Raw genomic sequence first — 67,076 nt, 5'->3', positions numbered from 1 at the left:
ACTTCAGGCGCTCCTCAGGCAGGGAGATGAGGGTGGTTGTGGCAGTGTCACCCCTCATCTCCTCCGTGGGACACTTGGAAAGTTCTCCCTTCTTCAGGCATCTCTGGGAAGGGGTTGGCCTTGTCCAAGGGACACAGATCCATGGACGTGTCTCGAGGAGGGAAATTTGGTGGTGGAAACACAGCTGGGAAGGGACTCCCCGCTGTGCAGGGGGGTTTCAGTGGGGTGGCAAAGGGCAGCTGGGCTGATCGGGCATCTGCAGGAGGTTTCTGGATGGGAGAGCTTGGAGCCTCTTCCAGGGGGCATTGAAGTTTTCCAGCACCTCCTTTTCCCGGTCTCAAACTCCCAATTATTTCCCAGGATTCTGGGGTCTGACAGGAGTTGGAGAGGGACCTGGTACACAGGATGGAGTGACAGGACAAGGGGGAACGGCTTCAAACTGGAAGAGGGAAGGTTTAGGTTGGATATTGGGAGGGAGTTGTTCCCTGTGAGGGTGGGGAGGCCCTGGCACAGGGTGATCCCTAGAAGTGCCCAAGGCCAGCTTGGAGCACCCTGGGACGGTGAAAGATGTCCCTGGCACGGACAGGGGGTGGCACTGGATCAGCTTTAAGGTCCCTTCCCCACCTCCGCCATGACTCGATGGTTCCATGCCCAGCACGGCTCTGCCCCCGCCCGCCCCCGGAGGGGACTTTGAGTACCGGCAGCTGCCCAGGAGCCCCAACCCCTCCGCAGGGGCCTTGCCGAGGGGCCCTGACGGGCTGTGTCCCTGTGTCCCTGTGTCTCTGTGTCCCTGTGTCCCTGTGTCCCTGTCCTGTCCCCGTCCCCGTCCCGGTCACCCCCAACCTCCCCCGGTAACCGCCCCCCCCCCCCGCCGCCGCTGTGACGTCACCGCGCTGAGCTCAGGCGCTATTAGCATACCGCGATTTGCATTCCCTGATTTGCATGCGGCGCGGCGGCCAATGGAACGCCGCGGCCGCGCCGTGACGTCACATAGCCGCCCTATATAAGGCGTGCGCGCAGCCGGCGGCGCAGACCGAGCGCCGTGGAGTCGCCGAGAGGTCGCGGGTGTTTCCCCCCCGTCCCCGCCGGGATGAGCCATCGCCACAGCCACCGCCGCGGCCCTCGGGCCGACATGGTGCCCGAGATCGCCGCCGCCGTGGGCTTCGTGTCCGGCCTGCTGCGGACGCGGGGCTGCGTCAGCGAGCAGCAGCTACAGGTCTTCAGCGGGGCGCTGCGGGAGGCGCTCACAGGTGAGGTTTGGGGAAGGAGAAGCGCGGCGACAGAAGCCCCGCTCGTGGCAGGGCTCTTCCGGGAGCCCTCGGGACCAGGCGCCCACTGGGGTCCCTCTCGAGTGCCCCCCGTGTGGCTTCCAGGACCTGGTGTCCCTTCGAGTGTCCTTTGTGTTCCTTCCAGGACCCTCCCGAGTGCCCCCCATGTTTCTCTCAGGACCTGATATCCCTCCTGAGTGCCCCCCGTGTCCCTTCCAGGACCTGGTGTCCCTCCCGAGTGCCCCCCATGTTTCTCTCAGGACCTGATATCCCTCCTGAGTGCCCCCCGTGTCCCTTCCAGGACCTGGTGTCCCCTCTCGTGTCTCTCCCGGGACCTGGTGTCCCTCCCGAGTGCACACTGTGTTCCTTCCGGGACCTGGTGTCCCCTCCCGGGGTGCTCCTCAGTGTCCCCTCGCCTCGGGCACCCACGGGGCTGGCCGCTGCCACCCGGCTGTGCCACTCCCGGTGCCGGCTCCCTTTCTGTGCCTTTGCTTGCCCGGGTGCCCACCCGAGTGCCCCTGAGGACCCCCCCGGTGTCCCAGTGGGGTCCTGGATGAAGCTGCCTCACTGTGGGACCGCGCAGACCCCACAGATGATCCCAATGATGACACCGATGATCCCAAGTCCCTCCTGTGGGCACCGGAGCCTGGCACTCCCTCCCTACGGGCACGGCAGGATCTGGGTGGTTCAGGGGTTCCTCCCAGCCCGGCACAGCCCGGGGCTGTTATCAGCTCCAGGGAGGGATGGCTGGTTTGTGATAAGGGGTAGCAAAGTGCTCCTGAGCTCGGGGAAGGGCCTGGCTGGCGCTGTGGGATGGGGGTGCTTTGGGGTGGGCGATACCGTATCTGCCCCGGCCACCCCAGTCCGGTCCCCGCAGCCCCTGGCATTGTCCTGCCGGGGAATTTTGGGATTAACGAGCTGCACTTTGGGACAGGCAGCGGCTGAACATGGAGCACTCGGCTTGGGAGCAGGCTGTGGGATGGCAGCGGGCTGTGAGCGCCGCAGCACTTCCCTGCCCCCCTTGGGAAAGGGATTTGGGTCCCACCTCTTTGGTACAAAACTTTTTGCACAATTCAATTCCTGCTCCTGCCCGTTTCCTTGGGCACTCCCAGCATTCAGGGAGGCTCTGCCCAGGCGTTGTTTGGGATTTGCCCTTTAAACCCCAAACTTGGTGGGAGCTGAAACTCCACCTGCCAGCTGGGAAGGAGCCTTTTTCTGGGCTATTCCTGGGATATTCCTGCTCGCCGCTCTTCCCCTTCCCCTCGCAGAGCGCTACAAACACCACTGGTTCCCTAAGAAACCCTTCCAAGGGTGAATCAAGCCCTCCTGAATTCCATAAAAAGGGAGTTTCGACCCTAAAATCATCCCAGGCTGATTGAGCCACGGTCCTTGAAGGAGATCTGGTGGCAAAGGGGGGTGCCCAGCCTGGGGAGGGGTCAGAGCTCCGAGTTCTTCACCCCCACCAACAGGAGCTGCCGTGACTCGGCCCCGGCTGATGATTTACCCTTTAAACCCCGAACTCAGTGAGAGCTGAAGGCCCTAAACTCCACCTGCCAGCTGGGAAGGAGCCTTTCTTTGGGATATTGCTGCTCACCGCTCTTCCCCTTCCCCTCGCAGAGCACTACAAGCACCACTGGTTCCCCGAGAAACCCTTCAAAGGCTCCGGGTACCGCTGCATCCGCATCAACCACAAAATGGACCCCATAATCAGCAAGGCCGCGAGCCAGATCGGACTGAGCCTCCCACAGCTCTACCAGCTCCTGCCCAGCGAGCTCACGCTCTGGGTGGATCCCTACGAGGTCTCCTACCGCATCGGAGAGGACGGATCCATCTGCGTCTTGTACGAGGCGGCGGCCGCCAAACCCCCCAGCTCCTACGGGATGCTCACCTGCAAGAACCAGATGATGCTGGGCCGTACCAGCCCTTCCAAAAACTACATCATGACTGTCTCCAGCTAAAGAAAAAAACCACCAAAAAAAAAAAAAAACCAAACCCAAAACAACAACAAAAAAGCCAACAAAAAAACCAACAAAACAAAAACCCACCAAAAAAAAAAACCAAAACCAACAAAGAAATCTCCTCTTTGTCCTTACACTGCCAAGACACAGGCTACTGTAATACCTCCAGCTGAGGATCTATTTTTAAGATGAAGAGCTATTTATATATTTTTAAAAAAAAGAAACAAAACAAAAAACCTCCAGAAAATCCAAAATTAAAATACCAGGCGCCGCTCTGAGCCGAGGCGGTGCCCCAGGTGCCTTTTCTAAAGCTGTTGCAAGCTTGTGAGTTCGTTTTTATTTTACTTTTTTTGTTGTTGCTTTTCCTTTTTTATCGTGAAGCCGAGATCTACCTAATTTAGTGTCGGATGGCAATTTTGGGGCTGGCTTTGCTCCCCTGAGCGCCTCGGAATGGGGGGTGAGGGGGCAAAGCCAGGCTGGGCAGCGTGGCTGAGGTGTCACCTGGTGCTGCTGTTGCTGCATCTCCAGGTGTTGCAGCAGTGCTGGAGAAAGGAGGGGAGGTGCTGCTTTTCCCCTCCCCAGCTGCTCTGACCTCGCTGGGGCCTGGATTTGGTGCTGCCTCGGGGCTGGGTGATTGTGGGGACGCTGTGATCCCTCTCCTGGAGCCACTCTGGGAGCGCTGCAGCTCTGCCCCGCTCCCAGCCTGTCCCCAACCCCTGGCATTGTCGGGGAAGGGATGTGGAGCACGGCAGGGATGCGCTGGGAATGCCCCCAGGGTGACTCGTGGTGGCACTGGAGGGGTGTTCCTGGTGCTGCCAGTCCCCTGCTGTCACCCACCCGGAGCAGGGTGCTCCAGACCCCGGACCAGCTGTGAATTCCAAAGCTTTTCTGCTCCGTGGGGCTCAGACACCAGCCCAGCCCTGCCCTGGTGGCCTCTCTGTGCCCCAGGGGCTGCTGCCGCCTCCTCTCCATGTCCCTTCTCCCGAAGATCCGAAGCCACTCCTTGTCCTGCCGAGGTTGGTGTGTGACACCCCCTTTTTGCTGCCCTTTCTCCTCAAATTGGGGTTTTTTTTCAGGAGGAGGGGGATTTTCTGTGTGGGATTTTCAGATGTTTTGGTGCCCTGATGTTGCTTTTGAAGCCGCAGCACTTCCCTGTCCCCTTCCCCTGCCCCCCTTGGGAAAGGGATTTGGGTCCCACCTCTTTGGTACAAAACTTTTTGCACAATTCAATTCCTGCTCCTGCCCGTTTCCTTGGGCACTCCCAGCGTTCAGGGAGGCTCTGCCCAGGTGTTGTTTGGGATTTACCCTTTAAACCCCAAACTTGGTGGGAGCTGAAGGCCTTAAACTCTACCTGCCAGCTGGGAAGGAGCCTTTTTCTGGGATATTGCCTTTTTCCCAACCCCCTGGTGCTCCCCCAGGATCCTGGGAGAAGATTGGGGCACGGACGTGCTCGGTTGTAGCAAAACTTCCCGGATTTTTCTCTCAGCGCGCTTTGAACCTTCCCCTTTTCCTGACCTGGCAAAACCGGAGTTGTTCTCACCCAGCCCACGATGATTCAAGTTCTCAGACATTTGTGCAATAGATTTCCAAATCCTGGGTGCTCTGGGAGAGGAAGGAAGCTCCCATTATTTAATAAATTAAAGAATCCAGCCCTGACTTCGAAAATTCAGATTTTTTTTTTTTTTTCCCCTCTGCAAGCTCCAAACCCTCAAGTCCAGAACTGGAAAATCAGCCTCAATCCTCAAATCCTTTTTTTTTTCCCTAAACATCAGCTGTTGTTTGTGCCAGAGGAGATCAGAGCAGAGTCTGGAGTTGCATCACTTCCTCCTTCACTCGAGTTTCTCACGTCAGCAAAGCAGAAACGAAGCACTGGGGGCTTTTCCCGGGGTGAACTTGTGCAATAAAGGTGACCTCACCCACAGGGCAGCACCTGGCAACGGCCAGAAAAGCAAATTCATTCCCTTTTCCAGGAAAAGACACCTCAGTGCTGCTTTTTTTTGCTTTTTTTTTTTTTTTTTTTCTTTTTTTGGTTTGTTTTTGGCTGGGGGGAATCCTCCCTTCACCTGCCTGACGTGGAGAAGCTCGGGACGGAGGAGCTTTGGGCTGGCACTTCCCTGGCTCGGAATTTGGGCAGGATCAAAGCAGCCCTGAAGATTGCCACCCCCCCCCCCCTCCTCTTTATTCCTCCCCTCTTCCCAAACTTTTCCAGGACTTTCCCACCAAAGGAACATCCCAGAACCGAAACAGCCTCATTTCTCCTCAAGGTGTCCTTTTTTTCTTTTTTTTTTTTTTAAGCCTCAAAACCAACCAAATTTGGGTAGAATCCACTTCTCTCTCGTAGCTGGTGACACAAAAAGCTGTGAATTCCTGTGCTCTGTTGCCTTTTGCCTCCAAGCCTGATGCGATGTGGACTTTGAGACAGCGTCTTTTTCAAGGGGGTTTCTGTCATTATTATTATTATTATTATTTTATTTGAATTTTTTTTTCAACCAAGCTGGACTGTTGAACGGGACCTGCTTTTTTTTTTTTTTGGGAGGGGGGGTTTTCCTTTCCTTTTTTTTTTTTTTGTTTTTGTCGTTTAATTTGGTGAAAATGGTCGGAATTCTGCGAGGGATCGCAGCAGGGAGTGGCTGGTTCCTGATGTACAGTAGTGTTTTATACCCACAGTGTACAGATCCGGATGCTTTTTGTTACTTTAATAAAAATGTAGCGTTGGAACCCGGCCTGCCTCGTTCCTGGGAGCTGCTCCGGGCTCACAGAGAAAGTTTGGGATTTGGGATTTCAGCCCAAACACCCCCCCGTGGTGGGGGTGACAGCGAATTTCCGGCTGCGTCAGCGAGGAGGGGCAGCAAAAAGCTGCTGACTCAGCGTGCTGACTCCGAGCCTGGCCTCCTGAACTCCAGGAATTCCAGCTGGGAATGACTCAGGCAAGGCTGTGGGTCTCCTTCCCGGGACTCTGGGTGGTTCCGTGTGGAAATCCTGTGTCCTGCCAGGCTGTGAGGGCGTTAAAAACCTTGCCGGAACTCCCCATCCCAATCCCGGGAATAGCTGAAGGGAATGTTGGAAAGCGGGAATTGAGGACAGGGCCTGGTGAAGCCTCCCTGCCCTCTCTGTCCTTCCAGGGGTGAGGGAGGTGGGGCACGGGGGGGAGGATGCTGGGCTCTGTCACCACCTGAGTCACGGCAGCTCCTGTTGGTGGGGGTGAAGAACTCGGAGCTCTGACCCCTCCCCAGGCTGGGCACCCCCCTTTGCCACCAGATCTCCTTCAAGGACCGTGGCTCAATCAGCCTGGGATGATTTGGGGGCCGAAACTCCCTTTTTATGGAATTCGGGAGGGCTTGATTCACCCTTGGAAGGGTTTCTTAGGGAACCAGTGGTGTTTGTAGCGCTCTGCGAGGGGAAGGGGAAGAGCGGCGAGCAGGAATATCCCAGGAATAGCCCAGGAAAGGCTCCTTCCCAGGTGGCAGGTGGAGTTTAGGGCCTTCAGCTCTCACTGAGTTCGGGGTTTAAAGGGTAAATCATCAGCCGGGGCCGAGTCACGGCAGCTCCTGTTTGGTGGGGGTGAAGAACTCGGAGCTCTGACCCCTCCCCAGGCTGGGCACCCCCCTTTGCCACCAGATCTCCTTCAAGGACCGTGGCTCAATCAGCCTGGGATGATTTGGGGGTCCAAACTCCCTTTTTTATGGAATCCAGGAGGCTTTAATCCCCCTGCCAGGCTCCCTGCGGGGAGCAGCGATGCCCGAGGGGGGCCCAGCCCTGCTCCCCCTTTTTCCCTGGAAGCCACCAAGCAGCTCCGACCCTGACACCACCTCCGAGGCCAGGAAAACAAATCCGTGGGCGGATTCGGGTGCTGGCTCAGAGCCGCTCCTCTTTTTCGAGCTCAGCCCTTCATTAGCTCCCGTAACCACACCCCAATTATCGCTGCTGGGGCCCGACCAGGCGCTTCAGGAGCCCATTACCTGCCGAGTCACCCGGCTTCAAAGGCTCCGCCGCTCAGGTGATGGAGCCTTTTCCTCCTTCTGCCTTCCCAGCTCCAGCCCGGACCTGCATTCCGGGCTCCCAGCCCATTCCCAGGCTGCCGTGGCCAGCCCGGCGTGTCCTGAGCCGTGGCTGGCATTTGGGGCATCTGAATTCCGAAATTTGGGGTTGTTGCCAGCGCAGATAAAAATACGGCTCTGACAGCACGGGCAGGGTGAGGAGTCAGCAGAGCCCGAGCCCTCCCCACCTCTGGAGTGCTGACGGAGCTGCTATTTTTAATTTCTCCGTCATTTTTGTCCTGGTAGGATCGCGATACCTGCGCTGGCAGCTGGGTGAGCTGAGGGCTCCATCTCTTTTAGCCCCCCCCAATCCCTTTCCAGGCTGGCTGAGATCCACAGGATTCCCCCCCTCAGGGAATGTGGGGGACGTGGATACCCCTGGAGCTCTCGGAGCGGCTCTGGAAAGGACCGAAAGCAGCAAAATCCTCATCCCCAGTCGCTCCCGGTGTTCCCATCCCCATCTCAAAACGCTTTCCCTGGAGCTGGGAACAGATCCCAGCCCCTTCCAAGTGGCTCGGAAGGGAGGAAAATGAGTGGGGACGGCGATGCACCTGCTGAAATCTGGGATTGTTCCCCGCTGCTGGGTTCCTGTTGGGATTTTTTTTCCCAATCCAGGCGGGGCAGGGAAGTGTCTGGTTCCAGGAGCTGGGGCAGGGCTGGGATCGGAGATCCGGGAGTTGCATCAAGGAGCCTTTGCCTTTGATGTGTCCTCGCTGAGAGCTCGGCCCTGAGCTGCCTGGGTTTCCAGCTCCTTCCCGGGATCCCTCTGGAGACAGGAACCCAGGGAATCCAGGATTTCTATCCAGAGTTAATCCCTCTCTGTGTGAATCCTGCCTAAAACCGGGATCCCCTGGCTCTGGGAGGGGGTGTTTTCCTCAATTCATGCCTCATTTCTTTGATTTTTGGGGTTTTTTTCCTCGATTCATGCCACATTTCTTTGATTTTGGGGTTTTTTCCTCGATTCATGCCACATTTCTTTGATTTTTTGAGTGTTTTCCTCCATTCATGCCACATTTATTTGATTTTTGGGGAGGTTTTTCCTCGATTCATGCCACATTTCTTTGATTTTTGGGTGTTTTCCTCGATTCTTGCCACATTTCTTTGATTTTTTGGGTGTTTTCCTCGATTCATGCCACATTTCTTTGATTTTGGAGGTTTTTCCTCCATTCATGCCACATTTCTTTGATTTTGGGGTGTTTTCCTCGATTCATGCCACATTTCTTTGATTTTGGAGGTTTTCCTCGATTCATGCCACATTTCTTTGATTTCGGAGGTTTTCCTCGATTCATGCCACATTTCTTTGGTTTTGGGGTGTTTTCCTCGATTCATGCCACATTTCTTTGATTTTTTGGGTGTTTTCCTCCATTCATGCCACATTTCTTTGATTTTTTGGGTGTTTTCCTCCATTCATGCCACATTTCTTTGATTTTTGGGGGTTTGTGCCCCCCTTTTGGGGTCCCCCGCAGAGAAATTGGGCGTTCCTCCCTTCTGAGCTCCCCCAGCAGCAGCAGCAGCAGCGCTCAGGATGTGAAAGCGATTTCGTTTGGGCTGATTCCTGCCCTTCCCACCCCAATCCGTCCCGGTGTCCCCATCCCCGCCTCAAAACGCTTTCCCTGGAGCTGCGAACAGATCCCGGTCCCTTCCAAGCGGCTCAGGAGGGAGGAAAATGAGTGGGGACAGCGATGGCACCGCGCTTTTGGGGCTCCCCTCGCTGCAGCTGGAGAAGCGAAACCGGGCACCCTGGGGCTCCTCCCCGCAGCCCCGGGCTCGGGGCTCCTCCAGGTGCTTCCTGCCCTCTTTTTTGCCCGCGGGGCCGTGGGAAGTGACGGCGTTTTGGGGCCAATCCGGCCGTGCCGGGGGTGCGGCCGCAGCTCCTGTATCTGGGGAGAGCAGCCCAGCCCCATCCCCGGGGTGCTCCAGAGCCGGGAGGAGAATCCCAGGATCTGCCAGAGCTTCGGGAACTCTGTCAACCCTTCGGGAACTCTGTCATCCCTTCAGGAACTCTGCAAAAAAAACCCCCAAACCACGTGGCCCGGCAACGGGGAGGTGGTTTGTGGGTTTTGGACCCTCTTGGGGCCGTGCCGAGCCCGCGGCGCTTGGGGCTGGAGCTCTCCGGCATCGCTGCTGCTGGGCTGCAAAAATTCCAGAGTTCCCAGTTTGCTGCCGGTGTGGCGCCCACAGGGATGAGCCGAGCCCTTCCCGAGCCCCGCCAAGGCTGAGCCGAGCTCTTCCCGAGCTCCCCGGGCACCGGGATGGGCTCTGGGTTGGCACCTGGGCTCCTGTTGGATGTGTCCTGGGATGGCGGAGCGATTCCCGGCTTCCGCTGGACATTCCTCTGCCTCCTCGTTCCCGATCCAGCTCTCTGCCCTCCATCTGCACCTGGACAAAGGGCCTGGCCACACCTTGACCCCTCCCCTCTCCCGCCTCCCAGCGCACCCCAACCTCCTCACACCCCCCCCAGCACCCCCAAAAACCCACACCGAGGGGAAAGCACCGCCGCGCCTTCCCCATCCTCGCTAAAAACCGAGCCACCTGATGGAAAAAAAAAAAACCCTTTTTCCTCCCCAAAAGGTCACGGGCAGAGACAGCCGCAGCCGCCGCTCGCCCACTCGCCTCCCCCGCAGGGACCGGCGCGGCGGCGGCGCTTGGAGAGGCTCCAGCGGCAGATGGGGCAGCGGCTGTGCCCAGCGCCGGCTGGAAAGGGGAAAAATTCCCCCTTCGGATCATCCCAGGAGCCGCCGGCAGCTCCAAATCCAGCCCCGGCTCGGGGCTCGGGCGGGAGCAGCCGCGGGGTGGGCGCTGTGTGGGGTTACGGGTGTTCAAAATGGAATGGAGAGGGGGAAAGGGTCACCAAGGGGTCCCCAGAGGGGGGTGAGGGTCCCCAAAGGACAGTGGAGGTCCCCAAAGGGGAGTGAGGGTCCCCAAAGGGGAGTGAGGGTCCCCAAAGGACACCGGGGGTCCCCAAAGGACACCGGGGGTCGGCTGCTGCTGCCTCCCAGCCCTGGGCGCGGTTGGGATCGGGGTCACCCTGGGAGAGGTCATCCCCCAGCTCGAACGGGACAAATTGGGGTCCGGACAGGGACACCCCACCCTGGCCCTGCGGTGAGCCCCACATCTCCCCACTCCTGCGGTGTCACCTCAGGGGTTGTCCCCATCACCGCCCTGCCACGATGGGCGGGGGGACAGGAGCTGCTTCAGCTGCGGGTTTGTGTCCCACTGAGCGTCCCATGGGAACAGCCGGCCCCATCCCGGCCCCATCCCGGCCCCATCCCGGCCCCATCCCGGCCCCATGCCCACCCCGGCTGCTCCCGGGCTGGGGCCGGCTCCAGCAGCTCCCATTTATGACCCGGAGGGGATAAAAGGGGTTTGTTGGCGACAGCGAGCAACTGGTGTGCGGGGACAACTGTTTGCCATCTGTCTGCTGGGGCGGGGGGAGCGCGGCGGGGCCGGGGCCGCGGTTTTGTTTCTCCTTTCATGCACCACTAAACTTTGCACCTTTTGTTTCCCCGGGGAAGGGCCGGGAGCCGGGGGAAAGAGGCCTCAGCGCCGCACGGGTCAGGGCAGAGCCCGCCCGGCCCCCCGGGGGGGGTTTGGAGGGGTTTTATTCTTTATTAAAATGGGAATTTTGTTGGTGTTTGAAGGGGGCTCTGGATGCTGAGCCCCTCATCCCACCCAGCTCACCCGCAGGGAGGTGCCCGGACGTGTCCCTGTCACAGCTGCCCGTGCTGTGTCCCTTGGAGGGACAGCGGTGCCCTGCCAGCCCTGAGGGTGCTGTGCCCTTGTCCCCAAGGGACACTGGGGCTCTGTCCCCAAGGGATGCTGTGCCCCAGTCTCCAGGAGACATCATGTCCCTTGTCCCCAGGGGATGCTGTTTTTCCATTTCCAAGGACATCGTGTCCCCCGTGTCCCAGGGATGCTGTGCTCTTGTCCCCAAGCGAGACTCTGCCCCCGTCCCCAAGGGACATCCTGTCCCCAAGGGATGCTGTGTCCCCATCCCCAGGGAATTCTCTGCCCCCACCCCCAAGGAACCTCCTGTCGCTGTCCCCAAGGGATTCTCTGCCCCCATTCCCAAGGGACATCCTGTCCCTGTCCCCAAGGGATGCTGTGTCCCCATCCCCAAGGAATTCTCTGCCGCCATCCCCAAGGGATTCTCTGCCTCCATCCCCAAGGAACCTCCTGTCCCCATCCCCAAGGGATTCTCTGCCCCCATTCCCAAGGGACATCCTGTCCCTGTCCCCAAGGAATTCTCTGCCCCCATCCCCAAGGAATTCTCTGCCCCCATCCCCAAGGAACCTCCTGTCCCCGTCCCCAAGGAATTCTCTACCCCCATCCCCAAGGGACCTCCTGTCCCCATCCCCAAGGGATTCCGTGCCTGGAACAGCAGGAATGGGGCAGCTCCCGGTGTCGCTGCTGCGGGGACACAGTGTCACTGCCACACCCGCTCCTGTTGGGGACATCCAGGAAATGTCACCGGGAATGGGCTGAAGGGAACAATATCCCTGAGCCCGCGGCGTTCCCAGCTGCCAGACGGAGGGCGAGGCTCCTTTCCCCTCGGACAATGCCCTTGGAGCGGGGAGTTTGTTCCCATTATGGCACGGGATAAAACAGGGAAGGGCAAGGCCGCGGCTGGAGCGGAGCAGCTGCCCCGCCTGGCTCGGCCGCTGCTTTGTTGGGATTTAAAAAGGCTGGATTGGGATGAGGCGCGCCTGTGGGGCTCCCTCAAAACTCATCCCTCCTTCCCAGAGATTGTCCCTCTGGGTGCCAATCCTGCCTAAAAACCGGGATGCCCTGGCTCTGGGAGGGCGTTTTCCTCGATTTATGGTGCATTTCTTTGATTTTTAGGGGGTTGTACCCCACAAATTCCCCTCTGAGTGCTCAGCACAGATTTTGAGGTGCAACCACGGAGCTCCGCCCCAACGTTCCGGCTAAAAATTCCCATTTCTCCCTTTTTTTTCCCACTTGGTGACGGGGTTCAGCCCCATCCCAAGGCCTTGCTCACGGATCCCATGGATGGTTGTGGTGTCAGAGCAATTCCCCTCTCAGCACCACCCCAAAACCTCCTGGGGCAGCAGGAGAGGGCAGAAGGGCGATGCTGAGCCCGTGTCCCCCAAACCAGAGACCCCTCAGTGCCCCGTGGCCGTGCCAGCCCCCAGCAGCTTTAGGGGGGCCTTTAGGGGCCTTTTGGGGCAGAGACAAAGCCCGGCTTGATATTTATGGCACGCGCAGAGGGAGCGTGGGGCGAGCGGGGCCGCGGGACAGATGGCCGGGGAACAAAAGGGGCGGCAAGAATGGGAGCTGAACGGATCGGGAATTTCCTGCCCAAACCTCCCCCTCCCCGATGCCAAAAACGCTGCTGGCGGGGGGGTTTGGGGAGCAGGATATTCCCCATGGACCCCACAAAGTGTTGGGGATGTCAGAGGGGGCAGCGTCTTCCCAAGGTGGATGGAGACACCCGGAATCCCAGCTCGGTTTTACTCCTGATGTGGAGCTGCACAGATCGGGAATTTCCTGCCTAAATCTCCCCCCTCCCAAACCCAAAACGCTGCTGGAAGGGGTTGTGGGGAGCACGACCCTCCCAATGGTCCCGACAAAGCGTTCGGGATCTCAGAGGGGGGAACTACGCATCTTCCTAGACTGGAGACCCCCCCAAATCCCCCAAATCCCAAAATCCCGCCCCAATTTTGGAGCTGTGGGAGCAGGACCCACCCCCCCCATCCCTTCAATCCTCAGCCTCTTCCAGGAGTGGTGTCCCCCCTCCCGGGATCCTTATCACCTCCCAGCTGCCGCGGCCGGATCCCGGCAGTTGCTAATTAATTATCAACTTTAATTATCGTCCCCACCCACCCCCGGCCCAGAGGCGGCGGCGGCGGGACCTGCCCCACCCCGTGTCCCTTTGTCCCCGGCCAGGAGAGGTTTTGGGTTCAATCCGGGAAGAATCGAGCAAAGGGAGCAACAGAGGATGCGACAGCGGTGACATTTCCCTGCCTGCCAGCACCGCTTTGGGGCACGTCCTGAGCTCCTGTCCCCATTCCTGGGAGGGTTTTCCATCCTGGATCCCCCTGGAAGCGCTGAGATGATCCCATATCCCGCTGCCTCGCTGCCTGGGTTTTTTTGGGTTTTTTTTTGGTTTTGTTTTTTTTGTGCTTCTCCAAAAAGGAAATATTTGGAGGGGTTGTTTTCCAACAGAAATTGGCGCTTCCTGAGGAAACATCCTCCAGGGAATGTTTACAAACAGTCTGGGAAGTGTCGGAGCTGAGGGAGGGAGGCTGCAAAGGGGAGGGGGAAAAAAAGCGAGGGGAGGAGGAGAATTGGGGGGGGGGGGGGAGGTGGAAAGGAGTAGAGGTGGAATTTGTGGGTTTTAGGGAAAAATCTGGGGGGTTTTAGGGGAAAAATCGGGGGGGTTCTGGAGAAATCCTGCTGGTCCCCATGGGTTGCTGGGTTTTGACATCCCCCACCCCAGGAGGGTCCTTGGCAGAACCCCACAGCCCAGATGGGATTTCGGGGGGGCTGCAGCTGCCGGTCCCCGCAGCAGCGCCCCAAAACCCCCTCCAGGGGGGTTGTTTGGGTTGGTTTGGGGATTTTTTTCCTGCTCTGTGGGTCTGGACAAAGCCCTGAACTCCCCCCTCCTCCTCCTCCTTCCCGGTGGGATCCAGGGGCCCCCCGGACCCCGCAGCTCCTCCCGGCAACAGGAGGAGGAGGAAGGGGATGAGGAGGGGGATCCAAGCCCCGTTCCCTGCTGTTCCCACCACAACAAGGCACAGATTGGGCGCCCGTGGGACCAATGGGGGCTGTCCCTGGATTTTGGGGCGGGGGTGGGGGGGGAAGCAGGGCAGGGGGGGGTCCTGATCCTCTGCCCCCTCCCCTTCCCCCCAGCTGGTGGGAATCAGGAATTCCCAGCCCTGCCTGGATCCAGCGGCTGCTGGAGGAGCTTTGGAGCTCCTGGGTTTTGTTCGTTCCCTTCCCAGATCCCCCTGAAATGATCGGGGCTCCCTAAAATTTCCCCAACCCCTTTGGGTCCTGCAGGCCGGGATTTGGGAAGGAGTTGCTGGATTTCTGGGGCACAAACCTGAGTCGGGAATGAGGGGAGATGGGATCCCCAGATGTTCCCCCGAAAACCCCAAATTTCACCTCTACTTCTTTCCACGTTTTTCCACCCCATAATTCTCCTGACTGTACTGGGCACCCCTGGGAGCAGATCCCAAACCTTGGCGCTGCTCCCTTGGGGCAGGGACACCCAGGGCCACCCTTCCAGCCGGGAGAGGAGCCTCTGTGACATTCCCGGGGTCCTGGGGTGTGGCGGGATCCCAAATGAGGGCTCCTGGTGCCTCCAGGAGGGTTTGGATCTCTCTTTGGGACGGGGTTTGGGAGGTTGGGATGAGGATGCGAATGTCCTTGTGGCACCCTGGGATGGGGAAGGGGTGTCCCAAAGGATTTGGAGCAGGATCTTCCTGCCTCTCCTGCCTGGCCTCCCAAGGAGTCTTGGGGGGAGTTTTGGGGCTGCTCCCAGCCAGGAATTGGGGTTTTTGGAACCCCAACTCCTGCATCCCACAGAATCCTGTGGGCTCTGCCTCCCTGGCTGCTCCCATCCAGGGATTTGGGGTTTTTGGAAGTCCAGCTCCTGCATCCCACAGAGTCCTGCGGGTTCTGCCTCCCTGGCTGCTCCCAGCCTGGGCAATGGCACTTTTTGCTCCCGTCCATGTGAAATTCCTAATTTTTCCCCCCTATTTTTAAACATCCCCCAGCTCAGCTGTTAAAAATCCTCAGGCACGAATCCTGAGGGACCAGGAAAACACCTGGAAAAAACCCCGTCGGTGGTGCCTCCCTCCCTCCCTCCCTCCCTCCCTGCCTCCCTGTCCCCGCTGACCCTTTCCCGGGGTATTTTCCCCGGAATTTCACCGGGATGCGGGTGCTCCTCGGGAATGCTCCTTGCCATGCCCGGGACAGCCGCTAGACGGCAATTCCAGCCTGGATTTATGTCTGGAAAACCCTCTGGAGCAGAGGAGAGGCTGCAGAGCTCCCGGGACGCGCTGGGTGCAGGTGCGGGAAGGGTTTTATTGATGGGTTTGGGGTTTACAGTTCATGCTGGTGAAATTATAGGATTTTGGGGGGTTTTTTATTTTTAATGCTCTTTGCATGCAGGAACAACGCGGAGGGGCCACCTGGGCAGGTCACCCCCAAAGCTCAGCTGCCCCTTCGGTCCTCAAACTCAGCCGGCCGAGGGTCCGAGTTGGGGAATTCGGGGTTTTTAGGGAATTCCAACGTGGATCTGTGATTATTTGGGGGGTTTTAATTGGGATATCCCGGGGGCCTGGGCAGGGAGGGAGCTCAGGGAGGGGTGCCCAGGCAGCCGGGGGTGACAGCACCAGGAATTTCCCCATCCTGCCCTGATCCAGGGGTTTGGGAGGAAGATTTGGGACCCCTTCCATGGCCAGGCTGTTCCTCAGGGGGTTTCCCTCTGACCCCAGGGAAGGTTTCTCTCTTTTAGGGTTTCTCTCCATTAATTCCGGAGCAGGAGGCTGATGGAAAAGGGGGAAAAAGGAAGAGAAGGGGTGGATTTGCCCCTCCTCGTCCCACTCTGAGGGATCCTCCAGCCTGGAGATCTTTAACCCTTCACTCCTGCAGCTCCCAACCCCTTGGATGCTCCTTCCAGGGATTGCTGGCCCAGGGGGTTCAGATCCGGTTTTGGGGTCGGGATTGGGATCAGATGCTCAGGGCTGGATTCCCAAGGTGGGACGAGCCCCATCCCTGCTGTGCCCCACCCCGATCTGGGGGAGGAGGTGACAGTGGGCACGGGGCTTTGTGGGGTGGCTGTGGCGGGGCCAGAGAGGGCTCAGAGCCGGGATCTGCCCCACCCTGCATGGGAAGAGGGAGAATTTAGGGCAAATTGGGCGCAGATCGGAGCACCCTGTGATTGCACTGCTGCGAAGCCGAGTCGGATGGGAAATGAGGGATTCCCTGGGAATGAGGGATTCCCTGGGAACGAGGGACACAAGTCCTGAGGGCGGCGGGGCCGGCTCAGATCTCGATGACGGTGGCCCGGCGCAGGCACAGCGGCGCGTCCGGGGGCACCGCGTTGCGCTTGATCTCGTTCCCGTCGAGCCGCAGCACCTGGAGCCGGGAGTAGTTCATGACATCCACCACGGAGCAGAAGCTGCTGATGGAGAACTCTGGGAAGGAGAGGAGATGGAGCTGAACTCCCTACAACCTTCCCCACAGGGCTGATTTTAGGGGATCAGCGTGGGAAATGCTCTGTCTGCGGGATCGACCTCCGAGAGCTGCTTTGGGTGGAGGCAGGCAGGGAAAAAAAAAAATGGGAGCAGCCCAAATTCACTGATTTTTCCCATGGATTTGGACTCAGCGCCTCAAACTCCAAGGGCTCCTGGTGCTCCTGGCCGCAGCCAGAAGGAGCAGGAGGGTTTGTGCCTATCCAAGGCTTTGGAAGCAGCGCCCTTGGCTCCCCTGGATGGAGCGCTCGGAGGGTGGAGTCGGATGGAAAACGTCGCTTTCCATCAGGATTTGCCTTCCCAGCCTCTTTTGGAGGCTCCCTGTGCTGCAGCCTCCATCCCCTGACCCCCCTGGCCACCGTGGGACCCCCGGGCAGCGTGTCCGGGAGCAGGGATGTCCCTGTCCCCATCCCAGCCGTCCCCTCTCTGCCCCTCTGCTGCCGGCGCCAGGCAGGGAAATTCCAGCGCAGCCCAGGCCGGCTTTGGAAGCGAGAGATGGAACAAACTCCAAAATATATTTAATTTGTTTTTTTTCTCGCAGGATCTGGGCCTAGAGGGCAGCAGAGCTCCAGGCCGGGATGCTGCTGGAAAAGGCAGCGGGATGCTGGGGGAGCCACGCTGGGATTTGGGAGGGGGCTGCACCCCCAGAGGGGACCCTCGGTGGGGCGGAAGGGCACGACCGCGGTCTGGATGCTCCGGAGGGGTTGGAATCGCGCTCCTGGAGCCGCATCCCTGATCTGGGGGTGCTGTGGGGGTCAGCGGGACCCGCAGCGGGAGGAGGAGGAGCCGGCGTTTGTGGGCAGACGGCGGCAGCTCCGGCTTCGGAAAGCAAACATTTGGGAATCTGTTCCCGTGTCTGTGCTGCTGGCAGCTCCGCGCTGCGGGGTTCTGTGTTTTCCCTGCAACAGCTGATGGCTGCACTGACATCTCCCCATCCCCATCCCCATCCCCATCCCCAACCTCCCGATTCCAACTCCTGCCCTCAGGGCCTGGCAGGTGAAAGGAGCAAGGCCGGGTTTTTCCGGGAGGTTTTGCTCGGGGGTTTATTTTTCCAGCCCGTTTTTATAAATAGCAGCCCCAGAACAATCTGTTCCCTTTATTTATTTGTGTATCGAGGGGAGGGAGCGGCAGGCCTGGCAGGAGATCGGGATCGCAGCGCTGAGAGCTCCTGCGGGAAGGACGGACCCCTCAGCTGCAGGGGGACGCTTGGGGGGGTTTTGGGGACGTGGATGGGGCTGGGGAGAGGACAGAGGAGCTGTGCTGGCCCCGAGCACTGGGGAATGTCCTTGTGCCCTGTGCTGGCCCCTGGGCACTGGGGAATGTCCCTGTGCTGGCACTGCCCAGGGTGTTCTGTGTCCCCAGAGTGGCTCTGCCCACCGCTGTGACCCCTGGAGCCACAGACTGGGGTCGTGGGAGGGACTGAGGGGGCTGTGCTGGCATTGGGCACTGGGGAATGTCCCTGAGCCCTGTGCTGGCACTGGGGAATGTCCTTGTGCCCTGTGCTGGCCCTTGGGCACTGGAGAATGTCCCTGTGCCCTGTGCTGGCACTGGGGAATATCTGTGTGCCCTGTGCTGGCCCTTGGGCGCTGGGGAATGTCCCTGAGCCCTGTGCTGGCACTGGGGAATGTCCCTGAGCCCTGTGCTGGCACTGGAGAATGTCCCTGTGCCCTGTGCTGGCACTGAGGAATGTCCCTGAGCCCTGTTCTGGTGCTGCCCAGGCCGTTCTGTATCCCCAGCGTGACTGTGGGGACCCCCCAGCTCTGCCCAGTGCCGTGACCCCTCCTGACCCCACAGACCCCTCCCCAGCTGGTTCATCTCCCACTTTCTGCCATCTCCAACCCCAGGAGATGCTCAGGCTCCTGAGAAACACCCCAAAAACCAGTGCAGCGATCCCACAGGACTGGGACGCAACATCTCCCACCTGTGCCTTGCCCAGGACCGCTTGGAATCCTCACAAATCCCAAATTCCTGCTCAAACCACCACCCCAGGCAGCTTCCTGGGGGTTTTTCACCCCCATTCTCCCGGCCCTGCTCACCATTGATCTGGTTGCCCTGCAGGTAGAGGTTCTCCAGGTTGGTGTTGACCCGCGGGATCTTCTGGAGCCGGTTGTAGGACAGGTCCAGCTCCAGGATGCTGCTGCTGTTGAAGGTGTTGCTGGAGAGCCCTTGGTTGGTCAGGCTGTTGTGGGACATCCTCACGTAGAGCAGCCGGGGGGACACCTGGAAATAATCGTCGGGGATGGCGTTGATGTAGTTGTACTCCAGGTACAGCTGCTCCAGGGACACCGGGAGCCCATCCGGGACCTTCCTGAGGTTGTTGTAGCTCAGGTCAGCGAGGATCAACGACTTGAGCCCTTTGAGGGACGCGCCCATCTCGAAGATGAAGTTGTGGCTGAGGTACAGCGCCGTGAGGTTCTCCAGCCCCTCCAGAGCGTTGGAAGGCACCTTGGAGATGTGGTTGTAGGAGAGGTGGAGCTCGCGCAGCGAGCGCGGCAGCGGGCTGGGCAGCCGCGTCAGGTTGTTGTTGTTCATGTAGAGCCTCTCCAGGCGCTGCAGCTTCCCAAAAACCCTTTTCCCCATCTTTTCACTGCTGATCTGGTTGTTGTGCAGCGCCAGCCACTCCAGCTCCGTGGCGTTGTCGAAGGCTCCCTCCTGGATGGAGGTGATGAGGTTGTTCTGGAAGTAGACGTATTTCATGCGCGACGGCACGAACGGCAGGTACCGCAGGTTGCGGGTGTCACAATACATGGCCGACGAGAAGTTGGGGGGACAGTCACACTCTTGGGGACACCGCCAGGGCGTGGCTTGCTGCGGCTCCGGCTCCGGCTCGGGCTCCGTGTCGGTGGCAGAGGGGTAGGAGTAAGCGTACGCGGGGCTCTCCTCCTCGTAGTAGGGCACGTAGTTGTAGGAGGAGACGCGGGACTGCCGCAGGTAGTACTGGAGCCACGCCAGGTCCTCCTCCTCATTGTACTGGCCCAGGGAGGACCCGCAGAGCCCGGCCAGGATGAGGATGAGGGTGGTGGCCCGAGGCATGGTGCTGGAGGGACCTGCGAGGGGACAAAGCCGTGGGAGGATGAGCTGGGGAGCGGCAGAGCTGGAGGATTGGGAGATGAGGGAATCCGACCCAAAAATCCCCGGTTGTGGACACTTCCCCTGTGAGCAGTTACCTGATCTTCCCCCTTTTCACCTCGGGGAAACCTCCAGCCTGTTGGAGATTTGGGAGAGGACTCCCTGACAGTGGAATTTTGGGAGAAACCAGTGGAGATTTGGGAAAAACCTCCATCCCCAGTGGAGATTTGGGAAAAACCTCCATCCCCAGTGGAGATTTGGGAAAAACCTCCATCCCCAGTGGAGATTTGGGAAAAACCAGCAGAGATTTGAGAGAAATCTTCATCCCCGCTGGAGATTTTGGAGGAAATTCCACTCCTGGTGGAGATTTGGGAGAAACCGCTGGAGATCTGGGAGGAACCTCTGTCCCCAGTGGAAATTTGGGAGAAACCTCCACCTGGGTGGAGATTTGCTTGTGAAATCCTGATTTTTGGGGTATTCCTGGTGCGATTTCTGGGTGGAGGATGGGGATTTGGGAGCCACGGGTTTGTGCGAAGTCACACGAGCCCTGATCCGAGGGGTTGGCTCTGCATGGGAAGGAGGAGAAGGAACTTGGATTCCCTTGGAGAAGGGATTTCAGTCCTGTGGCGGAGAGGGGAAGCTGCCAGCTCAGGGTGATTCTGGGAGCTCGAGGCATCGTTTGAAAGAGCTCGCGGCGTCTTTTGAAGGAGCTATTTATGCTCCGCTGGCTGGTGACAGGAATCGCTGTGGGTTTCATCCAGCTCTCCCTTCCCCCACGGAAAAGCAGGATGCAGATCCCGGTAAACAAATCCTGCCTCATTTTGGAGCTGAAACCCCTTCCTACCCTCGATTTCCCCAGACACGAGAAGGGGCAGCACCCTCCGGCCCCTCGGTGCGGCCGGGGAGAGGGGACATCTCCTGGTGACGGATCCAGAGGAGAGCAGGGAATGAGGCAAACCCTGACCCCCGCGGCCGCCTCCTGCCGTGCCCAGGTGGGGCCGCAGCGGGAGGATTCCAGCTCTGGAGTCATCCCGACTCCTCATCCCGGGATAAATGAGCGCACGGGGTGTTCCTGCAGCCAGGCAGCTTGAAATCCCTCCAGGAATTCCGCTGCTGGGAGCGGGAGAGGATCCTACGTGGCTGGGAGGGTGTCACTGCCAGCTCTGCTCTGGCAGGGACAGCAGAGACCAGTAAGGACCAGTGAGGACCAGTGTCCCCCTTTTGCTGCACCAGGGGTGGCCCTGAGGTCACCTGCTGACCGCTGGCCGTGTCCCCAGCCCGCAGCAGGGAGGGGACACCCGGCCTGGCACGCACAGAAGGCACAGAGCACCCTGCCCTGCCACCGGGACAGCCTGGCACAGGGAAAAAGAGGGATAGGGGTGGCGGCAGCCAGGCCTGGCTGCCTGGATTTCTCCCTTTTTTCCCTGCTTTTCCTGCTCTGTGTGCTCGGGATGGGGTTCTGCGGGATGCTGAGTGCCACGGGGAGCTTGGCAGGGGCAGAGGAGTTTCTCCTCCTCCTCCTGCTGCTGCTCCAGGGCTCTGTGCCTGCTCTCATACCAGAGCCGCCGGCTTCTCCACCCTCTTGGCAGCCTTTGCCCGGGGGCCCCTCTGGGGCAAAACCCCATCCCTGGGGGCAAAACCCCATCCCTGGGGGGAAAAAGTCCATCCTTAGGGGGGAAAAAGTCCATCCCTGGGGGAAAATCCCCATCCTTAAGGGGGAAAAAGCTCCATCCCTGGGGGAAAAAGCTCCATCCCTGGGGGAAAAAACTCCATCCCTGGGGGAAAATGTCCATCCTTGGGGAAAAAAGTCCATCCCGGGGTGGAAAACTCCATCCTTGGGGGAAAATAACCCATCCCTGGGGGGAAAAGCTCCATCCCTGGGGGGAAAAGCTCCATCCCTGGGGGGAATGTCCATTCCTAGAGGGGAAAACTCCATCCTTAGGGGGGAAAAACTCCATCCCTGGGGGAAAACGTCCATCCCTGGGGAAAAAAAACTCCATCCCTGGGGGGGAAACTCCATCCCTGGGGGGAAAACTCCATCCTTGGGGGAAAAAACCCCATCCCTGGAGGGAACAACTCCATCCCTGGAGGGAACAACTCCATCCCTGGGGGAAAAAGTCCATTCTTGGAGGGGAAAACTCCATCCCTGGGGGGAAAATCTCCATCCCTGGGGTCCCCCCACCTTTCCCAGTGCCCCCCTTCAACCTGCTGGTGACCCCAAAACCTGTTCCCAGCAGACCCTACTGTCCCCTCGTTGTTTGTGGGGTTCACCCCCGGCTTTGGGGTGGGACTGAGGTCCCTGGACCCCTCCTGGTGTCCCTGCGCTGTGCCAGGAGCTGCTGGGACAATGGGGGCAGCTCCTCATTCCAAGGATTTGGGGCGAGGGACTTCCCGGACTGTGGCCATCCATGGGGTCATCCTGGTGCTGCTGTTCCCATTTCCCAGGGGATGGGATGGGATGGGATGGGATGGGATGGGATGGGATGGGATGGGATGGGATGGGGGGCACTGCCCAGCCTGGATGGACATCGGGGAAGGTGTCCAGATCCCAGATAAGTGGGCATGGAGATGGCAGAGGGGCGGGAGGGGAGATGGGCATGAGGAGAAGTGGGGACGAGGGGAGGTGGGATGGGGAGATGGGTGGGAAAGGAGATGGGCATCAGGATAAGTGGATGGGAAAAGAGAGGGGCATCAGGAGAAGTGGATGGGAAGGGAGATGGGCAGCAGGAGAAGCAGGTGGGAAGGGAGGTGGGCATCGGGAGAAGTGGGCAGGAGAGATGAGCAGCAGCAGAACTGGGCATCAGGAGAAGTGGGCAGGAGGGAAGTGCTTCCCTGGCAGCGCGGCAGCTCCATCTCTCCAAGCTGTGCCACCCCTGGCGCTGCCAGGCGCTTCCCGGGGCGCGGGAATGGAAATCAGCTTTTTAAAAAAAAAAAAACACCAACCAAATAAGAATAAAAACTCCCAAAAAAACCCAACCCCGCCGAGCTGGACTTACCGAGGTGAGCTCCTCCTGTGCAAAGGCTGCTCGGGGCTGTGCCGCGGCACCGGCAGCATGGGAGGGGGGCTCCCGAGCCGCAGCGCCGGGTGCCCGCCCCAGATCCCAGATCCCGGATCCCAGAGCAAATATTGAGCTGGCAGAGCACGGGCTCGGCCGGGATTTTCGGGAGTGACCTCCCAGCTGCTGCAGCTTTGCAGGAGAGACTGGAGAGCCCCTGGTGCTGCCTGTTATAAATAACCTGCGATTTCTTTCCTCCCTCTCTCTCTCTCTCTCTCTCTCTCTCCGTCTTTTCTCTCAGGAGTGTTGGCACTTTCCAGGCTCCCTCTGTTTAACGACTTAGCGGGATCGGGATGTTGTTTTCCAGGGCTCTCCTGCGTTTCTCATCAGGGAGCCGTGAGGAGGCCGCTGGCCAGATTAGGGAATATCGGATTTTGGAGGTGTTGAGGATGAGATTTTGCGGAAAAATGGGGAATTATCCTTAATTTTTACACTATCAGGATATCGGATTTTGGAGGTGTTGAGGATGAGATTTTGAGGAAAAATAGGGAATTATCCTTAATTTTTACACTACCAGGATACCGGATTTTGGAGGTGTTGAGGATGGGAATTTTGGGAAAAATGGGGAATTATCCTTAATTTTTACACTACCAGGATATAGGATTTTGGAGGTGTTGAGGATGGGAATTTTGGGGAAAATGGGGAATTATCCTTAATTTTTACACTACCAGGAGGGGAGAGGTCGGTCCTGCTCCGACTGCTCCCCAGGAAGCCTCAGTTTGTGCAGTGCTGCCGTTAAATATTTGGGATAAACATTTCCATGAACGATAAGGCGGCAGCATCCAAGGTAAATAAATTCCCGACCAAAGGGGCCACTGTGACAGCGGGAATTTGTCTTGGGCTTGGCAGCACGGGGATGCCAGGCTGGCATTTCTGCAGGCTGGGAAAATCCACCGTGGACTGAGGGGGAGTCTCATCCATCCCCCCGGAACTGGGGGGTCTCATCCATCCCCCCACGGCTGAGCCAGGGTGGGAATGTGGGGATAGGGAAGAGGAGCATGTCCTGAGGGTGGTCCATGGTTGGGAAGAGGGTTTGGGGCTCATCCCGGTGTCCCAGAGCTCATCCCGGTGTCCCAGAGCTCATCCCGGTGTCCCAGGGCTCATCCCAGTGAGCAAATCTGTCACAGCTCCCCCATCCCTGTCCCCTCATCCCCATCCTGGCTCCCTGAGCACTTTGGAGCCGGCTCTTCCCGGCTTCTCCAAGCATTTCCTCCCGCAAGGAAAGGAAAGGAGGAGCCCCGAGCGTCCCTTGCCCAGCTCCAGCCGCGCTCCCGGATCCTCCCAGGAGCCTGGAATTGCTTAGCGGAGCTCAGCAGGTGCCAGCTCCCCCCTCTGGGCTCCGTTTCTCCTTGTTTTCCATAGAAAATTCCCAGCCAAAACATCCTCCCCGGGGGAGCCCTGCAGGGATCCCGATCGATCCCGAGCAGGAGGAGGAGGAGGAGCAGGGATGTGAGGGGAGTTCGGTAGCCCGGCTTGGAGGGACACGCTGTACACCGGGGACTTGGCCAGAAATCCCGAATATTTGGGAAGGGAAATGTGCCTGGAAAGCACAGCCCGTCTGCAGGGCGGGAGGATGTGGAAAAAGTGGAAAAAGAGGACAAGGGAAGGGAGGAAAACCCCCGGGAAAGGAGCTGGGGGGAATTTTTTTGCCCCCTCCGAGCGTTGCGGTGGCAGCTGGAGAAGGCATCCCACATGGAAGGGAAGGGCTGGAGGCTTTGGGATGATGGAGAGGATGGAGGGGTTGGATCCTGCTCCCAGGGAGCTGAATTCCCGGGAAATTGGTGTGAGGGCAGTGGCAGCCAGGACCATCTGCTGCGCCCTGCTCCGATGGCATCGGAGCATCTCCGTCCAACAGCTCCAAGGATTTCAGGGCCTGGAGGTTTTTCTGGAAAAGCAGACAGTGCCCAGCTAGGTGAACGAAGGAATTCCAGCCTCTCCAGCTTCTGGAAGTATCCACGATCCGGGATATGCTCCCTTTGGAGGAGGAACCTGCCCTGGTGGCTTCCAGTGGTGCCCTGGGAATGCTGAGGAGCCCTCCCTGCAGGAGATGGCTCCAAGTGGTGCCATTCCCTACGGCCACATCCCCTTTCCCAGCCTAAACCAGGGAATTTCGGCATGCTGGAGCTCAGTCCGTGTGTTCCCCACTGAATCCAGGACTTTCTGTCTGATCTCATCCCAACCAGAACCGGGATTATCTCAGGGAAGGGAAAATTTTCCATCTGAAGAAGCCCATGTGGCTTCTCCCTTTTCTTCCCCATCCAACCCTGGAATCTCATGCTCCAGCCATCCCCCGTGTCCCAAAGTTCCTGGCAGGGCTCCCTTGGCACGAGCTGGCTGTTGATAGGACCTCGTTGCTCCCACTCCTTTCATCCCAGCTCCTCGCGCTTCCTGAGTGAGTTCCGTGAAATTTTTCCACATTTTTCCCCCAAAAAACACCAATTCCCCGTTGCTGGCTGCTCAAAGGAAGCCTGGAGCTGGTGACAGGAGCTGGGAATGTGCTGCCCTGGCTTCCTGGAGTCCCACGGTCCTTTATCAGTGCTCAATCCCATCTGGAGTGGTTATTCCAGGATCCCAGGCTGCATCTCCTCCGTGCCTGCTTTGCTTTGGTTTTTCAGCCCAAACTGAGCAAGGATTGTTTTGGATGGATTTTTTCCAGCTGTTTTGATCAAATCCTTTGGAGCTTTGTATCTGGAAGGACCGAACCTGGCCCGGCTTTGCCTTTAATCCGCCAGGCCCGGGAGCTGGGAGCTTCCCCATGGATGGACACAGATTTATCGGGATGTGGGGACTGGATGCTTCCCAACAAAACAAAGCAACAAAACATTTCCCTGCTGCTCCTGCCGAGGCTGAATCCCGCCTGGATGGAGGGAGGACTAAACCCCGCCGGAGCATCCAGCGACAGCCGCTGTCAGCCTCGGCTCCTCCGGCAGCTTCCCTGGTTTTCACTCATGGAAATTTCTGCTCCTTCCACACTTCCAAGGCGTTTCAGCCTTGCTGTTCTGTCCTCCCGCTCCTGCTGGTTTTCCCTGGTGTCCCTATCCCGGGAGGGAGTCACCAATCCCGGGAGTTGAACATTTGTGTCCTGCGGGTTCCCTGCCAGGCGTTGTCCTTAAATCCCTGAGGATTTCAAGGTCCCAACCACTCTTTTAGGAGATTTCAGTGCTGAGATTCCCAAGTAGGAGCCAGGGAATCCATGGGCACCTCCAGCCTTGCTCAGGCAGGGTGTGGGGAAGGTTTTGGGATCACCTGAGTGGGGCAGGAGCAGTGAAACCACAACCCTGGGCCCCTTCTGTGCTCCAAGGTTTGGGCCACGGCCAAAGGCTCCCGAACTTCCAGTGCCTGGAGCTGGTGGCTCCCAGGTTTTCCTGGTTCTCCTGAACTTCAGCAACCTAAAATTCCTTTTCCTGCTAGTCCTGGCTCTTTCCAGACCATGTAAAATGCATCTTCTGGGGCTCTTCATCACTCCATCCGTGCAGGGAACCCTCTTCTTCCTCTTCTTCCTCTTCTTCCTCTTCTTCCTCTTCTTCCTCTTCTTCCTCTTCTTCCTCTTCTTCCTCTTCTTCCTCTTCTTCCTCCTCTCCAGATACCTCTAGATCACTCCATCCTAGGGAATCCTCCTCTTCCTCTCTCCAGGTGCCGCTGGATCGCTCCATCCACAATGGAAATCCTCCTCTTCCTCCTCTTCCTCCTCTTCCTCCTCTTCCTCCTCTTCCTCCTCTTCCTCCTCTTCCTCCTCTCCCTCCTTCCTCCTCTTCCTCCTCTTCCTCCTCCTCTTCCTCCTGCCATTCCCTGGAGAGCAAGATCTGGTCTCTGCAGGGCCCCTTGGAATTCTCTGTGCCTCAGGAACATCCCGATGGATTTACCTCACCTCGGACGTCCCCCCCAGGGCTCTGCCGAGGGCAATCCCACCTGGAATCCCCCCAGGGACACAACACGAGCAGGCAGCGGGAAGAGGGGCAGGGAAAGGGGATCCTGAGGGGATTCAGGGACCATGGGATCCCTTTGGGGTGGAGGGACCCGGCCTCGCATCTGGCCAACCACTGCAGGGCGGGAAGGTCAGCGGGAAGAGCCGAGCCAAGCCTCCCTCGACCTCCCCGCTCACCCCGAGCCTCCCTGTTCCCTTCCTTCCTTCCCAGCCACGCATTCTTCAGCCCAAACAACATTCTTGGATCGAGATTTGAGGGAATCTGGAGGGAGTCGGTCACCCGGAGACGGAGCAACAGCCGAGCGAGCGCTGGAGCGCTGCTGGAAACTCTGACAGGGGCTGCTCCGGCCCCGCGTCCCGTCTGGCAGCCCCGGATGCTCCCGGAGCTCCTGGAATCACCAGATTTCCATGGGAGGTGCTCCACAGCTTCCCTGGCATGGGGCGAGCTGCCCGTGCTGAGGGAGGGACGGCGAATCCCGCATTGTCCCTTCCCGTCCCTGGCTGGGAAAGGCTGGGAAAGGCTGGGGCAGCGTTTTCCCCGTCCTGCTGTAATTCCAGGCGTGGAATCTCGTGTGATTCCTGCCTGGTGTCTTGGGGTCTGTGGGTTGGTTGTGGGGTGGGCTCGGTGCTGGCAGTGCCCAGTCCCACGGAATGTCCTTGGAGCCCTATTCCAAACTCCCAGCCCCATGGAATGTCCTCACAGCCCATTCCCTGTTCCCAGCCCCATGGAATGTCCTCACAGCCCATCCCAAGCTCCCAGCCCCATGGAATGTCCTCGCAGCCCATTCCGTGTCCCCAGCCCCATGGAATGTCCTCACAGCCCATTCCCTGTTCCCAGCCCCATGGAAGTGCCTCTGGATCCCCGCTGGCCTCAGCGCGTGAGCTCCATCCCCTTCCCTGCAAATCCAAGGCGCTGGATTCCCTAAATCCCCACCTCCAGGCCGTGCAGGGAGAGGCGGGCTCGGCACGCAGAGGGTCAGAGCTTCGTGCAGCCACTGGAAAAAAGGGCTTGGAAAAGGTTAAGGGATTAATTTGGAGCAGAGCTGGAAACTCTGAAGCGTTTCCTCATCCCGATGTTCCCTCCTGTCCCTGGACTGCGCTGACACCTCCATGGATACGCAGCCAAACACATCTGGGCTTTCCAGAGGAGCCTGCCGGGATTATCCAGGGGCAAATCCCGCCGGGAGGACGGGAGGGAGCTGCAGAGGCCGCCAAGTCCCATCTGAGCTCACAGTTCCCTTCCCTGTGCCCGCGGTTGGGACGTGGATGTTCCCAGGGCTCTGTGGGCTCTCCAGGGCTGCCAGGAGCTGCCAGGACCGATCCCAGCAGGATGCTGATCCCATTCCAGCCCCATTTGTGGGCACCCTGGTATGGATGTCCCAGCCCTGAGCTCCATCCCCGGATGGGATGTGGAACCACCTCCCTGGCCCTCGCTGGACACCAGGAGGACACAGGAAGCTCCGGGATGTTTTCCAGGGGGGGTTGCTCCGGGATTTCAGGTCACGGCTGCCTCTTCCCTCTGGGACATCGAGGCTCCGAAGGTCTCCAGGTGCTGCCTGCAGCTGTGCCGGGAGCAGCAGGAAAACCGTGGCATTTCCATGCCCAGAGCCCCCAATCCCTATTTTCCAAGTCCCGCAGTGTTTCCATGCTCAGAGCCCCCAATCCCTGTTTTCTGAGGTCTGTGGCATTTCCACGCTTGGAGCCCCCAATCCCTGTTTTCCAGGGCCTGTGGCATTTCCATGCCCAGAGCCCCCAATCCCTGTTTTCCAGGGCCTGTGGTGTTTCCATGCCCAGAACCCCCAATCCCTGTTTTCCGAGGTCTGTGGCATTTCCATGCTCAGAGCCCCCAATCCCTGTTTTCCAAGGCCTGCAGTGTTTCCACGCTTGGAGCCCCCAATCCCTGTTTTCCGAGGCCTTTGGAATGCCCGGCTCCACTCTGCAGCCTCTCCTGGACAAACAGCAGGAGGGAGCAGGGTCATTCCAGCCAGGAATGAAGGCCGGAATGAGGCTCTGGATGGGGAAAATCCCTCATCGCGTTCCCTCCAGGCAGGGAGCCCCGGAGCCCTCCTGCCAAGGACTGTCCCCAAACGTGTCCCCAGCCCCGTTCCCAAACTTTGGAGCTCTCCTCTTCCTCCTCCTGGATGAGTTTGGTACCCAAAGCTCCCAGAAACCAGGGCTGGAGACAAACTGGGAATCAAATAAATCCATATAGGACAAATAAAATCCTTATAGGACAAATAAGTCCATATAGGAGACACATAAATCCATATAGGGCAAATAATTCCTATAGGACAAATAAAATCCCTATAAAACAAATATAAATCCATACGGGACAAATGTAAATCCATATGGGACAAATAAATCCCTACAGGACAAATAAATCCCTATAGGACAAATTTAAATCCCTAAAGGACAAATAAAGTCTATACAGGAAAAATTTAAATCCATATACAATGAATAAAATCGGTATAGGACAAATACAATCCATATAGGAGAAATATAAATCCATATAGGGCAAATAAATCCCTATAGGACAAATAAAACCCCTATAGGACAGCTAAAATCCTTATAGGATAAATAAATCCCTATGGGGCAAATAGAAATCCCTATAGGACAAATAAAATCCCTATAGGAAAAATAAATCCATACAGGACAAATAAATCCATATAGGACAAAAAAAAAATCCTTGTAGGGCAAATAAAATCCATATAGGAGAAATATAAACCCATATAGGACAAATAAATCCCTATAGGACAAATAAAATCCCTATAGAACAAATTTAATTCTCTGTAGGACAAATAAATCCATATAGGACAAATGTAAATCCCTATGGGACAAATAAATAAATCCCTATAGGACAAATAAAATCCCTATAGGACAGATCTAAATCCCTACGGGACAAACAAAAATCCATGTAGGATAAATTAATTCCATTTAGAGGTTAATTAATTAAGAACTGCCCTTCCTGGATCCCCCCGGCTCCGGGGAGGTCACAGCCCCGAGCTGCCCTCCCGAACGGGCTGTTTGTGCCTGCAAAGCATCTCAAATATGAACCAAAAACCCCAAAAATTCCAAAGCAAATAAAGGGAAAAGAGAAACATCGGCTGCCTGGGAAAGCCATCAGCATTCCTGCCTGCTCCTGCCACCCCGCATCCCAAAAATTCCCAATCCCGGAGCCTCTCCGAGGCACAGCTGAGCCCTGCCCGGGCACCGCAGCCACCTCTGCCCTCCGTGCCCCGCTGCGGCTTCTCCCGAGCTGCGAAACTCCTCTGGGAGAAAGGGAGAAGGATTTGGGGGGATTTTTTGAAGAGAAAAAAACCCCGATATAAAACTCCTTGGAGATAAACAGGAGGAAGGAGCGGGGCGTGGGCGGGCGCTGCCGCCGCCGCCGCTGCTGCGAGGCTGAACTGGGAAGGCTGGGGGGAACTGGGGGGGTCCTGGCAGAGATTTTGGGGATAAAAGGAGCATCTGGGAGGAGGTGGCACAGGGTGGATGTATCCCCTGGGGTTTGGGGTCCCTCTGTGCCGCGCCTCGGGTTCTGGGGCGCATCCCTGCTGCCCCTTGGAGGGCGGGTGCTGGGATTTGTAGGATCATTCCCATGGGGTTGGGAGAGGCTGGAGCAGCCGGGCTGGGAGTGGGTTCTGGGGTGTGCGGGATCATTCCCTCATTCCCTGGAACCCATGGAACTGGGAGAGGTTGGATTGGGGGTCCGTGGGCAGCCGCAGCCGGGCTGGGAGTGGGCTCTGGGGTGTGCGGGATCATTCCCTCATTCCCTGGACCCCATGGATCTGGGAGAGGTTGGATTGGGGGTCCGTGGGCAGCCGCAGCCGGGCTGGGAGTGGGGTCTGGGATATGTGGGATCATTCCCTCATTCCCTGGCCCCCATGGAATTGGGATGGGCTGGAGCAGCCGCGCTGGGGGTGGGCTCTGGGATATGCGGGATCGTTCCCTGGAGCCCATGGGGTTGGGAAAGGCTGGAGCGGGGTCCGTGGGCAGCCGCAGCCGGGCTGGGGGCGGCCCGGGTGCCGCAGCGCTCGGGCGGGGGCTGTCAGCCCGTGAGCGATAATTAGCGATGATCAAGCGGCTCCTTCCCGACAGCCCTGGATGCGGATGCTTGGAAATCTCCCGGCTGCTGGCGCGGGGGGGAGAACAACCCCCGCTGCCGGCTGAGCTGCTCCCAGGATTTCCAGCTCCAGCAATGGGATTTTGGGGGGCTGGGAGGGGCTGTCACTATGGACACAGCTCTGGGATGTCCAGGGTTCCATCGGCTCATCCCTGCCGAGACAAAAATGAGGGGAATGAGGAGCCTGGGAGCTGCTCGGGACATGGAGCAGGAGAGGAGGGGGCGATGGGGCAGCGGCCAGGCCAGGCCAGCCCCAGCTTCGGCCCCTCCTGCACTGTCCAGGGCTGTCCCCGCGGCCGGGTCACCTCTGTCCCCATCACAGGGCGGGGTTATCCCAGCTGGACATTGCACTGCCCCGGAGCCAGAGGCGGGCAGAGCTCTGCTCCCTCATCCCGGCCTGGTTCCTCGGGATGAGCCGTGCCCCGGTCACGCCCCGTGGGTTTTGATAAATTCCCGTCTTGTTTTCCCTGGATTTCCGCCTCTCCCAGGGTTGTGGGTGTTTGATCGGAGCCGGGATGGCTCCAACGAGGCACTGCCGGCTCCTCCTGCCCTCGGGGGGCTGGGAAAAGCTGTTTATGGGGTTCAGCTCCTTCTGCTGCCCCGCTGGCCCCGTGTGGGAGCAGAGCTGTCCCCACGCTCTGCTCCAAGGGAGCACGCAGGAATCCATGGCAGGCCCCTGCCTGCAGCCTCTTCCCGGCCTCATCCCACTGGCAGAAGCATCTGGAAAAGCCCTTTTTTTCCCCAAAAAACGGTTCCAACAACTCGGCTTTGACCCCTCCACGTGCTCAGCGTTTGTGCCTCGGCTCCATCCCAGCCCGCAGAGCCCCCCCGGGGGTTGTCTCCCCCCTTTTTCCCCTCTCCATCCTTCCCTCTGGAATTGCACAAAGCAGCACGTTGTGCCTGGAAGCCTCTCCCTGGCTCCTGGGCTCGGTTTTATCTCTCCCTTCAAAGCCGGAGGGACCCCTCCGAGCCAGACACGCGGCCCCAGCTGTGCCGGGAATGAGGGAAGGCCTGAACCCGGGCCATGCGTCTGGATTTGGGATGCTCTGCGCGCTCCCTTTGCTGTCCCTCCGCTGTCACAGGGACACGGGACAGCCCCGGGGTGTGAAAACGCCGGAAATATTCCTAAAATTCCCAGGAAAGGCCACCCTGGCTGCCTTTGCTCCCTCTGGAAACACGAGGAAAGGGAAGGGGGTGCCCAAAACAAACACGGGGCTCAGAGGTGGGTGGGCTGCGAGCCCCCAGGAATAACGTCCTGGAAAACCGCTCCTGCTCCCGGGATTTCCTTGCTTTCCCATTTAATTTGGGAGCTCCCGCTGCTCCCTGCCGGCGCTGCAGGGAGGGAACCGCTTCCCTGCTGATGTGGAAGCGCTGGGTCTGCTCGGCTCCCCAGGTTCTCCTGCTGGGAGGAGGCAGGTGAAAGCCGCCCCTGCCTCCCTCTCCCTCTCTCCACGCTCCGATATTCCCAAATTTCCGCAGCAGGAACGTGCGGCTCCGCGATGATTTGCGCTGCAAGGAACAGCGCAGCTCCCACCGCCTCGTCCCTGTCCCCGCCGCCCGCTCCAGCAGCGAATCCTCCCATCCCAAAGCGATTTTTTTCCCCCAACGATTCTTCTCCGCTTCCAGGGAGTCTGACCTTTTCATTAATAACTCAGCCGCGTTATTGGAGGGATGAATAATTCAGGATCACACCCAGCCCCGCGCTAAGCGCCGGCTGTAAAATTTAATTAATCCTCTCACGGAACGCCCCCGAGGGCTGCGGAGGGCTGGGGATGGATGGGGATGGATGGGGATGGATGGGGACGATGCCAGAGGCTCCCGGCGATGCTCCAAGAGCATCCCAGCCCCGCTGATGGCTCCGGGATATTCCAGCAACGCATCCCGGTCATTCCCTCCGGCAATATTTTATTTCTCCGGGTGTTTTAAAGGGGGAAAATTCCCCTTCGCTGTGGAGCCGCCGCAGGAAACCCCCGCAGGATCCTCTCCCCGAGCTTTTCCTCTGGGAAATAACAGCGGCTTCTTGCTTTTCCCGACCTTTTCCTGCGGCGGCTGTTAAATATCGGGAGATCCTGGGTAAATGTCTCCATCCAGGTGTGTTGAACAGGGAGCCAGGAGCTGGAGCCATCCCCGGGAGCCCCCCAGGTGTTGGATTGGGAATCACCCCCCAAAATCCTGGCAGGCTCCTTCCCTCCCGCTGCCACTCGGGACGGGTGGGAAGGGTTTTTCCTTGGTTTTGGATTCCATAAAAGTTGCACCCCTGGATGGAGCCGGGGACAGCGTTGGGTTGATCCCGGGGGGGCTCCTCTCACTCCCTGGGGGCGCTTTCCAGCATCTTCCTTGGCTCTGCCCCCCGAAATCCATGAGCAGGGGTGGGTGGAGGCCTGGCAGAGAAAGCCGCGGAGGCGCGGGGTTAATTAGACAGCAGCCTAATGAGGTCTGGTACTAATTAGGTGCCCCCTCGGCCAGGAAGCAGCTGCGGAGTGACGTGGCCGGTGCGGGGGGGTGGCTCAGCACCCACGGGTGCGAGGGGACCCCAATTCCAGCTCTGCCAGGGCCCTGCAGGGTTTGGGAAGCAGCTCCCACACTCTCCTTTTAGTGGACACCGGGATGGGGACCCCCACTCGTGCCCCCACTCTCCCGGCAGGGATCTCCCGTGGGATTTTTGGGGCTGTCCCGCAGCCGGCAGAAAGAATCCCAGGATGATTTCGCTTGGGAAACACCTCCAAGATCATCAGCGAGGGATGCGGAGTGGCTTTCGGGGCTGGCACTGATGCCGCCGATCCAGGGAAAGCTTTTTTTTCCCGGTCCCAGCAGCCCCGGAGGCTCCCCGGTCGCTGCCTCTCCCCCCTCCCCGAGCAGGGCAGGGAATGTGCTGGAAAATCAGCGCGTTTCCTGCAGCTCCAGAGGCGCAAATGTTGCCCTTGGCCGCGGCCGCTCGCGCGTGGCTGAAGGGGCTTTTTTGTTGGGAAAACGGCTGCGGGAATTATTTGGAATCTCCTTCCAGGTTTCTCTTCCTGCCCTGCTTCACCCAACCTTTCCCAAACACGACCCCGGGGGATTCGCGGCACTGGAGCATTACTGGGGCAACCCAAAAGCCCAAATCCCTGCACTTCCAGCTCTTTCCCAGCTCTTTTCCAGCTTTCTCCCCCACTTTGCCCGGCTCCCTCCTCGCTCCTTCCCAACCCTCCCAATTAAACGCTTCCGAGCGAGGTTGTCTGGAAGCTCCGCAGCTCCAGAAATCCCAGCAGGTCGCCTCTGAGGAGAACTTTCAAAGGCTTTATCCGCTCTCAGAGCCGCTGCTGGAGCTCCAGAGTGGATGCAGGAATGCGGGAATGGGCACAGGGATAATAAAGGCGCGGCACAGCCCAGGTTTTTAGGGAATTCCAGGCCGAGATTCCAGCTCGCAACCCCTCCCGCATGGCTGGAGCCCGGGGTGCGGCTCCCTGGTGAGCCAGGACAGGGCTGGAGCATGGAAACACCCCATGATTGCATCCCTCGCTCCGGCTTCGGCTCCCACGGCTCCGTGAGGAGTTTGGATCCTGCCCCAGGAGCGCTCGGACACGTCCGGCTTTCCCTGCTGGGCTGTATCCATGCTCATTCCCAATCCTGCGGGAAACCCACGGAACCCTGCGGGGTTTTCCAAGAGCTGGTGCTCCAGGCGGGTATGGAATTGTTCCTCTCTGGGAATGTCAGGGAAGTTGGGTGTGGAGCGTCAGTGATTTTCCTTGGAGCTGGATCTGCTGATGTGGTCACGTGTCCATCCATCCATCCATCCATCCATCCATCCATCCCTCCATCCATCCATCCGTCCATCCCTCCATCCATCCCTCCATCCATCCATCCATCCCTCCATCCATCCATCCATCCCTCCATCCATCCATCCATCCCTCCATCCATCCATCCATCCATCCATCCCTCCGTCCATCCATCCCTCCATCCATCCATCCCTCCATCCATCTCTCCATCCCTCCATCCATCCCTCCATCCCTCCGTCCATCCATCCCTCCCTCCATCCATCCATCCCTCCATCCATCCATCCATCCATCCGTCCATCCCTCCGTCCATCCCTCCCTCCTCAGCAGCCCCTGCCACCCCACACGAGCAGAAGGGGAGCACAGGGGCAGGGAGGGAGGGAGGTGAATCCATATGGAGACCTTCGGGATATTCCCATTGGGATCTGGGCACGGCCGAGGGCACTGTGGCCGCGCAGCCGCCGGAGCCCCTGGCAGTGTTGGGGCTGCTGGCGAGACACATCTGGACAGCTCCGCTTTTTTCCAGGCCTGTCTCGCTTTCCCTTTATTTGATGTGTTTTGATTTCCTATTAAAGCAGCGCTGTCTCATTTCCTCCGAGAAAAACAAGGCTCTTCCAGCGGGATGGATTCCTGCAGCTCCGGCAAAGAGCTGGAAAACAAACAGGGGGCACCTGCCACCTTCTCCCCTCTCCTCTCCTTTCCCTGCCCCTCTCCTTCCCTCTCCCAGCCCCACAACCCTTCTGGGGGATGCTGGATCCTCTTTCCAGAGGGAGATGGATGCAGATTTCCATCCATGCATCCAGCACCGGCTGCCGGTGCCTCCCCTTCCCTCCTGGAACCTTCCTTGTTCCGGGCAGGCTTTGGTGCTTTTTCAAGGAACGGGAACCCGCGATCCTTTCCCAGCTGCTCCATCCCTTTTCCCGCTCTGGGGGCTGCGGGAAAGGGCCTGGAGCATGCCCAGGCAGGAGGGATGGATCCTGGAGGCCTCGGGAGCATCTGGAAGCAGCGGCGCGGATGCCTCGGGGATGAAAACACTTCCTGCGCCTCCACCTCCACCTGACATTTGGGAACAGCGGAGCCGCGGCTCCCGGGAGCTTTCCAGATTCCTTTCACTGGAGCCGTCACGGGGAGAGGGAGGGAAGGAGGGAGGGAGGGAGGGAAGGAGGGAGGGAGGGAGGGCGGAGGTGTCGGGGCAGCGGCGGCTCCGGGACAGCCTGGAAGGGATCCGGGCCCCGCCGTCGTCCCGGGAACCGGGGTTTATCCCGGGTCAGAGCGGGGTTTATCCCGGGAGCCGGGGCGTTTATCCTGGGAACCGGGGTGTTTATCCCGGGCACCGGGGTGTCTATCCCTGGCCAGAGCGGGGCGGGTTGGCCGCAGCCCAGGGCCGGCTCCAGGGCTGGGTGGGTGCTCAGCTCCCACTCCCGATGTCCCTGATGCCACCACGGGCTGTGCCACCCGCGGGAGGGTCCTTGCGAGGGGTCCCCGGGCGAGAGGGGAAGGGTTTGTGCTCCTCTGTCCCCGTCCCACCCTCCGTCCCTGTCCCCAAACGCCCCAGGTGACACCAGCGGGGCTGTTCCCTCCCGGGCTGCAGCGTGTCCCCGTTTTGGGGTCAATCCCCTTTTTGGCCCCGCTGCAATTTGGCATCCCCACATTGGGAACAGAATTTGGGATGGTGCCACTGCAGCAGAGCGTGCTGGGGATCCCGGGATTTGCTCTGGATCTGCTCCAGCCTCTGGAAAACACGGGATGGGCATGGCTGGAGGACAGCAGCTCCCGGGAAGGCTCCTGACAGCTGATTTTATGGGATTGGCAGCTCCGCTTCTCCCTCAGTCAAAGGGATTGTGCAGCACTGAAGGATGAGCCGGACTCCCCGGGCAGAGGGAAGCAGGAAGATGCTCCTTTTCCAGCCTGGAGCTCTGGATTTGGGATGAAATGTTGGAGTGGAAGGGCTGGCAGGGCTCTGAGGCTGCCGCTCCCTTCGGGGGACACAGCAGGACAGGGAAAGAGCATCCAGAAAATTCCTGCCTGATCCCGGTTCCTGGGGGTGGGACGAGGTGAGGGATGCTGCTGGGATTGTTCCTTGGGAAGGGGAAAAGGACAGGAAGACGTGGGATGAGGCAGGTGGATGTGGCTTTGACTCCTTGCCAAGGTTTCCTTGGAGCCTGAGGGCCACAGGAGCGAATTCCCAAGGGATGGGGCTCGGGGATGCAGGGAGCTGGGAAAGGGGATGTGGCTGAGGTTGGGGACATCCAACATCACCTCAAACACCTGAGCCCAGAATTCCCAGGTGTGGGATGAGCAGCAGCTGAAGGACAGCGATGGCGTTGGCCGGGGAGTGACCAAACACCCTGAGCTGCTCCAGCTCTGCTCCTTCGGGATGGAAATTTGCACCTCCAGCCAGAAATTCCAGCTGTTCTCCAAGTCTGATGACCCAGGGAAGGTCTTCACCCCAGGTTGGAGCTTTCCTGGGATTTGGGGACACCTGGGACAGCAGGGAGTGGCACCGGGTGAGGTTGGAGTCTTGTCCGGAGGATTTTTAGTCATGCCCACAGTCCATGGGCTGGGATTTGTTGTGGAAATCTTTGCGTGTCCATCCGAGGATTTTCAGGGCTCTGAAATCCCGGGAAGACGGAAAGTGCAGGACCGGAGGTGGCCTGTGGGACCGGCTGTTTACTGGGCCTGGGGAACGAGGGAGGAAATAACACAAAACCCTCCAAGGAGGGCTGGGAGGATTTGCAAATTCCAGAGAGGACAGAGGGGTTAGAAAAATCCACAGGAAGCACAAAAGGCCCAGAAGTTCGGAAAATGCGAAGCAAATCCATCTGGAAGAGACCCCGGAGTAGCAGAGAGCTGCGAGAGCTCCCCGTTTTTGGTTTTTTTTTTGGGAAGGGGTTCTGTCAGCTCTAATCCCAGCTTTTCCAAGGATTTTGGCAGTGCCTGTGGTTTAGGGAGGGCTGAGCTCAGCCCAAACGCGGCGCTGGCAGGAGCCCCTCGAGCTGACCCCGCTCTCTGGCCGCAGCCCCGTTATCCCGCGGGTGCCAGCTGGGATTGCAATTCCCTGGATAAAAAAAGTTCCCTCGGCCCTGGCGAGACAGTCCCGGGGCTCCCAGCCCACCCTGGGGCCACCTCGGGGGTGGCGAGTGGGTCACAGTCCCCGCTCCTGAGTTGTTGTCACTGTCCTGAGGTGAAAAGCGGGTGGGAAACGGGGATAAAAGTCATGGAATGAAACGGCTCCAGCTCCCGGCGGAACCTGGAAGCCGGAACCTGCCCCCTCCCCGGGCAAACCCCGGTTAATTTGGGGGTTTTTGGCATGAGGAGCCTTTCCCCTGCTCTCCTGCTCCTTTTCCTGTGCCCCCCAAAGCCGGCGGGGCTCAGCACTTCCCTCCTCCATCCCTGTGGGATCAGCTGCGGGAATTCCCTGGAATGGGAGAGCCGGGGGATGCTCCGAGGGGGTGCCTGGACCACCCCCACCCCTTCTGGCACCTCCAGGGAAGTGTCCCCTGGCCTGGGGTGGCCGAGGGTCACCAGGGCCAGCGGGGAAGGTTTAAAGGGGGAAGCGGGGAAGGTTTAAGGAGGCTCCCGATGATTAAACTCGGATTAATTGGGCCTTAATGGCTCTGCCACAAATTCCTTCCGGGAGAGCTCCCAGAGCTCCCCTGCTAATTAAACAACCTAATGAAGGGATTTGATTAAAGGCAGCGAAGTCGTTGTGGCTGCCCTGGTGCCTTGTAGGAACCTGGGAATAAAACCTGGGAAAACAACCTGGGAATGCCGATTCCTCGGGAGCTGAAGTGCTTTAAACGCGGATTTTGCCGGGATTATTTGCCCTGCTCCCTGTTTGTCACCTGTGGGGACACCCTGGCACCTGCCTGGATGCCGAGGGCTCGGGATCAGAGGGACAGCCACCAAACTCAGGGATTCCGTGGATTTGTGGGGAAGAAATCCAAATAAATCCAGGTTTTTTTTCCTCTGGGAATGCCATGATCTGGGGGCTCGAGCTGGGAGCAGGGAGCGATGGATGTCCTGGGAAGGGCAGGGAATGAGGATTGTGGAAGCTCCCTTGGATGGGAGCTGGAGGCCGGTGGGACGGGCAGCCACCGCCAGGAGCTGCGGTAATTACCGGCAGTAATTAAAACAATTAAAATAATTAAGATAATGAGTAGCCAGGGTGTTCAAACGAGGAAAGGGAGGCGAGGAGGGTCCGGGCTTGCGCAGGGAGAGTGGGAAGGAGCCGCGTGAGTGAGGCAGGAGGAGAGGAGGAGGCGCGGTGACCTCCGCGGAGACGGGAATTACTCAGCTCCTGCGGCTGCGGCCGAACGGCCGGGATGGGCCGGGATGCGGGAATGCGGGGAGGCAGGGAGGCAGGGATGAAGCTGCTCCGGCTCCTGGAGGGTGGCAGGGGCTGCCAGGTGTCCCCCAGGCTTTGGGTTTGGAGTGAGTGAAGAGGTGGAGGGATGAGGGATGAATCCAGACCCTCCCAGCTGCCTCCAGGGCCAGATCCCAAATCCTGTGGAGGTTCCTTCCTCCCTTCCTCCCTCCCTCCCTCATCTGCATTCCCAGATTCTCCAGGAAACCCCCCAAAAATCCCGTTTTATCCCAGTCCCAGCTTCCCCATCCCTGTCCCTGTTGAGGGTGGGGATGAGGGATGAAGGATCCCAAATCCTGCGGAGGTGTCTCCCTAATCCCTTCCTTCCTTCCCTGATCCCTGGGAGCCGCCTCGGTGCAGAGCTTGACCAAGAGGGATCCGAATTCCCAGATTCTCCATGAAAACTCCAAAAAAAATCCCGTTTTATCCCATCCTTCACACATCCCCATCCCTGCTGCTCTGTCATCCCCATCCGTAACTCTCCCAGGCTCGGGGTTGTTCCTGCACCCATCCGAGGGAATAACTGGGAATAATTGGGAATAATTGGAAGCTGCTCGCTTGGAGAACCTGAGCTGCTCTCCCCTCACTGAACCTGGCCTGGAATTCCTGGCAAGAGCCCAAAATTCTCCTGGATATGGGATCTGGCAGTCCCTGTTCCCAGGGCACATCCCGAGGGACACCAGCTGCCCCCTCTCACCCCGGATCACCTGGAATAACAGGAAAGAGGGGAAAGATATTCCAGCGGAGAGGAAAAGTGGGAATCGGGAGGCTGTGGCTGGGAAGGGCTGGGATGGATGGAGCAAAACGAGCTGGGAAAAACGGGAGGAGCTCCATTTCTTCACCTTCATTCCCTTCCCTTTTCCAGGGAAGAGTTCACAGCCAGAGCTGGAAACAAAACCATTCCCAGTAAAACAAACCTGGATCCCGACCTGGGATGGATCCATGAACCGTTGGGGCCTCTGGAATTTGGACCAAGCTGGGATTTTCAACTCCCAGCTGTGATTTTGGGCTCTGCCATCCCGAAATCCCCATCCCGGCAGCTTCCGTGTCCCACCTTTGCCATTCCCAGCTGATCCCGTTGGAAAAGCAGAGGGAGAGCAGCGGAGCTGGACAAGCCCCGGGGTTTCATTTGCACTGGAAAGGGCTCACAATCCGCTTTTTTTTTCTGCTCCAAAATAATACAAAAACAGGGAAACAGAACCTTTGGAAAAATCTCCCTTCAGAGCTGAAGGAAACATCGGATCCATCCAATTTTAGGGTTTTTTTTAAAAAAAAAATACAATCAAAACATTTCCCTCCTATTTTTACCTTCAGCAAAGCCCTTGGTGGGAAATGGAGGCTGTTTTTAGGGATGAGATTTCACTGGAATTTTTAGGGATGAGATTTCATCTGCAGCACTCGATTCCCTGGGGCAGGAGCTGAGGGATTTCGGGATATTTGGCCAAATTCTGTCCCCCCCCCGAAGGTGCTGCCCCATTTTCAGGCAAAGCCTAGGGCTGGATAAAGGGAATTCCAGGATTTCCCCCCACTTTTTCAGTGGTGATTCCCGGTTTCCCCACTCCTGGTGCTGCTGCTCCCACACAGGAGGTGCTGGGCCAAATTCTGTGGGATTCATCCCATTCATCCAGTGGGAATTCCGGTGCCCCTTTCCCCTCTGGAACGGCTGAACTTATTCCTGCCCCATTTTCAGGCAAAGCCTGAGGCTAAATAAAGGGAATTTAGGGATTTTTTCCCCCTCTCCACTTTATGAGTGATAATTCCCAGTTTCCCAGCTCTTGGTGGAAAAAAAATCGGGATTCTGGACTTGTCTCCCTGGGAGAAAGGAGCGGGATGATTTCATCCGCCAGAAATGCGAGGTTTGGTGTGGCCGGGATCCCTCCCTGTGCTTAAAGCGGCCGCGGGGCAGCGGGGAGGGGGCCGGGGGTGGGATTTGGGGGTTCGGGAAGGGTTTGAGGGCTCAGGGAAGGTTTGGGGGGCGCACGGAGGGTTTGGGGTTCTGGGGGGGTTGGGGTGCTCAGGGGGTTTGGGGAGTGCAGGGAGGGTTTGGGGTTCTAGGGCGGGTTTGGGGGTTCAGGGAGGGTTTGGGGGTTCAGGCAGCTCAGGGAAGGTTTGGGGGCTCAGAGGGTGTTTGGGGGTTCAAGGAGGGCAGTTTCGGGGGGGTTTGGAGCGCTCTGGGCGGGCTTGGGGTTCTGGGGGGTGTTTGGGGTGCTCAGGGGGTTTGGGGCACTCAGGGAGGGTTTGGGGGTTCGGGAGGGGTTTGGGGGTCAGAGAGGGTTTGGGAGTTTCAGGGGAGTTTGGGGGTTCAGGGAGGGTTTGGGGGATTGGGGAAAGTTTGGGGTGCTCAGGGAAGGTTTGGAGGGCTCAGGGAGGGTTTGGGGGTTCAGGGGGGTTTTAAGGGGTGCAGGGAGGGTTTGGGGTGCAGGGAGGGTTTGGGGTTCAGGGAAGGTTTGGGGGCTCAGGGGGGTTTTAGGGGGTGCAGGGAGGGTTTGGGGTTCAGGGAGGGTTTGGGGTGCAGGGAGGGTTTGGGGACTCAGGGGGGTTTTAGGGGGTGCAGGGAGGGTTTGGGGTTCAGGGAGGGTTTGGGGTGCAGGGAGGGTTTGGGGTTCAGGGAGGGTTTGGGGACTCAGGGGAGTTTTAAGGGGTGCAGGGAGGGTTTGGGGTTCAGGGAAGGTTTGGGGTTCAGGGAGGGTTTGGGGACTCAGGGGGGTTTTAAGGGGTGCAGGGAGGGTTTGGGGTTCAGGGAAGGTTTGGGGTTCAGGGAGGGTTTGGGGTGCAGGGAGGGTTTGGGGTTCAGGGAAGGTTTGGGGTTCAGGGAGGGTTTGGGGACTCAGGGGGGTTTTAGGGGGTGCAGGGAGGGTTTGGGGTTCAGGGAGCCTTTGGGGTTCAGGGAGGGTTTGGGGGCTCAGGGGGGTTTTAGGGGGTGCAGGGAGGGTTTGGCACCTCAGGGAGCCTTTGGGGTTCAGGCAGGGTTTGGGGGCTCAGGGAGGATTTGGGGGTTCGGTGGGGCCGGGGCCACCCCGCAGGCAGCGCCGGTGCCGGGGTGCGGTGCCCCCACGGCCGGTCCCGGTCGCAGGGAGCTCCCCGGGGCTGTCCCGGTGTGTGGGGTCTCGGCCCAGTGCTCCCAGTTCAGCCCTTCCCTCCCCACACTGGGGGGGATGGAGCGGCTGGTGCTGTGGGGGGCGCAGGGAACCCTTGGGAATGGGATGGGAATTCTCCCAGGCTGGGACTCAGGCTGGGGGATGTGGGGGTGTGAGCCTGAGTTTCCCATCCCAAACCTTTCCTCCCCCTTCCCAAACCCTTCCCGTCTTCATTTCCTGACCCTCCCTTTCCATTCCCAAACCTTTCCATGCCCAAACCTTTCCCTCCCATTCCCAATCCTTCCCCTCCATTCCCAACCTCATCCCTCCCATTCCCAAACCCTTCACCTTTCTCCTCATTCCCAAACCCTCCCATTCCCAACCCCATCCCTTCCATTCCCAAACCCTCCCATTCCCAACCCTTCCCCTCCATTCCCAACCCCATCCCTCCCATTCCCAAACCCTTCACCTTTCCCTTCATTCCCAAACCCTCCCATTCCCAAATCCTCCCATTCCCAACCCCATCTCTCCCATTCCCAAACCTTTCCCCTCATTCCCAACCCTCCCCTGTCCCTGCAGCTCCCAGCTCGGACACCCGGCCTCTTCTCCAGGGATCTTTTCCCATGGATTTCACGACCAGAGCAGCAGCCAAGCTCCATCCAGGGCTATTCCTTGTTTTTTCTCTTTCCTTTAAACACCTGACCGGGACCAGGATCAGCTCCTTTGGCTGCTTTTCCCACTTGGAATGAGGAAAACTTGTCCTGTCCAGCCTGGCCCGGCCTGTGGCCAGCTGGGCTGGGAAGCTGCACGTCCTGGGATCCTCAGGGATCCTGCTCCAGGCTCAGGGTTGCTCAGGGATGGATGGAGAGGCCTGGGAAGAAGGGATGGGTTTTTGGGATGGCTGGAATCTGCACAGAATTCCTGCTTCTCCTCCTCCTCCCTGCCCGTGCTGGGATAACCAAAGTCACACCGAGCCCGAGCTGAATTCCCAAATCCCTCTGGAGTGCTCTGGGACCGGGCCAGCTTTGCTCCAGCACCTTCCACACCACATTCCCGGCTGTTTTTAGGGATGGGAAGGTGGGCAGGGATCTGTTCCCCCTCCCCACGCGCAGCCGGAGCGGGGGAAGCTCCGCACGGATCCATCCCGGCCGCGTGAGTCGGGATCCGCGCGTTGCAGCCCGGAATTCTTTTCCCCTTCGCTCACTTCCCACTCCAGAGCTTTTCCCGGAGCCAAGAGCTTCTCCCGGGCTCCCGGTGACGCCGTCCCGGCCCTCTGGACGTGCGGGGGCTGCCGGAGCTCCCGGAGGGGCCGCGGGGCTGGGCAGGAGCGGGATTTGGGGGGAAGCTGACAGGGATTTTCCAGCCTGGCACCACCGGGAACGCCCCGGGAAGGGCGGCACGGCCCCTCCCCACCGCATCCTGCGGGGATGGGGCCATCCCAAACTTCCAGGCATCCTTTTGGGGGGATCCCTGCGCTCCCCTTGTGTTCCCTTCCCGTGGAGAGCTCCGAGGCTCGGAGGTTTTGCTGCCAAATACCCCAAAATTGCCATTTTCCAGCTTTTCCTCCTGTTTTTTTTCCTCTTTCCCGTTCTGAAATTGGATTTTTTTTAGCTCTCCGAAGGGAATTTTGAAGATCTGGCCCTCAAAAAGATCCAGAAATACCCTGGTTGTGTGGCACTGAGCGAGACAGGGATAACACCAGGAATCATCATCTCCCTGGGGCCAAATCAACATTTTTAAGCCAATATTCCTGAGGAATTGTCCGGCTTTCCTAAGTTTGGGATGGCCGGAGTGACCAGGGCATGTCCAGAGTGGCCAGGGAATGGCCAAAATTACCAGAACATGGCCAGAGTGGCCAGGGAATGGCTGAAATGACCAGGGCATGGCCAGAGTAGCCAGAACATGGCCAGAGTGACCATGGAATGGCCAAAATGATGAGGGAATGGCCAGAGTGACCAGGGAATGCCCAAAATGGCCAGGGCATGGCCAGAGTGGCCAGGGCATGGCCAGAGTGACCAGTGAATGTCTGAAATGACCAGGGCATGGCCAGAGTGACCAGTGAATGCCCAAAATGATCAGAACATGGCCAGAGTGACCAGAACATGGCCAGAGTGACCAGGGAATGGCCAAAATGACCAGGGAATGGCCAGAGTGACCAGAACATGGCCAGAGTGACCGGAACATGGCCAGAGTGACTGGAACATGGCCAGAGTGACCAGTGGCCAGAAAAAGGGGACCAACCACCGGGATGTGGCACCGGGGGTGGCTGAAAATCCTCATGGGGGCCACCAGAACCGCGCTGTCCCCGAGGCTGGGGCCACCCCGGGCACCCCGAGCACCCCCTTTCCCTGCAAGAACAGGGCTGGAATTTGCTCCAGACACGGAAAAATCGGTGCCCGGAGCCACGTCCGAGGTCTGAAAAATGTAAAAGGGCGCCTTTGAAGGTGGATCCGAAACTTGGACGCGGCGGGGAAGGAATTCCTGCAGGGAGCAAATTCAACAAACCAAGTGCCCTGGCTGGCAGCAGAAGCGCCGGGAGGGTTCGGTGCCTCCCAAATTTGGAGCTTTCCCGGGATGGGAGCGGCTCCATGGGTCGGGCAGAGCATGGAAAAGGTCTGGGATGTGACACCTTTCCGTGCCTGGCGTCGCTTTTGTGCAGGAACGGCCCCGTTTGGTGCCTCAATTTCTCCCAATTTCCATGGCCGGGGAGCAGCTGGAAATCAGCAGGGAAAGAAAAACTCCCATGGAACATGTCCCCATGGATTCGGGGACTTTTGGAGCGGTTTTTAAAGGAATTAGCATCAAATTCCAGCAGCACATCATTCCAAACAGCGTCTCCTTTCCTTATTGATCCTGGTCCTTTTCCAGCCGGCAAACTCCAGGCTCCATCCCGAGTTTTTGTTTAAACAGCCTGAAATTCCTCCGTGGGTCCCCTTGATCCCGTTTTCCTGGCTCCCACTCCAGCTACCTTCTGGATTTCAGGATCCAGGAGAAGCTGTGCCCTGGGATCATCCTGCTCCAGGCACTCAGCAAGGAGCAATCCCTCGGTTTTGGAGGACCAGGAAAAGCCCCATGTTGGGAATAAATCAATTTAAGGCAAAATGGGGCAGTCCAGGGAGTGGGAATTTTGGTAAAAGCTCCGGTTTCGGCTGCCAGCCCCGTGTGGAAGGGCAGGAGCAGCCCCTCCTGGGCGGCTGCCAGCCCCTGGCAGGGTCGGGATTGGGATTTCGAGGAGCCAAAGCAGCTCAGGTTTCCCGGCCCCCGCTGCAGATGGAGAGAGGGGGATGGTGGGGAGGGAGGGAAGGGACCCCTGGATCCCACATCCCAGGGATTCCGGGATCGGGATGGCTGTGGGGGAGCCGTTCCCAGAGCTGGGGAGCTGCTGTGCCCCCCTGGATCCCACATCCCAGGGATTCCGGGATCGGGATGGCTGTGGGGGAGCCGTTCCCAGGGTTGTGTCCCCCAGAGCTCTGAACACGCAACAGGTCCCGGGTTCTTCTGAGCCCCTGGGGGACAAAACCCCGTCCCTTCTGGAGCAGAAATGTCCCCTCTGAGCCTTCCTGGCCGTGTCCCGGGTGCGAAACCCGGTGCCCCCTGGGCAGGGACACTCCTCTCATGCCACCACTGTGTCACCCTCCCTGTCGTCATGAAGAGCCACCAGGATTTCAATTAAAGCTCATCACAGCTGGCAGCAAACCAACCCCTGCATCCCATTTTCCAGCTTCCATCTGCCAGGCGGCCCCGGGAGCCGGGGAAATCGGGATGTGGGGACAGCTGGGAGCCCCCCTGGGTGGTGACAGGGGACAGCCACCCGCTGGAAAACTCCATCCCCAACTCCCGCTCCTGGGAAAGCGAGGGCAGGGCTTATTGCAGTGATTAATTAGCTTTGTTTTGAAACAAGGAGCAGCGGGAGGAGGAGGAGGAGGAGGAGGAGGAGGGGGAGGAATTGTTGCCGAGCGCCAGAGCCGCGTGTGCGCCGAGCCCGCCGTGCTCGGCTGCCAGAGAAAGACGTGATTGTTGTCACCGTGCCTCGCTCGCAGCCCTCCCAGTGCTCCCAGCCCTCCCAGTGCTCCCAGCCCTCCCAGCCCTCCGCCCCCCGCGCTCCCACCGCTCCCAGCAACAAAACCCCCGCGCCCCGACCGGGCTCGCTCGAGGAGGAGGAGGAGGAGGAGGAGGAGGTGGAGGAGGAGGAGGAGGGAGAGAGAAGCCAGAGAGAAACTTGTGCTGGGGATTAAGAGAGGCAGGAGGAGGGAGAGGTGCGCACAGGTAAGCTCTGGGCAGGTGTTTCCCCCCCGGGCTCTTCTCACCTCGCCTGAGCTTCCCACCCAGGACGCCGCCACGCTCCTGCCCTCTCCAGCCTCCCTTCCATCCCAAAAAACATCTGTTCTCCCTCTTTTCCCCCCTCTCCTCTTGGTTCTTCTGTCCTGCAGCGCTCGGGAGTCTTTGTTCTCTCCCTCTGCCCCGGTTGCAGGAGTTTCTCTCGGCGTGGGGTGGAGAACGGGGGGGTTTTGGGGGCTGTGGGGTCACAGGGAAGTCCCGGGGGTGTGACAGCGCTGCGGCCACTGCCAGGCGCTTTTTGGGGGGACCCTTTGTGTGTCCCCCACTCCACCTGTGCTCCCCCACACCCCAAACCTCAGCACGTTTCGCTCAGCAGCCAAACTGGGAGGGTCGGGGGGGCTGCAAAGCCCAAACTGGGGGCGTCGGGGGCCAGAACTGGGGGAGCCCTGGGAGCTGCACAGCCCCAGCCATGCCCGGGGCAATCCCCAGCCTTGGGAAGAAGGAGGGAAAACAAGCAAGGAAAGGGAGAGGCTGAGAGGGGAAAGGACCCCTCCGGAGCCAGGAATGCCACCAGGAATGTCACCTCCGGGGACATCGGGGCACCTCGTCCTGCCTGGGGCAGGGGCTGCGGAGACGGACGGGGCTTGAAGGGGCTCTGGGGGGCTGCTCCCGTCTCCCCGCACCGGACTGGGAACAGGGAATTTCGGAGAGGACCGGAGCGAGGTGGGAGCGAGCAGCCCGACAGCTCCAGGGCCACTTCCAGCGGGCTGCGTTTCAGCCCAAAATGTAGCTGGTAAAGCCCTTCTTTCCTGCCTGCACCGCACCGAGCATTCCCAGGGAATTCAAACCCACTTTTCCTGCCCGGAGCCAGCTCAGCTCCAGGTGGGCGGGGAGGTGCAGCCCCCTCCCCGCGCCCCCCAAAGTGAGGGTCCCGTTTGGAGCCCGCTCTTCGTCCCCGCTCGGGCAGGAGACGATGGGAGGAACAACCGGGAAATGATCGCCGAAATCCTGGGAAAAGGCTTTTTGTTGCTTGGAAGAGGCACATCCCAAACCTGCCCTTCCCCGCCGGCTGGAGAGGTTTAGGGAAAAGCAGCTCCAAAGTGAAACATGGGAATTCATCCCCCCGGCGCTGCGGGCGAAGCGCGCGGCACGTGAGGGCTCGGGAACTTCCCTGGGATCCCGCGATCCCGGCCCTGCCTCGTGTGGCCCCCGTGGCATCCCAGAGCTGCCACCCGGGAAGCGCAGCGCCCTTTCCCGGGACAGCCAGAATGCGGGAATGCTGTCGCTGCTCCCGGGGGAGCGAGGGATCAGCGCTTCCAGCCGGGGAGAGATAAAAGCGCAGTCGTGGGAGGTTTCCTCTGCCCTTGGAAGAGGCTGGAGAGGAGGGAACGAGGCGTCGGAGCCGCTTCCCACCCTGAGGGAAAAGCGGAGTGGGGCGAGGCTGCTGCGTGGGGTGGGAGGAGGGAGCGGGGCGCGTGTGGGGTCCGGGCCGGCGGCGCTTTGGCAGCGGCTCCTGCCGGGATTCGCTTTTGTCCCTGTCCAGCCATTCCCGCTGCGTGTGGCAGCGGGATCCGAGCCGGGAGTGGCGCTGGGAAGGGTCGGGACACGCAGGGAGGGGAGGAATTCCTGCCAGGGAGAAGGCAGCGGGAAGGTGCTCCCTGCCAGGGCCGCCTTCCCACGGGCGCTGCTGCCGGAGGAGGGGGCAGAGGGCGGGATGAGCCTTTGGGAAGGATCCCGGGGACTGTGGCATCGCTCCTGGCACGCAGGAGCCCGGCGGGTGTCACCCAGCCCCGCATGGACACAGCGCCTTCCCAGCGGGAATGCGGCGGGACCAAGTCCCGGCTCCAGCCCGGCTCCGCTGCTCGCTGGGAAAGGGCTGGGAAAGGGCTGGGAAAGGGCGAGAACCGCGGGGTTGTTGCATCAGGGCTGCGCCTCCCAGGGGACCCCTGGGTGACAGCCTGGCTGCCCGCTCTCTTTTCCACGATTCCCAGCGCTCCAGAGCTGCTGGAGAACGAGCTCTGCGTTGGGCCAGGCTCTTGCAGAGCCACGAGCGGTGTTGGACGCGAGGGAAGCCAAGGAAGGAGCTTTGCCGGATCCTTGTGGTTATTTTTATCTCGCTCTCCTTGTTCTCCTCCAACACTCCCGTTCCCAGGCGGGGAGGGGGCTTTTCCCCCACCAGGAATGACGGGAATTGAGGGACGGTGTGAGAGGAGCTAACAACGAGCTGGAAAGGGGCTCTGCTCCAGCCATCCGGGCTTTTCCTGCCTCTCCCAAGGCTAAAATTCCCTTTATCCCTCCGCGGGAGCAGATCTTGGACAACTATCCGGATCCAGCTGCTCCCTGCTCCCCTCACTGCTGCAGGAAGCACCCGAGGGGCCGAGCGGGGACCTCTGATGGTGACAAATCCCCCCCGGTGACCTTTGCATGGCTCCTTCTCGCCCTGGGCTGGCGGCTTCTCCCTGCCCTTGGCGCCCATCCCGGGGCTGGCAGCCGGCGCTGCTGGGAGCTGGGGGTTACTGGGATGCAGGGAAGAGAAACTATGTGCAAAGCAAACCCCAGCGGCATTCGGGGCTGGAATTTCCAGCTGTTGCGCCGGGGGGTTTTTTTGTCCATTGTAAAGGGGGATGGCTGAGGAAGCAGCTGCCTCCTTCTGGGAAAAACCCCGGCATCTGTTGGGTGCCTCGGCCTTGCAGCCAGGCCAAGCTCAGCGGCTCGGGAGGTGTCAGGACTGGTTTTATCCATGAATTGAGCCTTTTTTCCACGCCAGGCCCTCGGTTTCCTGAATTCCTGCGTTGCTCCATGACTTAACTTTGTTCCAGTGGCTCGGATTCCTTGTGGGCAGCTGGAATCGGAGCTGTGCTGTCCGTCGGGAGCGACGGCAAAGCTCGGGAGGGGAGGTTGGCTGTGCTGGGCCTCTGGTCGCTGCTCCTGCAGGATCAGGGGGTGGGATTTGGGAATTTGGCTCCTGGCACTCACGCCAGTAAATCCAACTGGATGGAGAACAGACTTCCAAATGTTCCAGGTCCGGGGAGAGCTGGCTTGGAATCTTCCAGAGGGTTGGAGACGATTGTGATGCTTGTGGTGGCCTCGGGCTCGTTGCATCCCTGGTTTTTTGGGAATGTCACTGGTTTCCTGCAGTTTGCTTAGAAGTGGGTCCTGCTTTCCCCAGGCAGGCTGGGGACCGGCATCAGAGGAGGGCGGTGGCAGTGCCACAGAGCTGGGACAGTCCCCGCGGGGATGTGGGTGGATAAAAGGGGCCGCGTCCGCCTCCCGCCACTTCCCATCTGTGCCGACAAAATCCCACAGGATGCCGTCACTCTCCAGCCGGGATTCCTGGCTCTGGTGGCTGTTCCCCCTCTGTGCCGAGTCCCCGAACATCTGGGATGTCAAATCCTCGTGCGGAGGGGACGGGGCAGGCTCAGGCAGCTCCTGCTGCCAGCGGGGTGACAGCGCTGCCCTGTGCCCTGCCCTGCTGGGACATTGCTGGGTGGCCTGAGCAGATCCAACACCTGGATCACAGCATGTCCTGGCTGGAATATTGTGTCCTGGATGGAATAGCAGCTCCCATCTGGGATATCACCTCCCAGCTGGAATATCATGTCCCAGCTGCTTCCTCCCCTCCTCACCAGGCCAAACTCAGCCCTCAGCCCCTGCCGCTCCCTCAGGAGTTTGTGGGGATTAAAATTCAGGTTCTGGAGCAGAGGAAAAACCCCATGGAAATCTCTAGGACCTCATGGAAAGCTCTGGGACAACGTGGAGCAAGATCCATGTGCTGTGGCTGGGAAAGGAGCAGGATGCTGACGGAATGGGATGCTGGAGGAATTGGAAGGGCACTGCACAAACACATCCCTGTCACGGATTTTCCCATTCTCCGGACACTGAATCCGGAATGCGGGGACAGGAGCGCGTCCATCCCCAACCAGGACCTGCCGCAGGATCAGGATCCGGCAGCTTTGGGCTCCGCTGGCTCCTTCCCTGCTCCTCCCTTCCCCCAGCGAGATGCCAGAGCCCTGATGGAAAGCAGCCGGCTCGGGAGGCGTGCGGGGTTAACCAGAGCCAGATGGGAGCCCGGAGGAGCAGGCTGGGCCCGCAGCGGGGAGCGAGAACGGGATCTTTTCCTGGAGAAAGTCAATTCCTTGGAGCCTCAGGAAAGCACGTGATGGCTTCAAAGGGAGCCGGGCTGGCAGAGGCGGCCCTGGAAGCGGGTGGCCCGTCCAGGGTGGGATGCAGATCCCGCCGGGAAGCAACAGGGGGTTGGTGCGGCCCCGTCCCTGTGGTTCCCAGGTCGGGTGGGGGCTTTTCCCCCTCCAGGGATGATGGAAATTGGGGGCTCCAGATGTGGGGAGAGATGGAAATGGTCAGGCAAGGGAAGATGGGCAGCGAATCCCACTCTGCTGTGCTGGGTGGGAGAGCTGGAAGTGCCTGATTTCCCTCTAAAATTGGCACCAGCAGCTCTGGCACCACCGAAGGCTTCTCCCATCCCGGCAGCACTTTCCCTTCCATTTCCCCTTCTTCCTCTGGTTTTCCTCATTTTCCTCCCTCTCCTCTGTCTCCACTCCCCTTCCCACTCTCCCTCTGCCTTGCCCTGCATCCAGCTCAGCTCTGATCCCTCCGGGGTGATGAATCCCACCGGGAAAAGCCTGGAGAGCCCCCCCGAGGTCTGTGCCCAGGAATCCCACCCCGATCCCGGCCTGCTCCAGCTGGGGAATGTGGGAGCATCCAAACACCTCCTGCACGGGGAGCTCCTCTGCTGGATCCCTCCATCCTCCAAGGCAGCAGCTGGAGAATTCCCAGAAAATCTGGCCAGGATGATCAAGGAACTGCTGTTCCAGGGAGGAGCAGGGATGGGACAGGAGGATAAGGACCCAGAGAAGAGGGAGAGGTGACCAGGGATGATGTCCAGGAGAAACTCCCTGACTTGGGGCACACTGACCTCGCCTGATCCCTCCCAATCTCCCACTGTGTCTCTTTCCAAATAATCAATGGGACTGGAGGGGCTGGACGGGTTCTGACGGCAGCACAGGGAGCTGTGGATCCCAACCCTTCCGGTGTTCCGACTTCGGAATGCCCTTTTCATCCCAGGGGCTGTTCTTCCTCCTGGGGCCATCCACCTCTCCTGCCCCGTTAACCGCTGCCGGATTCCCGATGCTTTTCCGCAGCCAGTTTCCTGCGGAATCACTGATTCGCTGGCTCGAGTGCCAAATGAAGCCCAATCCCTCAAGGTGTCCGGAGGGCTGATCCATCCTTCGGGAAGAGAGGATGGAAGAGTTCTCCAGGGAGGGACGGTGGAAAAATGGAATAAAACCCCAGATTGAACCAAAACCAACATTCCCCATGGATAACGGTGAGGCAGAGGGAGGATCCCGGGGATAACAGTGAATGAGAGAGGGATCTCATGGATATTGGTGAGCCTGAGAGAGGAATTCCATGGATAATGGTGAATGAGAGAGGGATCTCATGGATATTGGTGAGCCTGAGAGAGGAATTCCATGGATAATGGTGAGCCAGGAAGATGAATTTAATGGATAATGGTGAATGAGAGAGAGGGGATCCCATGGATAATGGTGAGGCAGGGAGGGATCCCATGGATAATGGTGAGGCAGGGAGAGGGATCCCATGGACACTGGTGAATGAGAGAGAGGGATCCCATGGATAATGGTTGAGGTAGGGGGGGCATCCCACAGATAACAATGAGCAAGGGAGAGAAATTCCATGGATAATGGTGAGCCAGAGGGATCCCATGGATAATGGTGAGGCAGGAGAGGAATTCCATGGATAATGGTGAGGCAGGGAGGGATCCCATGGATAATGGTTGAGGTAGGGGGGGCATCCCACGGATAACGATGAGCAAGGGAGAGAAATTCCATGGATAATGGTGAGCCAGGGATAGGAATTTAATGGATAAAGGTGAATGAGAGAGAGGGATCCCATGGTTAATGGTGAGGCAGGGAGGGATCCCATGGATAATGGTGAGCCAGAGGAATTCCATGGATAATGGTGAATGAGAGAGAGGGATCCCATGGATAATGGTTGAGGTAGGGGGGGGATCCCACAGATAACAATAAGCAAGGGAGAGGAATTCCATGGATAATGGTGAGCCAGGGATAGGGACCTCAGGGACTCCTGCCCTGGAGAGGGGTTGGATTTGAGGACGACTTCCAAAGGGAAGGAGAGAGGAAGGGAGGTGACAAAGGGACAAATCCCTGCACGCCAGCAGCGGGGAGGCGACAATTCCTCAACCAGCCCTTTCCCAACCCCCCCTCTCCTTCCCTCCCTTCAGGAAAACTCCTGGACCATGAAGGTGGCCCTGGCGTTGCTTCTCCCACTCGTGCTCGCCCTGGTGCCGCCGGCGAGCGGGCAGCGGCGCAAACCCCCGCGCAGACCCACCCGGCCGCCCGCGCCCTTCGAGGAGCCCGTGGAGCCCACGGAGCTGCCGCCTCCCCTCCCTCCGGGCCCTCCATCCGTGTTCCCCGACTGCCCTCGGGAATGCTACTGCCCGCCGGACTTCCCGTCGGCGCTGTACTGCGACAGCCGCAACCTGCGCACGGTGCCGGTGATCCCGCCCCGCATCCACTACCTGTACCTGCAGAACAACTTCATCGCCGACCTGCCCGAGGAGTCCTTCCGCAACGCCACCGGCCTCAAATGGGTCAACCTGGACAACAACCGCATCCGCAAGGTGGACAGGAGGGTGCTGGAGAAGCTGGAAAACCTCATCTTCCTCTACATGGAGAGGAACCAGCTGAAGGAGGTGCCCGCCTTCCTGCCGCCCAACCTGGAGCAGCTGCGGCTCAGCAGGAACCAGATCTCCAAGATCCCCGCCGGCGTCTTCAACAAGCTGGAGAACCTGGTGCTGCTGGACCTGCACCACAACAAGCTGAGCGACGGCGTCTTCAACAAGAACACCTTCAAGGGGCTCAAGAACCTCATGCAGCTCAACCTGGCCCACAACATCCTGAGGAAGATGCCCCCCGGTGTGCCCAGCGCCATCCACCAGCTCTTCCTGGACAGGAACAACATTGAGGACATCCCCAGCGATTATTTCAAGGAGTTTCCCAACCTGGCCTTCATCCGGCTCAACTACAACCAGATCTCGGATAAGGGGCTGCCCAAAAATTCCTTCAACCTCACCAACCTGCTGGTGCTGCACCTGGCCCACAACAAGCTCACCAACGTGCCCTTCATCAGCGCCAAGCTGGAGCACCTCTACCTGAACAACAACTCCATCGAGAGTGAGTCCCGCTGCTTGGGTGGGGTCTCTGGGGTGGTTTTTGGGGAGAAAAACCTTGGAAAGGTCGTTTCTCACCCGGTGGGATGTGATCCCTTCAGCGGTGGTGGGATGAGGCGGGAGCTACAAGGGTGGAGGGAGGATCTGGGTGGAAGGGGAGGAGCAGAGTGGAATCCCCCCGGTGCTGCAGGACTTGTCCCGGTTGTCTTCTTCGGGGCCACCTGCTCAGGGAAGGGCTCTTTCCCTGGCAAAAATCGGGATATTTAAGAAGAGTCTGGGCACGTATTTTAGGAACAGATGCCAAACACACGGCTCGGGATGGTGAGGAAATCACCCAGCTCTGCTCCCGAGCGGAGCCGTGCGGGGAAGGAGCGGGGAGAACGAGGCTGCCATGGAGGCAGAGCAGCCAGGGCCATTCCAGGGAAATCCAGCTGCAATTCCATGGGAGAGGAGCCTGGGATGCGTGGAAGCACAGCGAGCACAGAGGAGGAGACAGAATCCCACTGACTTCCAGTTCAGATTTCCAGGGCCTAAAGGGGCTCCAGGAGAGCTGGAGACAGACTTGGGATGAGGGATGGAGGGACAGGATGCAGGGAATGGCTTCCCACTGCCAGAGGGCAGGGATGGATGGGATATTGGGAAGGAATTCTGCTCTGGGAGAGAGGTGAGGGGCTGGGATGGAATTCCCAGAGGAGCTGTGGCTGCCCCGTCCCTGGGAGTATCCAAGGCTGGGTTGGAGCACCCTGGGATGGTGGAAGGTGTCCCTGCCCATGGCGGGGGTGGCACTGGGTGAGCTTTACGGTCCCTTCCAACCCAAACCATTCCAGGATTCCAGGATTCCTGGTCTCCCCAGATGTTCCCGCTGTTAGAGCTCCAGGACCCTGCTGTGATCACATCTGCCTCCAACCCTCATTAATCTGAATTTCAATCAAACCCCATCAAATTTGAGCCGGGGGGGGACCTTGGGATGCAGGTGGTGACTCCTGCTGGCTTCCCACATCCCCAGCATCCCGATCTTGCCAGCGTTTCCCATGGAGAGAAATCCCACACACGCCCTGGCCCAGCTTTTCCTCGCCTGTTTTCCCCAGTTTTCAGAAGGTTTCCATCCCCGGAGCCGGGTGCTGACATCAGAATCCCGCTGTTTATGTCCCATACCGTGGAATTCCAGAGGCGAGCAACGAGCTGGGTGCTGACGTTATCTCCGGCAAGACAGGGCTGGAGCGGGATTCCTTGATGTTTTTTTGGGAAGCTCGGGGCTGGCTCGGCAGGTTCCGGGAGAGGGATTGATCCCTTTTCTCTCCGGAACGCCACCGCATCCAGAGGAACGTGACCTACTTCGCTCCTGATCAAAAGCCAGATCTTTCCTCTCGCTGGGGCTTCGGGAACAGCCTGGGATTGACCCTTTTGGTAGCAAAGCAACCCCAATTTGGGGTTCAACAACAGCGGGGGGCTCAAGAATCCCTCTCCACATTCCCTTTTCCCTAACGGGCATCCCGCCGTTCCTCTCCTCTCCACAGAAATCAACGGCACGCAGATCTGCCCCACCTCGCTGGTGTCCATCCAGGATTTCTCGCCCTCCGACCTGGACAGTGTCCCCCGGCTCCGCTACCTGCGGCTGGACGGGAACCTCCTGAAGCCGCCAATCCCGCTGGACCTGATGCTGTGTTTCCGCCTCCTGCAGTCCGTGGTGTTTTAGCCCAGCCCTGCCTCTCCCAGGCCCGGCTTTGCTCGGACATTTCCCCCCAGCCCCGGCGGCGTTGGACACGCAGGACCCTCTCTCCTCCCTCTCCCCCCGCTCACTCCCCGCCTCCATCCCTCTCCCCTTTTCCCCCTTTTCCCCCCCTGCAGGGACACTCGTGGCTCCTTGGGGACCGCTCTCTGCAGGACAGCGCCGTGTCCCAGCTGCCACCCCAGGTCACAGCTGCCGGTCCTTGTCCCCCAGGCTGAGCCCGGAACCGCCTCCGCCTCTCCCGTCCCCAGCCAGCGGAGTTCCGGAGGGCTGGATTCGGTTCGGATGGAGCTGCCGGGCTCGGGCGTGTCCCTGCTCCCTGAGGGTGTCCCTGAGGACGATTCCCGGTGGGCTGGGGAGCGGGGATGGGCGGTGCCACGCGGGTGGGATCCGTGGAAGCGGAGGGAGGATGGATCCGGAGGATGGATCTGGGAATGAGGCAGCCGCGGATCGTGGCCAGAGCGGCACCCCAGGGGATGGGGACATGCTCCTGTCACCGGGGCCCTTCTGGAGGGCTTTGGCTCCACGTTTTTCTGGAGGAGGATCTAAATCCCTCCTGGAGCTGGGCGTTTGCCGGGATGGAGCAGGGAAGGTGTCCTGCCCCTGGATCCTGCGCCCGGTGTGGGCCACGCCTTCCCGCATCCCCCTCGGCCCCTTCCCGGATTCAAATCCCCCATCCCAGCACCGATCCATGGGGCCTCAGCCGCATCCCAGCATTCTGCGTCCACATCCATGGGATCACAGCCCCATCCTGAATCCTTCCCTCTGAGCTGGGGGGATGCAGGGCCCACAGCCCCATCCCAAAATCCTGCGCACTTCCCTGTAAAATCTGGGATCAAGGGCACATCCATGGGATCACAGCTTCATCCCAAAATCCTGCATCCTTCCCACTGAGCTCTGAGGATTCAGGGCCACATCCACGGCTCAGTTTCTCTCCGGAGCCAATCCCACATGACCGGGTTTTGCCTTTTTTTTTTATTAGAAATAAAAGGAAGGGAGAAGAAAAGGGAAGAATTACCCTTTAGAAGAGCTATTTTTATCCCTTCTCTTCCTCACATGTATCGCTTCCCCCTTTGATAGCTGTACCTGCATTTATAGGGTGTCCGGGTTTTGGGGGGATTATTCTCTTCTTTTCTTCCCGAGTCTCAGGATTTGGATTTAAAGGCCAAGCATTAGAGGGAGAAAAAAGGAAAAAAAAGAGAAAAAAAAAAAAAGATTCAAAATCCAACTGCAACGAGCATTAAATAAACCAAAGAAAGCTCCTTTCAGCAGAACTGACCCTTCCCGGGACGGCCACGGACGGGCACCGTGTCCTTCTCCCCGGGGATGGCACAGGGATGCTCCCCCCTTCTTCCATTCATTAAAACCCCGTGCTAATTAAGGAGGTTTTTTCCTGACGATAAAATCTCCTTTCGGGCTCTCCCTGCAGTTGGGTGGGACAGGATCCAGCCCTGAACCCGGATGGAACCCCCCTGGATGTATTTATATGATGTGTATATAGACTGGTAGAATGTACAGATATTCCTAGAGCCACGTGTACCTCCCGACCCAGCAACTTCATGGGATTTTCACTCCCACTCCCCGCAGCAGTGGAAATAAAATCATTCACAAGGGACCCCGAGCCTCTCCCCGATCCATCCTTGCCTTCCTCAGGCGCTGCCGCATCCAGGAGCAAAATTTCCTCGCCTGGAAGCAACTTCCCCAACGTTTTGGGCTGTTGGGGGTGTTTGGGGTTTAGTGGTGCTGGATTTGGGGAGGAATTCTTGGCTGGGAGGGTGGGGAGGGGTTGGGCTGGAATTCCCGGAGAATCTGTGGCCGCCCCATCCCTGGAAGTGTCCAAGGCCAGATTGGAGCAACCTGGGATCATGGCAAGCGTCCCTGCCCATGGGATGGGATGGGATTTAAGGTCCCTTGACCCCAAACCAGGGTTTTGACGGGTTGGGCTGACAGCTCGGGTGTCAAAGCTGGTGTCACACCTGTTGCTAGCCAGGTTCATGCCCTAACGAGCATCCCTGCTAATTAGGAGAGCCTCATCTTGGCTGCAGCCCCCGGGGCCCTGAGCATCACTGACAACCACGAGCTGCCCCCATGGCACCGGGGGAAGCCCTACAAACCTCCCCGGGGTGATTTTCCCAACGGGAACAGCCGGGAGGATCCTCAGGGAACGCACGGGGAGGGGGATCCGTGGCGGGGCTCGGGCTGCGCGTGTTCCCGCCCGAGTGGGGTGGGCGGCGGCAGCGGCTGCTCCTTCTGCCCGTCCCCAAAACCCGCTCCTGCTGCTGCTCTCCCCACGTGAATCCCGAGCGGAGAGGGAGGACGGGTGTGGGAGAAGGTGTGAGGATGTGGGATGAGGCGGGGGCCGCTCCCGGCAGGGTTTGTGTGCGTTCGTGGTGTGCAGAGCAGGTGCAGGCACCCACCCGCCCCCCAAAATCCCGCTGTTTCGTAACCAGCGCGTGAATCCCCCGCTCCCAGGGGTGTTTTCCCTCCCTGGGGAAGTCAGATCCGTCTCCCACAGGGAGATGAGCACCCCAAACCGGTTCTTGCTCCCTACAAAGCCTCGGTGTCCCCATGGGAGCGGGAGTGGGGCTCTGAGAGTGGGATGCTGCTCCTGTGGGGTCACGGGGAAGGCTGGGACCCCTTCGTTAGTGGGGCCAAGAGGGGTGGGGGCTCCTCAGCTGCTGTTCCCAGTGCTGGGAAGGGGCTGGATCCCCCAGGGATTGGGAACAGGGGGAATTCTGGCTCCCATCAATCCCCCTTGCAGCTGGTGGTCCCCCAGCCCCATTTGTGGGTGCTAAGCAGGGCCCTCCCGCGCTGAGAGGGTTGGCACCGACCCTTTGGGGTTTGCTGGGCACTCAGAGAGCTTTGGGACGGTCCTGGGGGAGCAGGAACCCTTCAGGTGACACCGTCAGTGCAGGCAATGCTGAGGGGGGACAAGGGGAGGCTGCTGCCTGTGGGGGACAAGGACAGGAGATCATCGACTGGGCCAGGACAGCAAAGCAAAGACCCCAAAGACCCCACTGTCCTCGGGACCCCTTCACCCTCTGGGACCCCTCACCCCCCCGCTGCCCTTGGGGACCCTTTCCTCGGGGGACCCTTCACCCTCGGGGACCCCACTGCCCTGGGGACCCTGGGCCAGCCCAGCCTTTGCCATCTCAGCAGCCGCCCCCCGGCAGCGCTGACGCCCCCCCAGCTGCCACATCGCCTCCGTCACGGTGGCCACCGAGCCGCCTAATGAGGGGCTTAACGAAGCTTAGCGGCAGCTCCGTGCTGAGCGGGGCCGGGGGTGGGGAGGGGGGACTCGCCGTGGGCTGGGGGCTGTGGATGCCCACGGGGGGCTGGGGGGCTGCGGGGGTGTCCCCGCTCGCCCCGCGAGCAGATGGGTGCTCCGGGAGGGTGGGTGCGTGGGGGGGCGATGCGCCGGTGGCGACGGGAACGTTTTCGCGGCCGTGGGTGGGCACGAGGCTGCCCAGGAGGGGCTGCCGTGCCCACCCTGCCCATCCCGGAGTGTCCCAGCCCTGGCGGTGACATCCCCCAGGAGGGTCGTGACCCCCCGAGCTGAGCCCTGTGTGGGGACATCAAGGGGTCGCCCCTGCCCCCCACCCCCCCCGGGGTGTGTCCCACCCGACCCCAATGAGGGGAGCAGTGCTGACCTCCCCCTGCACCCACACTGCCGCCCCCTCCCCAAAAAATCCCCAGAGTGCGAAGGTTTGGGGTGCTGAGCCCCTCCGGGAGGGGAATTGGGGTGCGTGAGCTGAATGTCCCCATCCATCGGCTGGGGGGGAGGGGAATGGTCTGTGCAGCCCCCCCCAAACCCTGGGCTGGGCTGGTCACTGAGGTGACCACCCCTGGTGCTTTGGGGCACCCCTGGGGCTGGACACAGGCGGGAATCCCTCTCCGGTGGCACCGCCCGGGGCAGGGATGGCGCTGGCTCTGTCCCACCGCCCGTGGGGACACCAGGGCAGGGGGCACCGCTCGCTCCCCGTCCGATCCCGCCCCATCCCGCCCCTCTCAGCCCCAGCTCGGCCTGTTGGAGCAGAGCCACCACCGGGGCCGGCTCGCCGTGGGGACAATATAAAGTCCCAGCGGGGCACCGCCGGTTTGATTGGCCGCATCCCGCCTGTCCCCGCCAGACCCCCGAGAGCAGCCCCCTCCTCCTCCTCCTCCTCCTCCTCCTCCTCCTCCTCCCTCCTCCTCCTCCTCTCCGTGCATTAAAAGCCCTCCAGCGCTTCCCCACTGCTTCCCCAGCCCCTGGAGCCGAGCGGGGCTCTGCACGCCGAGGAGGAGGAGGAGGAGGGACAGGGGGTACGTCCGTGCCGGCTTCGTTTGACTCCTCCAGAGCCCCCCGGAGCTGGGGGATGGGAGGGTCTGGGGGGCTCAGAGTACTGGGAAAGGGCTGATCTGAGGGAAACCAGCAGGAATTCGGGAGCAGTATCCTCAGGATGGGGTGAAAAAACTCTGGGCTGGGTGGTGGATTTGGGATTTGGGTTGGGAGAGGATGGAGGGGGCCGGGACCCTCCCCTTGCTCTGCCCTGGGTGTCCCATGGCGGTGCAGCCCGGAGGGAGGGAATTCTCCTGCGGGAATGGGCCCTGGAGGGTTTGGATGTGCCGCTGCCAGGACTGGGGGTGCTGGTGGCCGCTGATCCCCCCAAGGATGTTGGAAAAGCAGCATCCCGGGATTTAGACCGGGATGTGGGAGCACAGGCGGGGAGCAGCAGTTCCGGGGCTCCTGGGGCTGGTTCTCCTCGGCTGCTGAGGTTGTTGGGCTACTGACCAGTTCCACCCATCGCCACAAGCGGGATCCTGACCCCCTCCCCACCTCCTGACCCCCTCATCACCTCCCGACCCCTCCCCACTTCCCGACCCCCTCCCCACACCGGCGAGGCCTCTCCTGCACAGCCGAGCGTGAAATGGGCTGAAAGAAAAGGGCCACCGAGCGTCCCCGGGGCCGGGGGCTCCCTGTCCCCCCCACCGGGGCTGGCTCCGCCACATCCCGGCCCCGCATCCCTTCCCTCGCTGCTTCCAGCGCTTGGTGACCATTCCAGGCCCCATCCCTCGGCGCGGTGACCCTGGCCAAGCGCAGGATGTGTCCCCTGGGCTGGCTGGGCGTGGCCAGCATGTGCCTGGGGACACTTTGGGCTGTCCCAGCCCAGGAGAGGAGGAAGGCGGAGAAGCCCAAAGCTGATCTGACCCTCTATGAAAACCCGGATTTGGACAACTACGACCTGACCTTGGATAACTACGGCGAGATCCTGGACCTGAGCAACTACGAGGAGCTCTACGACTACGGGGACGTTGCCCCGAAGGTGAGGGGGACGCAGGAGAGCCCCTGGGTGCATCCCGGGACAGGGATTTGGTGCCAGGGACGGACGCGGCACCGCAGGAGGAGCAGCCTTGGCACCGGCAGCCCTGGCAGCTCTCCCAGTGCTGGGAAAGGTTTTGCCCGAGCCAAACCTCTGCCAGCTCTTTGTCCCCTGCCAGCGCTGGACGTGAGGATTCCTTCATCCCTCTGAGCAAAGAGGACGGGGGAGTTTCCTGGAGAGCTTGGAGAGCTTTCCAAGAAGGGATTAATAACCCAAACCCAGCGCCTGAAGCCCCGGACCGGTGCCACCCACCCCGGAGGGGGACAAGCCGCCCACCCTCAACACCCCGGCTCTGTTTGCAGATCGAGGTTGGCACCTTGGCTCCTCGCCCCAAGGACCCCAAAAGCCTCCCAGACCGGGGTGAAACCACGGCTGGAACCCCAAAACTGCAGCCCCCGAGCGGTGCTGGCCCCGTTCCCCCAGCACCCATCCCCAGGCAGGGTGAGTTGAGTTCCCTTGGGATGCATCCCCACATCACAGGGGTGGAGTTTTTGGGGGAAAAAGAGGGAATTTTTGTGCTGCCAGCAGCTCTTTACAAGGTTTTGGGGCTGAGTCTGCTCACACGGCGAGGCAGGAGGGCTGCAGAGAGAGAAATTTCTGCGAAAAAAATGAACTCCAGCAAAGCAGCGACACTTCAATGAGCACGGGGACAAGAGCAGCAATTAGATTAGCGACAATTAAAATCCTGGAGCGAGGCATAAATATCTTTTTTCCTTTCCTGTCGCTCCAGACCAGGACAAATTAAGTGGGAGGTGAAGGGAAATCGGTGCTGAGCTGCTTTGAAGTCCCCCTCGGAGGGATGGGGAGCCTCGGGGGAGAGCGGGGTGGAGCAGGGGGAGAGGAGGGTGGATCAGGGCGGGGCGGTGGGCTCGGTTTTACCCCTCCTGCCGCCCCGTGCTGGAGTTTTTGGGGGCAGCTAGGACAGATTTTTCTTGATCCAAACCCGTTTCCTCGAGTTCTGTTTCCTCCGGTGGGAAAATTAAGGGGGCCAGGAGAGCCCTGGGTGTAAAAAGCCGAATTTGGGAGCTTTAATCTCCCCTTCTCCTGCAGGAGGGATTTGATCCTGAGCAGCTCGTTTATTAACAGATCCTCCGGCTGGGAGTTTCTGGCCCTCCCCTGGATGGTGACGGGGCTGTGACAGCTCTGGGTGTCCCAGATCCACGTCCCCATGGCAGGGTGGGCACCTCCCGCTGTTCTGGGGTATTTTGTGGGGTCAGGGGGCTGTGACAGCTCTGGGTGTCCCAGATCCACGTCCCCATGGCAGGGTGGGCACCTCCCGCTGCTCTGGGGGTATTTTGTGGGGTCGGGGATGGTTTCCATGCCCAGGGTTGACTCTGCACCCCCAGGGCTGCCCAGCTGCCTGCTCTGCCTGTGCCTCGGCACCTCCGTGTACTGCGACGACGCCGACCTGGAGCACATCCCGGCGCTGCCCCCGGACACCACGTACCTGTACGCCCGCTTCAACCGCATCGGTGCCGTCCGGGCCAGCGACTTCAGCGGGCTCGGTACGTCGGGGTCACCCGTAACCCAGAGAGAAAAACCCCCTGGGAGCAGTGTTAGAAAAAGAGAGTTGAAAATCGGAGTTTTGTTGGAAGATTCCCGCTGGCGATGGGCACAGCCGGAACGGAATTTCTACAGTTTTGTAATTTGTTAATTAATTAGGATTTTTGATGGGTACATCTGATAGGGGATTCAGTTGTCTCACCCTTGGGTAAGCCCCACTTCTTGTGATCCCGTATTGTAGGTCCCGTGCTTGGAATAAGACTGAGCAATATTTAGGAATGTGTTTAGAAGGTCAGCTCGTTGTCCTAAAATCTGAGAGAAAGGGGTGGGAAAAGCACGAGATTTAGTTAAGGAGCTAAATAATAGCAGTCTACAGAGCTAGGAATACATGAAAAATGCATGAAAAGCAAAAATCATCATCGGGGCAAAGGAAAAAACCAGGATTTGGAGCGGGGAACGAGGGGAATAAACCGGCCTGGCTTTGTCCCCCGTCACCTCCTCCCTTCAGAGAAGCTGAGGCGCATCGACCTGAGCAGCAATTCCATCTCGTGGGCGGACGCGGACGCGTTCCGGCTGCTGCCCAGCCTGCAGGAGCTGCTGCTGCCCGAGAACCGCCTGACGGCGCTGCCCGAGCTGCCCCGCAGCATCGTCCGCCTGGACGCCCGCCTCAACCGCATCCCCAGCGCCGGGCTGCGCCCCGAGGCTTTCCGGGTGTGTCCCGGGGGCAGCCGGGCTGCGGTTCGCCGGGCTGAGGGGTGACAGGGGTGGTGCAGAGGGGTGGGAGCAGGGGGGTTCATCTGTAGGGGAGGTCATGTCTGGGGGGGGTCATCTCTAGGGGGGTCATCTCTAAGGGGTTCATCTCTAGGGGGGGTTCATCTTTAGGGGATTCATCTTACGGGGGTCATCTCTAGGGAGGTTATCTCTAGGGGATTCATCTTTAGGGGGTTCATCTCTAGGGGGGTTCATCTCTAGAGGAGGTCATCTCTAGGGGGGTCATCTCTAGGGGGGCTTCATCTTTAGGGGATTCATCTTTAGGGGATTCATCTCTAGGGGGTTCATCTCTAGGGGGGTTCATCTCTAAGGGAGGTCATCTCTAGAGGGGTTCATCTTACGGGGGGTCATCTCTAGGGGATTTATCTTTAGGGGATTCATCTCTAGAGGGTTCATCTCTAGGGGGGGTCATATCTAGGGAGGTCATCTCTACGGGGGGCTTCATCTTTAGGGGATTCATCTCTAGAGGGGGTCATCTTACGGGGGGCCATCTCTAGGGGGGTTCATCTCCAGGGGGGTTCATCTCTAGGGGAGGTCATCTCTAGGGGGGGTCATCTCTGGGAGAGGTCATCTCTAGGGGAGGTCATCTCTAGAGGGGTCATCTCTAGAGGGGTCATCTCTAGAGGGTTCATCTCTAGGGGGATTCATCTTACGGGGGTCATCTCTAGGGGATTTATCTTACGGGGATTCATCTCTAGAGGGGGTCATCTTACGGGGGGCCATCTCTAAAGGGGGTCATCTCTAGGGGATTCATCTCTAGAGGAGGTCATCTCTAGGGGGTTCATCTCCAGGGGGGTTCATCTCTAAGGGGGGTTCATCTTTAGGGGGTTCATCTCTAGGGGATTCATCTCTAGGGTGTTCATGTCTGGGGTGTTCACGTCTAGGAAGGTTCATCTTGAGCGGGTTCATCTCTAGGATTCAGCTCCATTTGGGTTCATTTCTAGGGGGGACATCTCTGTTGGGGTTCATCTTTATGGGGTTCATCTCTTGGGGTTTATTCCCTAGGATGGTTCATCTTTATGGGGTTTAATTTCCAGGGGCGTCATCTCCAGGGGGGTCATTTCTAGGGGGTTTCATCTCTAGGATTCATCTCTAGGGGGTTCATCTCTATTGGGCTTCATCTCTCCCTTCCTCCCCTCAGGACCTGAAGCAGCTGCAGTTCCTCCATCTCTCCGATAATCAGCTGGATTTCATCCCGGTGCCCCTTCCCGAGAGCCTGCGCTCGCTGCACCTCCAGGTGGGATGGGGTTTACCTCTACCTGCGTCTAGCAGAGCCCTCCTGGTCCTGGTCTTGGTCCTGGTCCTGGTCCTGGTCCTGGTCCTTATCTTTATCCTTATCCTTATTCTGGTCCTTCTTGTCCTCCCCCTCATCCCTCTCACTCAGATTTATCCCTTTCCCTGCACCTCCAGGTGGGATGGGGTTTACCTGTACCTGCGTCTAGCAGAGCCCTCCTCCTCCTCCTCATCCTCCTGGTCCTGGTCCTGGTCCTGGTCCTGGTCCTGGTCCTCCTTATCCTTATCCTTATCCTTATCCTTATCCTTATCCTTATCCTTATCCTTATCCTTATCTTTATCCTTTTCCTTGTCCTGGTCCTTATCCTTATCCTTATCCTGGTCCTCCTTGTCCTCCTCCTCATCTCTCTCACTCAGATTTGTCCCTTTCCCTGCACCTCCAGGTGGGATGGGGTTTACCTGAGCTTAGCATATCCCACCTCCTCCTCCTCGTCCTCGTCCTCGTCCTCCTCCTCCCCGTCCCTCTGACTCGGACTCGCCCCTCTCCCGCCCCTTCCAGAACAACAACATCCAGACGATGCACGAGGACACGTTCTGTGACAGCCAGGACCAGGGGCAGATCCGCCGGGCGCTCGAGGACATCCGCCTGGACGGGAACCCCATCAACCTCAGCCTCTTCCCCAACGCCTTCTTCTGCCTGCCCCGCCTGCCCACGGGCCGCTTCTCCTGAGCCCTTGGAGCTGGGAAAAGAGGGACAGCATTCCCAGATCCCGTCCTATCCCCTGCTGCTCCATGGAAAACGCGGTTAAGGTGGGGGTGTTTCACCCCAGTGTGAGCTCGGTGCTGGGGCAAACACAGCAGGGAGTGATAAAATAATAATAAAATTAAGATTTTTAAAGGCATTCAAAGTCTCGTTCTCAACAGCGAGAGCAGCGGGGAGCCCCAGCCCCAGCCCAGCTGCTCCTTCGGGAATTCGCAAAGATGGCATTTCCCTGTGTCCCGTTTCTTCCTCCGTTCCCTCCCAGAGCCTTGGGAAGTTCCTGAGTTCCTGTTCAGGGTGTCCCGAACACGGATCAGGAGCTGCATTGCTCCAGGGAGGTCCTGCTTTGGCCACCTCCGGTGTCATCTGTCCCCTGGGCTGTCCCCAGGTCCCTCAGGTGGTTCCGTGTGGCACATCCAGGTGTGACATCTGGGCACATCTGGACCGTCCCTGTGTGCTCCCAAAGAGGAGAAAACGGGAAATCCCAGCACAGGGCAACTGGAATCTTCCATCCCCTCATCCCAGGTGCTCTGCAGTCCCGGGAACTGGGACTGGGAGCTGTCCTGGCATAAGTTGGGATCTCCAGCATCCCTGGATTTGGGAGGGCATCCCTGGGTTTGGAACTGCAGAGAAACCTGGAGATCCTCGAGTCCAACAGCCCCGCCAGGAGCAGCAGGAAAGCCACTCGGATGGAGTTAAAATCTGTGGGATCATCCCAGCTTTCAACAGCCAAGCAGAGCTGCCCAGTGGTGTGGGATATTTTCGATGCGATGTATTCATCCCTTATATTTTTATCCACATGTAACGAACACCATGAGGGGGATGACACATCCCCGGAGAATCCAAACCCCTGAACTGAAACCACGGAGCTCAGCCCACATCCTCGGAGCCCGGGGAGGCATCCGAAGGCGGCTGGAGAAAACCTGGGAAGAGGAACCGGCTCCTCATCCGTGGGGACCCAGAGCCCGCGGCGCTGGCACAGCGCGGAGAAGAGCGTGGGCACCTCCTCTCGCCCTTTTCCATGCAAAACCCAGCTCAGGCATGGATTGTTGACCCAAAATCTTTGGGAAATGCAAATTCGGAGCTGTTTTATCCAAAATGCCAGGATTTCTCGCCGCTGTTGTTGCATCACCCTTGAGCCAGCTCTGCCTGTGGATTCGCTGTCCCCACATCCTCCTCCATCCCCACCCACCCTTCCAACACCTTCCCACCAGCCTTTATCCCGCTGATCCCACGGGATGAAGCCCCCAGCACCCTCCTCCCCAAATCCAGCTCCACCTCAGCCCCTCCAGAGCTCTGGAAAAGGTGGGACCCCCCTGTCCAATCCTGTTCCCTCCTCCCCGGGGCTGAGGGGACCCCAAGGCGAGCAGCGCCCCTAAATCTCAACTCTCCTCCAGCAAATCCCCCCTCAGAGCCCCTCACTGCTCTTGGAAAAGTTGGGATTTCTGCAAATCAGGCTCCAGCAGGATGGAATTGGCCAACTTTTCCCAACCAGGTCCTTCGCGCTCGTCCCGCTAGAGGGCAAAGGCAGAGTGCTGGGAATGCCGGACCTTCCCTCCGGCCCTCGCTCTCCCGCTTCCCTCCCTCCTGGGCCGGCTTTGGGTGTCCCGGGAATGCCCGCCGGCATTGGGAACAGCCCAGGAATTATCAGGGGAAGGGTTCAGAGGAGCTGCAGGAGGCTGGGCTGCAGCAGGAGGGCGAGGGCAGGGCAGGGATGGCTCCGGGGGCTCCCGGATTTACAAAAATCCCAACTTTTCCAAGAGCAAGGCGGGGCTCTGGGGGAGCTTTGCTGGGGAGAGAGTTGAGATTGAGGGCGGGTGTCTTGCCTTGGGTGGCTTTTGTGTCCCTGTCACCCGCAGAGAGGAGGGACCAGGATGGAGAAGGAGGAACCCTGGAGAGACCCTTGGAGGGGCCGAGCTGGCGCTGATTTGGGGGCTCGGTTATTGATTATTGGGGCATTTATCGATCGCGCCCTCGTGTCCTCGCTGGGAACGGCCACCCCCTCCTGCCACTGCACCCTCCGTGGGTAGGGACCGTCCCCAGGCGCTCCTCGAGCACCGGGATCCTGTCCTGGAGCAGCCAGGAGGGCACAGAGCCCTCCGCGGGGCTGGCATCGGGGCTGGCATCGGGGCTCTGCATCGCTGTCCTCCCCTCCATCCCTCCTCCCTCCCCCGGGGAGCATCTCCGTGTGTAATTCCTGGCGTTCCCTCCCTCTCTCCCTCCTCGCTGAGCCGCTCAAGGTCACCTTCCCCCGGCGGGGCTGGATTGGCACGTATTGATCGCTCGGCTCTGGCAGCGCCGGCTCGCAGCGCTCCCGAGCCCCCGCCAGCTCAGCAGCTTGAGCTCTCGGCGAGGAGCT

General features: G+C 59.4%; 4 protein-coding genes across 5 annotated transcripts; 3 read left to right on the top strand and 1 right to left on the bottom strand.

Annotated features, from left to right (window-relative positions):
• Positions 1 to 1,039: 1,039 nt before the first annotated feature.
• BTG2 (BTG anti-proliferation factor 2) lies at positions 1,040 to 5,944 on the top strand. The gene is made up of 2 exons (XM_039565382.1): positions 1,040 to 1,250; positions 2,886 to 5,944. The coding sequence occupies exons 1-2, from the start codon at positions 1,091 to 1,093 to the stop codon at positions 3,224 to 3,226; spliced, it is 501 nt and encodes a 166-aa protein (XP_039421316.1). The 5' UTR covers positions 1,040 to 1,090; the 3' UTR covers positions 3,227 to 5,944.
• Positions 5,945 to 15,295: 9,351 nt separating this feature from the next.
• FMOD (fibromodulin) lies at positions 15,296 to 22,820 on the bottom strand. Its single transcript, XM_010404367.4, has 3 exons — positions 22,553 to 22,820; positions 18,524 to 19,534; positions 15,296 to 16,430 (listed from the first exon to the last, which is right to left on the bottom strand). The coding sequence occupies exons 2-3, from the start codon at positions 19,518 to 19,520 to the stop codon at positions 16,279 to 16,281; spliced, it is 1,149 nt and encodes a 382-aa protein (XP_010402669.2). The 5' UTR covers positions 19,521 to 19,534; positions 22,553 to 22,820; the 3' UTR covers positions 15,296 to 16,278.
• Positions 22,821 to 46,049: 23,229 nt separating this feature from the next.
• On the top strand, positions 46,050 to 56,706 carry LOC104692521 (proline and arginine rich end leucine rich repeat protein). The gene is made up of 3 exons (XM_039565363.1): positions 46,050 to 46,121; positions 52,414 to 53,365; positions 54,879 to 56,706. The coding sequence occupies exons 2-3, from the start codon at positions 52,429 to 52,431 to the stop codon at positions 55,055 to 55,057; spliced, it is 1,116 nt and encodes a 371-aa protein (XP_039421297.1). The 5' UTR covers positions 46,050 to 46,121; positions 52,414 to 52,428; the 3' UTR covers positions 55,058 to 56,706.
• A 2,605-nt stretch (positions 56,707 to 59,311) lies between these two features.
• OPTC (opticin) lies at positions 59,312 to 64,823 on the top strand. 2 transcript variants are annotated; one of them, XM_039565356.1, is made up of 7 exons: positions 59,312 to 59,392; positions 60,114 to 60,393; positions 60,753 to 60,891; positions 61,797 to 61,955; positions 62,462 to 62,664; positions 63,866 to 63,961; positions 64,517 to 64,823. In XM_039565356.1, exons 2-7 carry the CDS (start codon positions 60,172 to 60,174, stop codon positions 64,685 to 64,687), a joined length of 990 nt encoding a protein of 329 aa, XP_039421290.1. In that variant the 5' UTR covers positions 59,312 to 59,392; positions 60,114 to 60,171; the 3' UTR covers positions 64,688 to 64,823. The 2 variants fall into 2 exon arrangements, with proteins under 2 accessions (XP_039421290.1, XP_039421291.1); XM_039565357.1 differs by having other exon boundaries at positions 59,333 to 59,392; positions 60,133 to 60,393.
• The last annotated feature ends 2,253 nt before the right edge of the window (positions 64,824 to 67,076 follow it).

The sequence above is a fragment of the Corvus cornix genome, chromosome 26 (assembly GCF_000738735.6).
Source record: "Corvus cornix cornix isolate S_Up_H32 chromosome 26, ASM73873v5, whole genome shotgun sequence".
Taxonomy (NCBI): Eukaryota; Metazoa; Chordata; class Aves; order Passeriformes; family Corvidae; genus Corvus; species Corvus cornix.
This window is presented reverse-complemented; position numbering and strand designations above follow the sequence as displayed.

Excerpts from the sequence above, each read along its gene's own strand:
- BTG2 (XM_039565382.1), top strand. The coding sequence starts at position 1,091 with ATGAGCCATCGCCACAGCCACCGCCGCGGCCCTCGGGCCGACATGGTG. Across the intron at positions 1,251-2,885 it reads GCTGCGGGAGGCGCTCACAG|AGCACTACAAGCACCACTGG; the intron begins GTGAGGTTTGGG and ends TTCCCCTCGCAG.
- FMOD (XM_010404367.4), bottom strand. The coding sequence starts at position 19,520 with ATGCCTCGGGCCACCACCCTCATCCTCATCCTGGCCGGGCTCTGCGGG. Across the intron at positions 16,431-18,523 it reads GCAGGGCAACCAGATCAATG|AGTTCTCCATCAGCAGCTTC; the intron begins GTGAGCAGGGCC and ends TCTCCTTCCCAG.
- LOC104692521 (XM_039565363.1), top strand. The coding sequence starts at position 52,429 with ATGAAGGTGGCCCTGGCGTTGCTTCTCCCACTCGTGCTCGCCCTGGTG. Across the intron at positions 53,366-54,878 it reads GAACAACAACTCCATCGAGA|AAATCAACGGCACGCAGATC; the intron begins GTGAGTCCCGCT and ends TCCTCTCCACAG.
- OPTC (XM_039565356.1), top strand. The coding sequence starts at position 60,172 with ATGTGTCCCCTGGGCTGGCTGGGCGTGGCCAGCATGTGCCTGGGGACA. Across the intron at positions 60,394-60,752 it reads ACGGGGACGTTGCCCCGAAG|ATCGAGGTTGGCACCTTGGC; the intron begins GTGAGGGGGACG and ends CTCTGTTTGCAG. Across the intron at positions 61,956-62,461 it reads CAGCGACTTCAGCGGGCTCG|AGAAGCTGAGGCGCATCGAC; the intron begins GTACGTCGGGGT and ends TCCTCCCTTCAG.